Here is a 72,089-nt window from a genome sequence, read left to right as displayed (position 1 = left end):
CATGTATGTGTATTGCATCCTCATATATCCATTGTAAGTCAATCTATCCACGGGATATCTCACCCTTTCCGATCTTCTTAAGGGTTGTGTATTTGCCATTGACTCTCTAGCATGTGGTGGAACATACTTTGAAGCATGCTTGGTCTCTTGAGCTTTCACAAGCTGTAAATCACTCTCTTCATCACTATTTGCATCCTCAACACTCTCTTCCACTTCAACTTTTTGCTTGCCATTCTCTACATGTGCTTGCTCCCCCTCAATCTACCACTCCATGGGCTCACACTATCGACACTTTCCTCATGTTATGATGGTCCTGAGTGCATCGTGTTGTGGTCCCAAAACTATCCCTAAAATAGTTCCACGATCGGCTATACCTGATTATGGATTGACCCATGGATGCGTTCCTTAGCAAAGATTAAGGACTTCATAGAGCAATCAGCTAGTGTGGATGGGACTTATGCAAATAGTTCTTTGGTGCCTATGGTCCTCAAATGCATTACTTGACACATATTAGAGTTAAATGCCTTGATGGTACTATCGATCCACAACAAGATTTGGATTGGGAATCCAATAGTGTAATAGTAAGATTTAGTGTGACATGAAAACATCGATGACCTGGCTCATAATGAAGGGTAATGCCAATTCCCTTACTTTTTGAGGTGTTGACTTTTATGCTCTTACAAGACGAGCAATCAAGGAAAAAGAAGTCAGCGTTGTGTGCTCATCATATGTTTGGGGGATCAAGCTTTAGAGCCAAGAGAATATCCTTGTCACATGGAGCAACAAGCCCAAGGGTGATTCAACGTACTCTTCTAGCAAGGATGCTGACAAGAGAGTGAGACGCCCAAGAAGAAAGAAAAATATGATTAATGTTGTTAGGCTAGCTCACTAGCATATGTCTATAGGTAGCTAATCAGATAATTGTGTGTATAAAAACTAGCCTGACGATTTAAGTATTACTTTGCAAAAGAGTCAAATCTTTATTTTGAGCATTAGAGAAAATATAAATCAGTGATATCACATATGTATTCAAGTACATTTCAAAAAAATCGTCTTACTTTGAAAGGCTCACCATTACCTCCTTTGTCTTTTATATTTCTAAAATATATCTATAAAATCACAAGTCACTCACACAAGGAGTTTATAGGAGCAATTTTTAGAATGGCTTGCATTACCCTGTATCCCAATGTTGGGGAAAATGCAAAAGACGAATTAGAGTTTGCATTTGTTACATAGAAGTGACAATCAAATTGCCATCTGCTCTCCATAAAGGTAATGGCTTTATTTTTTCTTGTCCATCTTCATAGCATTTTGTACACTTTAATAGACAAGCAATGATAGTCTAGGTAAAATATGGTTCTCCTTTGAACTTTGAAGGTCTTCTCGAAGTTCATAAATTTTCATAGAAAATTCAAATTAACACTGCAAGTATAAAAGATAGCAATATGTACTACGTAACCTGATTATAAAATGTGCACTATTGTACAATACTATTGATTAACTTTATGATGCTAAAAAAAAGAGAGGATCAATGATTGATTGACATGAAAGATACAATGCTACACACACACATACACACACACACACACACACAAGATGAGGGAGACTTCGAGCCTTCCCTACAAATCCTTATTTAAAGCTCATGGAGCATCGCACTTGATGTAGACTCTCTCCCTCTCTCTCTCTCTCTCTCTCTCTTTCCACACATGCACATGGACACACACACACACCTGTGCGCACATGTATCTGTGCGGTGCTGCAAGATTCTATCAATTGAATGATTGTTTGGTCGCTTGCATGCATGTGTATGTGTATGTGTGTGTGCATATCTATGTGCACACCTGATTGTGTGTGTTCCCAAACATGCTTATATGTATGTGTGTACACCCCTTGCCTATGTGTCTGTTGTGTATGCATGTACATGTGTATGTATGTGCTTATATGCACGCGTACACATGTGTGTGTGTGTGTGCTTGCATGTGTGCATGTGTGTGTGCACGCATGCATGCCTTGTGCATATGTTACGTGTATATATGGTGTGTATAGTTGTATGTGCCTATGTGTGCCCGTGTGTGTGTGTGTGTGTGTGTGTGTGTGTGTGTGTGTGTGTGTGTGTGTGTGTAGATTAAAAAGTCCCATCAATAGTGGAGCCATGCAATTAATTTCATCAATTGGATAAAAAGTAAAAAAAGGGAAACAGATAAGGAAAAATGTTTGAGACATTTAAGTTGAAATATGCAACAACTAGAGTTTGCAATATTTTCCACCAAAATTAAGAATTTGTTATAATATTGAGTTTGACAAATACAATATTGAATAAAGATGTTTAATCCTCAGGTAGTCTAGGTTCTGAGGTCAAGGTCCACTTACTTGCCACCATCTAAACAAACTAGGTGTAAGAACATCATAGTTATGTTTCGGTAGACAGGTAATACCTGTTTTCCTCGGCTTGTTATCGCTTTACCTGGGAATATAGACAACCATATGGATTCTTGAGATAATTTAAAAAAGTTTAAGTCACAAGTGGAGTAAGGAGCAAGTGAGTGCATGGATTGAGAAGGGATTAGAGGACCTATGGGAGGATTAGTGTGCTTGGTGTGTGGGGTGGTTAAAAACAAATTGTAAAGGGGAGATTTCACGGGGTACATAAAACAATATTTCATAATTGGGGAAGTATTCGTGTGTGTGTGTGTGTGTGTGTGTGTGTGTGTGTGTGTGTGTGTGTGTGTGTGTGTGTGTGTGTGTGTGTGTGTGTGTGTGTGTGTGTGTGTGTGTGTGTGTGTGTGTTTAGATTTAATAATCCCATCGATAAATGAACCATACATTTAATTCAATCATTTGGATAATCATAAAAAGTTGCATATGATAAATGGATTAAAATTTTTAAGAAAACGAAATTGACGTAACTTTTGACAATATTGCAATCCAAACATTTTCTTTAGTAAGGACCTGAGCAATAGGATTGGCAATAGAATTTCTCTTTATATTGAGTTCGCAAATTTAAGCAAAGTATTAGTACAAAAATTTTGAATCCATCAGGTAGTCCAAGCTCCAAGGTCAAGGTCCACTTACCTACCACCATCCAAACCAACCACTTGTTAGAACAATGAAGTTAAATTTGGGTAGACAGGTAATGTCTATATCCCCTGGCTTGTTATTGTTTTACCAAAAAACTTGAACAAACCCTTCGGAATTGTAAGAGAAAAAGGAACTTTAAAGGAAATTAAGCAAGAAAAAAACGGGGATTTACATTTTAAAGCCAAATAAATTAATTAGATTAAAGATGGGGGTAATCTACTCCCATGAAAATTAAGGGAAAAAAATAAAAATTAATGTAGAGAGATTAAAAAATTGAAGGCTTTAATACAGAGAGAACCCATTTGGAAGGTAATCCACATGGGGTAAACTACATAAATAATGGGGGGTAATCCTCACCCATGGCAAATAATAAACAAAATTAAAACCTATGTTTAAAGAGTCTAAGCACTAAGGGTGCTAATAAGTGAAAGAAAAAGAGTTGAAAAGATTTAAAAAAAGAAACCATAGTTCTTGCCCTACAAATGTAATGTAATTGAAAAACATAATTGAATGATGCAATTGAAAAAATAATAAAAATTCTTTTACTACCACAAGTAACTTTAAATGAATAAGTGAAGACAAGTTTTACAAAAAATCAAGAAGGGCGGAAGGACTAAGAAATAAATAAGAAGGGCAAGAAGGCTATTTAAGGGATCCTTATAATTTTTCAATAAAGAATAAAAATGTTAGCTAAGGGGAAATTCACACCCTTAGATAATAAATTAATGGGATTTGCACACAAAAAACTCAAAAAAGTAAGAGAGGTTTACACACACACACACACACACACACGCATGCACGCACACACGCATGCATGCACACACACATATAAGTACCAACAAGCAAAGTAAGAGGTTACGACCGGATCCCATAGAGGGCCTTATGAAGGTGGTATATGCATAGCGCTTAAAGGATTCGTCAACTGGCAATAAGGTGTATACAAGCTATTTTATCTTGCAAATGATAGGGACAAAACTGTAATGCAAGACAATCATAAAGGTGAGGGAAGCGGCCACAGAGCCACTAAAGACTATGAGTACTTGAAGTTAGGATGAGGCAAAGAGGGTTCCATGTCAAGCTCGCAAACCGCATCAAGAGACTGGGGAAGAAATAAAGCTTACCAAGTGAGGATCGTGGTGACTCGAGAGTTGAAAGGCAGCTAGAAAGAGCTGCTAATGCTTACAAAAGAATCAAACATGGTAACTCAATGAAGACGTAAAGTAGTGTCAAGCTGAGGATGCCATAAAGGAGGGGAGACTTCCCATAGAAGCTTGCAGCTTAGGCAGTTAAGAGCTCAGACATGAACCAAAGAGTAGTGAAGGTGAAAAGGGGAGCTGAGTTATGAAGCTTTCAAAAGAGCAAACATCAACGACCTGTGAGCATGAAGTGGAGAAGCAATACTATTATCCTAGAGATGACATGCTAGAGAAGAAAAATCGGGGCCCAAGCAAGGATGAATGGTCACAACAACTAGTGAAGTTCAAGGGCAATTGAGATCAAGGAAACCAAACTAACAAGAGGCGATTGGCCATAGATAAGGGGAGTATTAAAAGTTGGTGACCTATAACATTCCTACCCAAGGAGCTACTATAAAAGACGACTAGCAAGGAAAGCTTAGAGAGCTTAGTGCCAAAGCAGTAGAGGGCTCGACAACTTGAATGAAAGCTGGAACTGTGTATACACAGAAAAAGGAATAAGCAAAAACAATCTAAGAGCAGCCAGAGAACTTGTGCAAGGACTGCCAATGTAAGTGGGAGATGGCCAATTGCTGCAAGTGCAAACATAATGTCACCGGGCAGTCAACACCATAAAATAGATGGACTAGAAGCCAACTATGTAATAAGTTTCAAAGAAAGAGCTACCTGAGGGGAGGTAGAAGTTTGGTAGAAGCCATAGGTGGTGCTAAAAGAAGATGGAGCTCCACAACATAGAAAGACGAAATCAAAGAGAAGCAAAAGTAAGAGGTGATGATCACAAGAGCAACACGTATATGTATGTTGACTACATAAGTAGTGCAAGTAATTTGAGATGTCACAAGAGACAATCAAGGGTAGCAAGTGGAAGAATAAGCGAAGGAAAAAATGGTTGAGGGGTTGAGCAATGGTAAGGTTGGGTTCACAGGGTTTGTTAAGGGTGGGTCTAACGTTAGGCAAAATGGTTTTTAAGGGTATGGTGAATAAGTTGTGTGTGCAATTGTCCTAATTGTGTGAGGGGTGTGTGTGTGTGTATGTGTGCACGCACACATGCACGTGTGAGGTAAAAAGGGAAAGTTTAGCTTAGAACCTCTATAAAAAGACTCAAATAAGAAGGTCGGCAATGTGTGTTAATGTGTGAGTGATAATTATTGAGATAGAAAGGGGGATTTTAGCTTAGAAATTGTACAAAAGGACTCAAACAAGAAGGTTGGCGATGTGTGTGATTGTGTAGGTGAAATATGTAAGTAAGGGAGGGTTGTGTGCGTGTGTGTAGAGGGTGTAGAAAACTAGAAGGTGTAGCTAGATGAGAGGGGGGAACAACATAATCAAGGTTATTATTATAAATCCAAAAAAAGAAATAAGATGCTAACTTAAAAAAATGCCATAACAGTGAACAATAAAGATTTACATGATAAAGAATCACATAACTTGGGAAATTTTTAAAAATCCACAAAAATGAACAATAAATAATTACATCACAATGAACAAAAAAAGGGGGGGGGGATGTGTAAATCATAAATGAATATAGGAAAGGTAGGGAGCGAGGGGGAAATACTAGGGAATGTGTGAATCATAAGTGAGTATAGGGAGGAGGGTTAAGGGGGGTGTGTGTGTGTGAGAGAGAGAGAGAGAGTGAAAATGAGAGAAATTATTAAGCTAAATTTGTGTGTGTGTGTGTGTGTGTGTGTGTGTGTGTTGCCCACCCCCAACCCAGAGGGTAAGACCACATGCTAGGGAGGAGTAAGCCCACCATGTGGAACTTACTCTTCACCTACTGATAATAAGTGAATAAAAGTGGATCTAATGATAAGCATCAAAATAAAAAAATGATGCCAATAGTAAATGCATAAACCACTGAATCTGCAAAATAGATATAAAAGTAGTAAAAAATAAGGCACATCACAAAAAGACTAGGGATTATCCATGCTAAAGAATTATCCAATGGACATGAATTCATTATATGGCACTAGGGAAAACAAAGTGTGCATTTAGATAAAAAAGTCCCATCAATAATTGAGCCATGTACAATTAATTCCATCAATTGGATAAAAGGGAAAACAAGAGAGAACATATAAGGAAAAAATGTTGCATGGGTTGAGAAGGGATTAGAGGAAGTATGGGAGGATTAGTGTGCTTGGTGTGTGGGGTGGTTAACAAGAGAGTGTAAAGGAAAGATTTCACAAGGGTTCATAAAATAACAATTGATAGTTGGGGAAGTATACATGTGTGTGTGTGTGTGTGTGTGTGTGTGTGTGTGTGTGGCCCACCTTCAACCTAGAGGGTAAGACCACATGGTGGGGAGTAAGCCCACCATGTGGAACTTACTCCCCACCTATTGAGAGCCTATTGATAATAAGTGAATAAAAGTGGATCTGTATGATAAGTCTCAAAATGAAAAAATAATGCCAATAGTAAATGCATAAAGCAACTTCTACAAAATAGATATAAAAGTTAGTAAAAAATAAGGTGGATCACAAAAGTCTAGGGATTATCCATGCTAAAGAATTATCCAATGGATGTGAATTAGCTGTATGGCACTAGCCCCTGACCAAAGGCTAGTTGGGTAATCAAAGTGTGTGTTTAGATAAGAAAGTCCCCTTAATAATTAAGCCATACAATTAATTCCATAAAAAAGGAAAAAAATGAAAACATATAAGGAAAAAATGTTTGAGACATCTAAGTCGAAAAATGCAATGTTAACTAGAGTTTGGAAAATTTTCCACCAAAATATAGAATTTGTAATAATATTGAGTTTGACAAACACAATATTGAAAAAAGATGTTGAATCCTCAAGTAGTCCAAGTTTTGAGGTTAGGGAGACAAGTAATGCCTGTTTTCCCTAGCTTGTTATCGCTTTACCTAGGAATATAGACGACCATATGGATTCTTAGATAATTAAAAAACGTTTAAGTGATAAGTGGAGTTAGGAGTGAATGAGTGTATGGGTTGAGAAGGGATTAGAGGAGATAGGGGACGATTGGTGTGCTTGGTGTGTGGGGTGGTTAAAAAGAGAGTGTAAACGGGAGATTTCACGGGGTACATAAAAGAATAAATCATAGTTGGGGAAGTTTACATGTGTGTGTGTGTGTGTGTGTGTGTGTGTGTGTGTGTGTGTGTGTGTGCATGTAAAGAAATAAGTGTCTGTGTGTGTGAGATACATTTACTAATCAAAATTACTGTATGTGTGTGTGTGTGTGTGTGTGTGTGTGTGTGTGTCCCACCCCCAACCCAGGGTAGGGAGTAAGCCCACCATGTGGAACTTAGTCCCCACCTACTTATAATAAGTGAATAAAAGTGGATCTATAATAAGTGTCAAATTAAAAAATGCAGCCAATAGTAAATGCATAAACCACTTCTACAAAATAGATATAAAAGTTAGTAAAAAATAAGGCGAAAAGACTAGGGATTATCCATGCTAAAGAATTATCCAATGGATGTGAATTAACTATATGACACTAGCCCAACCAAAGGCTAGTTGGGAAATCAAAGTGTGTGTTTAGATTACAAAGTCCTATCAATAATTGAGTCATACAATTAATTCCATCAATTGGATAAAAAGTTAAAAAGGGGAAACATATAAGGAAAAATTATTTGAGACATCTAAGTTGAAAAATGCAACAACTAGAGTTTGTAAAAATTTTCACTAAAGTTAAGAACTTCTAATAATATTGAGTTTGACAAAGCACAATATTAAAAAAAGATGTTGAATCCTCAGGTACTCTAGGTTCTGAGGTCAAGGTCCTCTTACCTACCACCATCCAAATAAACTAGGTGTAAGAACATCATAGCTACATTTGGGTAGACAGGTAATGCCTATTTTCACTGGCTTGTTATTGCTTTACCTAGGAATATAGACAAACATGGATTCTTAGATAATTAAAAAAAGTTTAAGTCACAAGTGGAGTAAGGAGCGAATGACTGCATGGGTTGATAAGGGATTAGGAGAGATATGGGAGGATTAGTGTGCTTGGTGTGTGGGGTGGTTAAAAAGAGAGTGTAAAGAGGAGAATTCACAAGGTACATAAAATAATAATTCATAGTTATGGAAGTGCGTGTGTGTGTGTGTGTGTGTGTAAAGAAATACTAGTATGCTACCCGCACGTTGCTGCTGTGACAAACCATCATACATGATACATGTGTTGTTGCTATGTAAAAATACATTGATATATAGAACACTCTTAATTGTAGAAAATTGTATTCACCACATGTATTGCTCTAGATGTAAACTTTAGACATATGCGTCGAAAATACCATGAAATAAGGTTGATCAAGTGATGACCATAATGGTGGTACTGCAAATAATCAAGGTTTAGTCATATTATATAAATAATAAAAAAGACATTAAAAATTTCATGAGACAGTTAATATACTTGGAATGTCTGTGATGTCTCTCCTTGGCATTCCCATAGTGAATGTTGTTTCTGACACTAGCTTGAAGATATCAATGCAATGCCAATGGCAACTTGACATTATCTTATCATGTAATTTCCATCCATCTAGAACACATTCCCAAATATGAAACTCTCCACATCGTTAAGTCTGCATTGGTGCTAGATGAAGTGGTATATTTAAAATATATATATACACCTTGCTCTACAATAGGGACAGAGATCCCATACATCTCTATGGAATCCTCAAAGAGATGTAATATAAATAAATCAGATTGTGGTAAAAGCTTGAATTTAATAGTCTTGCCACCTCATCCTACTTTCCCCATTATTTAACTTGCATTCTTTGACTATCTACACCCCCCCCCCCCACATGGGCCTATCCTACATGGAGGGAATAATCCAATATAATATCCATCTCCACCTATTTTATATTACTTCTCCCATGGTCCTTGGGCCATGTCTCACTAAATGCAGGCATGGGACTGCCTAGGTGGAGGGGTGGCACATGGAGGAACCATGCCACCTTAACATTTTATAATATTACTACCATGGATTATGTACAACACACCTTATGGGTCCTCTTACATGGAAGGGTGGCACATGGTCATGCCCTGCCACCTCAACCCTGGGCTCTATGCACATCATATTTTATTATACTATTGCCACACACATACAAGCACACACACATATTTATGCCTTTTACCTTGGTCAAATTTATCCATAACAATTTCCCCCCCTAGGCAGGGAATGCATAGCGTTTCCATGCCTAGAACCATCATGAACAAAGAAGGGCTTGAGATAATGCTTGTTGATCACTTTTTGACTCAAAAGGAGTGTGACCTGTAGACATTTTATGGGTGATGTAAGCCCACATGGCTTCAGTGACCTTCTGATCCCACTAGCTCCTATTCCTTGTGGCCATTTTCCCCATGGATTTACAAAGGAGGCCATTGGTCCGCTCCGTTTGTCCCATGGACACTGGATAATAGATGCTAGAAGTGCAATGATCAATACCCATGCGATCCATGAGCAACTCCACTACTTCATTTAAGAATGACTCCCATGGTCAGATACTATTTCCATGGGTGTCCCAAAACTTGTGCAGATAAGTTCAAATATGAAATTTGAAATTGCCTTCCATTTGCGGTGGGGAGGGAGATAGCTTTAGCCCACTTAGTGGCATACTGAGTGGCTACCAGAAGATACTTCTTTTTGCAGGCAATCATGGGCAGGGGCCCAACAAAATCTATTCCCCACTTCTGAAACGGATGGATGGACATCACTGGGTGATGTTGCTCAAGATGCAAATCCTTCCTACCAAAGAATTGGCATGGTTCACAAGTTTTGCAATACATAGTGACATCCTTGAACAAGGTCGGCCAATAGTACCCAGCATGTAAAATCTTTTTAGCTATATAGTCATTGGCATAGTGGCCTCCACAATCCATCATGACAATGCTTCAATACCTTAGGTACTCATCTGCATCAATGGCCCATCTTAGTACCCCATCCATGCCTTGACGGTACAATACCCCATCAAAGAGAGTGTAGCACCTACTATCTCTATGGATCTTCTTTCTCTCATAGCTAGTATTTTCTGGAGGAAAGAAGAAAGCGGTTAGAAATCTGTAGATACCACCATACCATGGATCCCCAACTTCTATGGCTGCTACAAGGGTTACATCAAGGCACTCCTCTAAATCAATCAAAGGATTCTTCAGGTTGCATTGGAACAACCCCCTTTTACAATTTTGAAAGAAAAATCATATTCTTGTAAAACTGCCAACCATTTGGCCAACTAGCCCATGGGATTTGGTGATTGAAGAACCTGCTTTGCAAGACCATTGCTATAGATTATAATGGACTTTCCAGCCACATAATGCTTAAATTTCTCAATGCAGAATACCAAAGACAAGGCATTCTTATCAGCCTCAAAAGAGCGTCATTCACTTTCAAGCAATTGTCAAGAAGCAAATCGAACAGGATACATGAACCGATCCTCCCCTTGCTGGAGAAGAATATCTGCCAGAGTGTGCTCACCAAATGCAGGATTGATATAGAAAGTCTTTGACTAATTAGGATTGTGTAGAATGGGTTCTGAAGCTAGAGCACTCTTGATTTGTACAAACCCATGATCACAATCCTCATCCCAAGAGAAATCAACCCCATCTTTTAATAGCATAGTCATGGGTCGCATCAAAGCAGCATATTGATCAATGAAGCGGTGATGGTATCCTGTTAGATTGACAAATGAGTGTACCTGATGTTTGATTGTTGGCGGTGGGAGCTTGAGGATAGCTTCTACCTTCTCGGGGTCAAACTTGATGCCCTCGGATGAGACAATATGTCCCAATAGCCTCCCTTGAGTGGCTCCAATGGTGCATTTATCAAGGTTGAGGTAGCCATTCGCATCATTGACTCTTTGGAAGGCCAACCTAACCTTCATGATGTGCTCCTTCCATGTCGAGAATATACAAAAATCGTCTAAAAACACCTCCAATAAAACCCCCAAATAAGGAGCAAACACCATCTGCATAAATCTTTGAAAGGTAACAGGAGCATTGGTGAGGCCAAATGGCATTACTTTGAATGCAAACATCCCCCAGGGTGTGGCAAATGTGGTTTTAAGCACATCCTCTTCGGCAATTCTGATTTGACAAAACTCGGAGTAACCATGACAAAAAGTATGTTGAGATATCAAGCTCCACTCGCAATATGCCAGGGTGACCGTTGTGCATTTATGTCACCGACTTGTTAGCTACAGAAGCGGTTGGTACACCGCCCACGAATAATAGCTGGATGACAGCTATCCTTATCTACACTAGTTCGTGGCTCAGTTAGTATGCCACCTTAGTTAGTTGAGTTTGGTTTGAGACCCACATATAGGGTTCTTCTATTTCTTTGTACTTGAGTTCTTTTGGCGTTTACAACTAAGAAGAGGAAAACTGTTTTCAGCCTCCACCTTTGTGTGACTGTTTTCAGCCTCCACCTTTGTGTGTATTCCCCCATTTGTGCTTGTGAGAAAGCCTCAAGTGAGACTCCTTCCCTCTCTCCCACTGTCTTCACATGGTATCAGAGCCTTGTTCATGGTAAGGAGCTCAAGAAAGCAAACCAAGTTCGCGGTGTCCTGGTAAGAGGACCAGTGTTGCTTTCCTTTTTTGAGATTGGGAGCAAATCTCTGTAGGTAGCACAACCGGTGTGGCGAGAGGGCATTATATGCTACGGGCAAGGGCGAAGCCCTTCGTGAATTTATTTTTCTGATTCGAGGCCCGTTTTGGAGGCGGAAGTTCTTCGTGGGCACTCAAAAAAAAGGTCCTATTTTTGCTGTGCGACCACTGCTCTGCTGGTCGGTGAGAAGTTACCTCAGAAATTGCATCGTATGCCTGTGCGCAGAGATATTGGGAGTTGCAGAATCATCCTTATTACCTGTTGATGCAAAATCGTCACTAGGAAGTGACTGTGTGGTCAAAAACCACTTTCGTCAGTTTTGCAGATTTGCCCTTGTGAGGCAAAAGCTGTGTTTTTTGCAGTGACAGAATATTTTGCAGTGTTCTGTAATGGCGTCTGATTCTCTTTCACAGATTGTCACTGAAAAGCTTGACAAGAACAACTTCCAAGCATGGAAGTTTAGAATGACGAATTTCCTTATGGGAAAAGGCTACTGGGAGTTCATTACAGGAAATGAAGAAGAACTAGTTCTTCCTAATGTTCCCAATCAACAGGAAATGCAGGCATTTAAAGGATGGCATGAGAGAGCCAGAAAAGTTATGTACTAGCTGTCTATCAGTATTTCAGATTCAATGATTGTGCATATTCAAGATGCAAGTACGCCAAAGGTGGCATGGGATACTTTGGCTAAAATGTACAGCACAAATATGCAGGCCAGGAAAATGCAGCTCAAGCAGGAGCTGCACAATGTGCAGAGAGAAAATATGAGCATCAATGACTACCACATGAAGGTGAAGAAAATTGCGGATGCACTTGCTTCCATTGGGTCGCCAGTGGATGATGACGATTTAGTTTCTGTGACCTTGAATGGTCTAGGAAAGGATTATGCACAGTTCCAGACATCCATTGCCGTCCATGAAAAATTTCCTGATTTTGAGGAGTTGATTGCTCTTCTAATTTCTGAAGAGCTGAGAAATGGTGGTGCATCTTCTTCAGGAGGAACTTCAAAAGAAACTGTCTTCTACTCAAATGCTAGAAGAGGTAGAGGTAGAGGTAGAGGTATAGGAGGCCAATCTGAAGCCGTGGTAGAAATCAGAATATGTAGCAAACTCAAGAAAACCAGTCCTATGCAGGAGGACATGGTAACTCTAGAGGCAGGGGGAGCCAAAGAGGTCGTGGTGGATGGGAGAGAGGCCAAAATGCAAACAGCAATGTTGAATGCTACTACTGTGGTAAAATGGGGCATATGGCTAAAGACTGCTACAAAAAGCAGAATGACATTATGAATGGAAAATTGTAGCAAGGCAATATGCATCCTCTAGTAGACAGGGTGATGACATAAATGAGCATTTGTTTATGGTGCAGCATATGACAAATTCTATGACAAGTGCAAAAGAAAGCAATGATGTGTGGTATGTTGACTCAGGTGCGTCAAACCACATGATAGGTCATGCTGAATGGATGCAGGATGCAAGGAAAATGAAAAAACCAGGATTTGTGGAGACTGTGATACTGCACATCCTATTGTGCAGATTGGCAAAATTCCTTTGTCTATGCAGGATGGGAAAAAGAAATACTTGTTTGATGTATTTCATGTCTCGAACATCACCAAGAACCTGGTTTCTGTTGGTCAAATGGTTGAGCAAGGCTTGCAGGTCAGATTCAATCCTCATGGATGCTTTGTTGAGGATATGAAAAATAATGGTCGCTTGATAGCAAAAGGAAAGAAGAAGGGCAGGATGTTTACGCTGGATGCGGACATGCCTGAATTGAGTGCAGCAATGTTCGCACATGGGACTGGTGTAGTTGCAGATATTGATATCTGGCATAAACGCATTAGTCATGTTAATGTACAGCGACTTAAATCAATGCAGGCCCAACCAGTGACTTAAATCAATGCAGGCCCAAAATATTGTTGTAGGATTGCCTAAATTCAAGGTTGCAGAAATGCATAAGGTGTGTGAAGCCTGTCAATTTGGAAAACAAGCAAGGAAACCATTTCCTAGGCATGTTCAAGAGAGTAAGAAGCCATTGGAATTAATCCACTCTGATGTGTGGACTACTAAAGCTGCATCTATTGGAGGCTGTCATTACTTTGTCACCTTTATTGATGACTACAGTAGAAAAGTTTGGGTGTATTTTATGAAAAAGAAAAGTGAAGTGTTTGGGCACTTCAAAGTTTTTAAAGCTATGGTTGAAAAAGAAACAGGCTTGCAAATAAAATGCCTAAGGTCAGATGGAGGGGGAGAGTACCTCTCAAATGAATTTGCAAGGTTCCTGCAGGAGCATGGCATAAAGCAACAATATTCATGCAGTCATACTCCACAGCAAAATGGACTTGCAGAAAGGAAAAACAGGCATATTGGAGAGGTATCTCGTGCCATGCTCAATGAAAAAGACCTGCCAGATTTTTATTGGGCTGAAGCAGTTGCTACAGCAGTTTACATAATGAACAGGGCTCCCACTGCAGCAATACGTGGCATGACGCCAGAGGAGATGTATACTGGTAGGAAACCAGATATTTCTCATTTGAAAATTTTTGGGTGCATTGCCTATGTTCATGTGCCAGATGAGTTGAGGTCCAAGTTGGATCCAAAAGCTGAGAAGTGCATCTTTATTGGTTATTCTCTGCAGCAAAAAGGGTATAGATGCTATAACCCTTCTACTTGTAAGTTTACAGTGAGCAGAGATGTTGTCTTTGATGAGATGAGCAGCTGGTATAAACCAGTAAATGTGATGATTGATGTAGATGCACAAAATGGTAATGCTGCACAGAATTCACAGCAGCAATCACAAAATATCAGTGGACCTGCAGTGTCCTCTAGCAGTGGTTCACATACCTCACCATGGACAGGTAGATTGAGATCAGGAGAATCTCCTCAAAGCAATGCAGATAGTGGTATGCAGGTATCACGAAAAGGAAAAGAGAAGGTAGATCAGCCCATGTTTGATGTGAATGCAGGTCACTCTTATGTGGATGGTGAATCCAGTGGCTCAGAACAGAGCATCGATGATGAGCTGGGTATTCCTTCTGTTGTTACACCTGGAGTAAGGAAGACCAGGGATGTTTTGAGAGCACCTGGAAGTGAGCCTATTTTGCGTAGGTCTACCAGGGTTAGGTATCCTGTGGATAGGCTGAAATATGATGGATTTACAGCCATTCACTATGCCTATATGGTCAAAGTGATACAGGAACCAGAACCCACTTCTTTTGAGCAAGCCATGGGAAATGAAAAATGAGAGAAAGCCATGGATGAAGAAATGGATGCCTTGGAAGCAAATGCTACATGGGAATTGGTGCCTTTGCTTAAAGACAAGAATGCAATTGGCTATAAGTGGGTTTATAAGATCAAGCACAATGCACATGGTTCTATGAATAGATACAAGGCAAGATTAGTTGTCAAGGGGTATGCACAAACATATGGCATTGATTATGAAGAAATATTCAGTCCGGTTGCAAGGATGGCAACCATAAGAGCAGTCATTGCGATGGCTGCATCGAAAGGATGGTCTTTACATCAGATGGATGTAAAGAATGCCTTCTTGCATGGTGATTTGCAAGAAGAGGTCTATATGGAGCAGCCACCAGGTTATGTGCATGCTGTTCATCTTGAGTTTGTTTGCAGGTTGAAGAAAGCCTTGTATGGCTTGAAGCAAGCACCTAGAGCATGGTCTGACAAGATAGGACAGTATCTTGTTACTATTGGCTTTCAGATTTCCAAGGTAGATTTCTCACTTTATGTGAGAAAGACAGAGAAAGGTATTATGCTGCTTGTCATTTATGTTGATGATTTGATCATCACAGGTGATAGTGATGAAGACATCCTTCATGTGAAAATGCTATTGAAGTAGAAGTTTGAGATGAAGGATTTGGGAGAGCTGCGTTATTTCTTGGGCATTGAGGTGATTAGATCACCAAGTGGGATACAGCTCTTGCTGCAGAGGCAGTATGGACTGCACATGCTGTCCAAATATGGGATGACAGGCTGTAAGCCTATTTCAATTCCTTTGGAGCAGAATGTGAAGCTGAGTGCAGATGCAGGTGAGCTTCTGAAAGACCCTACTATGTACAGATGCATAGTAGGAAGTTTGATTTACATGACTATTACCAGGCCAGATTTGAGCTATGCCTGTTGGGTTGGTAAGTCAGTTTATGCAGGCTACAAGGAAACCGCATTTGGATGCAGCTAGACGCATACTCAGGTATGTGAAGTCCACATTGTAGTATGGACTATTTTATGAGGCTGGGGTTCAGACACAGTTGCATGGATACACTGATGCTGATTGGGCTGGTAGTATTTCTGATAGACGATCTACCAGTGGATATGTGTTCTCTTTTGGGAGTGCTGCAGTCACTTGGAGCAACAAGAAACAACCTACAGTTCCTTGTCGAGCACAGAGGCTGAGTACAGGGGTGCAGCAATGGCTGCATGTGAGGTAGCTTGGTTGCATAAGCTACTCTATGATATGCATCAGTCTACAAATGGGCCAGTTGTCATTTATTGTGACAACATGAGCAGTATACACTTGGCAAATAACCCAGTCTATCACGCCAGAACAAAGCACATTGAGGTGCATTATCACTATGTGCGGGAGAAGGTTTTACTAGGTCTTATTGATCTAGTTTATGTCAGCACAGAGGATCAGGTAGCTGACATATTCACGAAGGCATTGGGCACAGAGAAGCTGCGCAAGTTCAGAGACCTACTTGGTGTGCAGGAATTGGGATTGAGCTCAAGGGGGAGTGTTGAGATATCGAGCTCCACTCGCAATATGCCAGGGTGGCCGTTGTGCATTTATGTCACCGACTTGTTAGCTACAAATGCGGTTGGTACACCGCCCATGAATAATAGCTGGATGACAGCTATCCTTATCTACACTAGTTCGTGGCTCAGTTAGTATGCCACCTTAGTTGAGTTTGGTTTGAGACCCACATATAGGGTTCTTCTATTTCTTTGTACTTGAGTTCTTTTGGCTTTTACAACTAAGAAGAGGAAAACTGTTTTCAGCCTCCACCTTTGTGTGACTGTTTTCAGCCTCCATCTTTGTGTGACTATTTTCAGCCTCCAGCTTTGTGTGTATTCCCCCATTTGTGCTTGTGAGAAAGCCTCAAGTGAGACTCCTTCTCTCTCTCCCACTATCTTCACAAAGTATACATCTCATGACCACTTACCTTCTCAAGAATGAGGTCTTGAAAGGGCAGAGGATGATGGTCCCTCTTGGTGGCCACATTGAGTTTCTTATAATCAATGCAAACTCACCACTTGTTAGTTCATCTACTACACAAGGGACTGAAAAAGAATATTCAATTTGCATAGATCTTACATGCCTTTGCTATATGTTCTTCTATTTCCAACAGGCTATGATGGATGGCATTTGAGGATTTCCTATGCAAATGTTTTGATGATATTCCTGAATCATCATTGATAAATAGTCAATGCATCACTCAAAGAGAGTATTATACATATCAATTACAAATCCGACTTGAGACAAACATTTGCTCGCTACCGACTACTTCAACAGTACATGGTTGATGTGTATTGTAGTATAGAATAATCTCAATTGCATTGGATTCGGAACAGCCAAAAGGTTCTGCGCAGTGAACTTTATTATGGCTTAGTAGACATGGAGCATGATGATGCAAGAAATGATAACATTATGGGAAGAAGTGTAGGGAGTAGAACAGTATTACCTTCAAGTTTTACTAGGGGTTTAGGAAAAATGTACCAGCTTTATCAAGATGCTATGGCCATTGTTTGTTCTAAAGGTAAACCCGATCTATTTTATTACCTTCACATGCAACCCCAGATGGAAAGAAGTAACCGATCACTTACTCCCTGGACAAAGTGCAAGTGACAAACTAGACTTAACACGTAGAGTTTTTCATCATAAGCACATAAATATGATGAAAGAAATAATTCAGGGGAAACTTTTTGGTACAATAATTGGGTATGTTTCAGTGATAGAGTTTCAAAAGAGAGGATTGCCCCATTCTCATACGTTGCTTATATTGGATATTCCTCACAAACTCCAAACAGTGGGTCAATATGATAGATTAGTTTCTGCAAAATTGCCCGATCATAAAATGTTTCCATCTTTACATCATATCATCTCTCAATGCAATATCCATGGGCCATGTGGAGCATTCAACCCAAAGGCCATTTAAATGCAAGGACAATGTACAAAGAAGTACCCACGTAAGTTTGCAAAAGAAACTACTATGGATAATAGCGGTTATCTTGTATACATGAGACAAGATGATGGTAAGACTATAATTGTAATGAACAACAAAGTTGACAATAGATGGGTTGTACCCCACAATCCATATTTATCAATTACATACAATGCTCACATTAATGTTGATCTAACTGTCACCATGTCATATTCGACCTACTTCTCTAATCGAGCTATTCTTGCTCCCAAAAATAGTGCTCAGTTGATGATGTTAATCAATGTGAGTTGGAAACAATGCATGGTGAGCTAAATGAATATTTCAGTGCATATTTAGTTCTAGAGATGGAACAAAATTCATTCCTTTAATCAGCTAAATTCCTGAATTCTTTGAAACTAGGAGGCGGGGCTCCACCGTAGCACTTGCTCTTGAAGCTTGGTGCCCCTATAATTGTGCTTTGTAATATAGATCCAAAGCGTGGCCTTTATAATGGGATAAGATTGATATGCAAAGGGTTTTACTCAAAAGTCTTAGAAGCAGAAATTATCTCACAGGCAACAAGATTGGTGAAAGGGTTTTCATTCCAAGAATAAGCTTCATCATCACCAACACTGAACTCCCATTTATCATGAGGAGGCAACAATTTCCAATAAGACTTGCATTTGGAATGACAATAAATAAGGCACAAGGGCAATGTTTGGAGGTCATGGGTTTGTACTATTATGGATAAATTTGACCAAGGTAAAAGGCATAAATATGTGTGTGTGCTTGTATGTGTGGCAATAGTATAATAAAATATGGTGTGCATAGGGCCCAAGGTTGAGGTGGCAGGGCATGACCATGTGCAACCCTTCCACGTAAGAGGACCCATAAGGCGTGTTGTACATAATCCATGGTAGTAATATTATAAAATGTTAAGGTGGCATGGTTCCTCCATGTGCCACCCCTCCACCTAGGCAATCCCATGCCTGCATTTAGTGAGACATGGCCCAAGGATCATGGGAGAAGTAATATAAAATAGGTGGAGATGGATATTATATTGGATTATTCCCTCCATGTAGGATAGGCCCATGTGGGGGGGGGGGTAGATAGTCAAAGAATGCAAGTTAAATAATGGGGAAAGTAGGATGAAGTGGCAAGACTCCTTGTGCCAACCCTCCACTTGTCCTCCTGGATGTTTGAACATATTATAAAATTGGGAAGAGACCAAGGGGATGTCTTAGACTTGGGATATGGGGTTTGATTTATGTGGAAAAATGAGGCAAAGGGTTGTCGCACATAATTGAGAGTGCGTACCCACCTAGCCCACATGGGAGACTCTTCCACACACACCATGCATGTGGGAGGATGCATTTATTGGGAGAGACCCCCTCTCTTGGCTGTAAAAGGAGGGGGCTATTCCTTGATGGAACACGTTCATTCTTGTAAAGCCACCTAGCTAGTACTTTGATTTCCCTCATCCTTCCTTTCAAATAAAGCATGACTCTCTTCCCTTGATGTCCCCATCTCTACATTCTATGTTCCATCATGTACATGCTCCTCTTCCCCCTCTTCCTTCCCCCTTGTGCCAGAGTCCCCCTCTTCATTCCCACCCCTCTTAATCCCTTTTCCCCACCTATGTTAATGCTTCTCCCCTCACGTTCCCTTTTTCTCCATGGCCCTCAAGCGTCGCCATGTCTGGTGTCGAGCCTCATGCCTTGATTTTTTTTCTAGTTAATAGAATTGGTGTGGCTGCTGGGATCGAAGACTCCATGGCTAGTGGCATAAAATTCGTTACTCCTATGGCTGGGTGTAGTACTGCAGCACCTTCCATGTGCAGTTCTCTGCTTCTGCGCCTCCAATCTACATGTCTTCTGTTTGCAATTCTCCATCTTTGCAATTGCAAAACTCCCCTACTTCTGTGCTTCTAGTCTGCGTGCCTTTTGCTCGCGGTTCCTATGCATCTACGCGTATTCATGCTGGCGAATCTTCTGGTCATACCAGGCACATCTGCAACATCCGGGCGCCCCTTGGTTGCGGCTGGTGTGCACGTGTTGCGAACAGATCGTGATTGATTTTCAGGGTTCATGCATCTTCTTGTCGTGATAGATTTTCTGGGCTCCTGCAAAACTGGAACACATCTCACGCCCCTATCCTTCCCTTCTTCTTCTTCTCTTCTCTCTCTTCTCCTCTGCTCTCCTCTCCTCTCCTCTCTTTTTATTAAGGAGTGGGAATTGAACCCAAGACCTCCCCATTCACAAAAGGAAGACTTACCAATGGGCTAGCAAATAGGGAAGTGATAAAAGTGTAATGATATTGCTTATATGGTGAATCTCATGAATTGTAACTTTCTAACCGTAGGGAGTTTCCTCTTGCTGTAAAAAGCAAAAGTACTTCATTTCATGTGCTCTATTCATATCTCATACTAGATCGCAGATTCTGAACTTTTTCAAGTTCACTCCTTAGATGCATGCCACAAGAGGAGGGTGGATATTTATGTCACTTTTCGATGAATTTAAGGATTTGGTGCCTGGTCCTCTGCTCATTACGACTACTAATTGGCGAGATCTCTTTCTTGATCTTTATTTCGATCTTCAACAATCGATTGTACAATGCATTGCTCAAGGGGACGATGGGTGGGATGATACACCATGGATGATTCAAGGTGAAGAACTAGTGATACATTAGGAGGGCGTCGATTCCAATTCTACACACTGTGCAGTGATCAAGCTACTTGCTGCATCAAAGGTAATTAAAAGGGTGACATTCTTCAAAGGGTGGGATGATCCACAAGCTTGGGGGGAGATTTAGTGCATCTGCTTATTAATTCCTGTGGATAAGCTTGTCTTAAATGATTTTTTCTCGACCTCACTACAAAGGTTACTAGGGCTTGGCTACGGTCAGTAATGTTTCAACCAAGGAATCCCTTTGTACCTAATCAACCCTTTGTGCCACATTTTGTGCTTCAAGTTGTAATTCTTCTTGGTATAAAGATAAACTATCAACAAAGGATTGCAAGTTTATTTGGTACTGAATGTCTTGCTCAAGTATTGAAGTCTCACCACCCTCTCCTTCTACCTATCTTGGACTACTGAGAAACTTGGGATGTCTAGATTTTAGTCTTGATGTGATGACATCTTGGCTCCTTCAATTTTACGGAGCATACAAACCTTCGACCAAGGTTGCTGGTGTGGGTGTGAAGCTCACTTCACCAGGGGGTGAGGTGTATTGTTATAGCAAGTCTGCACTAGCAAGTACTTGCAACCAAGCTGAGTACTTGGCACTCATTTTTGGGCGACAAAAGGCACAAGAACATCACATAAAGCAACTTGAGGTGCAAGGAGATTCTCAACTTGTATGTGAACAAGTTAGTGGAAGGTGTGGAGTGAAGGCTTGGTTCCACGACATCAACAAGCATTGGAACTTTGCCAACAATTTGAAGAGGTAAAAATTCAGTATATCCCTCGAGCTCAAAATTTAATTGCTAATTTCTTGGCACGAGAAGCTTGTACTTCAATCATGCATGAAGCGAGTGGAAGCACCGCCCCAACAAAGCTGCAAGCCACAAATGAGGGTGATCATTTCAAGGAATGCAAAGGTTGTGGTCATCATGAAACTAAGTGTTGGGCATATTTGATACGAGTTTACTGACTTTGGAAGATCATCAGAAATGTCCTTAAGGATATTGCTCAAAAGAAGGATGCCAAACCGCACACCCCTTGAAGAAATAGCATGGCAACTACAAGAACTGGAAGAAGCTGAAGGTGATGTGCAAGCTCTCCATCTGTTGACATTTGTCATGGCATTCTTGTTTGCCTTGATGAACAACCTCATGCAAGGCTGTAAAGATGGATGCCATATCATGCCTCGACCAATAAGAGTTGGTCCTTTTAAGATTATCTATGAGCTATTCTATGCTAAAAATTCTTCCCGTGTAGTATTTCACGATGCTAAAGATTCTTCCCGTGTAGTATCTTCACCTAATTTTCAGTTCAAGCTTCCTCTTTCCATTGTTTGCCAATAGATAAGCCTCATTTCGTCTCTCTCTTTTCCATTTTCCAAGCATGGCTGACATTTTCGTGTTCTGTGGTCAGATTGAAGAAAACCCGCTTCAAGCGCCGTTGTGTTTCTCTCAACTTTCTTACTGAAGATAGATGGTTGTTGGTTCTTCCCACATTTCTAGAGGGTTTGGCTCAAGTGTGGTATGAGAAGTAGATCGAAGACATTCGCCAAAGCTAGCCAAGATTGATAGTAGCTATGATTGAGTATTTCGGCAAAGAAAAGGAGCCGGAGAACTGTGGGGGTTAAAGGTCACTGTGCCTTTACCCCGGTTATATACAATCCTCAAACACATATATAAATGAATGAAAAAGAAGATTAGGGTGGTTCTGCACCCACCAAAACTTGTGTGGCTCTCTGTTTCTCTCTCTCCCTCTTCCGTTCTTGCATTCGTTGAGAGCACTCTCAACTGGTATCAGAGCCCGGGTGATCTAGCTGAGCGTGCGTGAATGCTTGAAGCTCAGCAGCTCTATGGGAGGAAGGAGAAGCTCTGTGGGAAGCTTTGTGGGTGACTTTACTTGCATCCGAGTGTGTAGAGACCTTGGAGGAACCTTTGGAAAAGTCACTTTGGTTTTGCGAAGTGGTTTTGAGAGCCTATTAAGTGTTTTTAAAAAAAAAGTCGTTTTTTGAGCTTTTCCCTGTTCCGTTCGATGATAGAGACTTTGTATTGACTTGTAGAGATAACTATTGCTTGCTTTTGGTATCCACTTTACTTTAGGAGCTTGGAAACACCTTCATTCTTGAATCTGGGATCATTTCATTGGATTTTTGACTCACTGTGTCAGTTTCTGTATTTTTCTGCCCGGGTGTTGGAACTCAAGTTTGGAGCAACCATTTGTAGATCTGTCAGTTCCGGTGGACTCAAGAGGTCCTAAAACTTCTATGTTGCTCATCATTTGCACTCCGGTGGAGTTTACAAATAGCTTTGTTTCCAAAAACGTTTTTCAGTCCGTGTGTTCGACCCAGTGATTGAGACCACAGTTTTCAAAACCGTCTGTCCCATTGCATTCCGGACGCTCAAAGACCCCTGCTTGTTAGTTCTTACATGATTTGGTGGAGGATTTTCAGAGTTATAGATCTCTGTGTATTCGATTTCGTCTCTCTATTATGCATTTTTCATTCTAAGGTTTTGAAACCTTAGACTTATGCCACATGGCAGTGGATAAGTGTTGACTCCCATTTCTCACTCATCGGTTGGGATTTTGGAGTTCTGGCAGAAGAGAGATATTTGCAGATTTTCTTGCTAAGTCCAATTATGCAATGGCGTCCATGTTTTGAGGCATCTCAGATTCTATTTTTAGTAGCGGTCATTACCGTGGGACTATGATTTCTTGAGCATACCTTATGCAGATCACTCTGGTTGCACTTTGAGCAATGTGTGCTCATTAGTGGTGTGCATTGGGTTGCAGTGGATGATTTATAGGCCATTTGGATGCATTGCGGTCCTTATTGGATGCGCTGATAGGCCCAAATTGCCTTGTGGGATGCTATTTTTATGGATGCTTTGCACATGGATGCTATTTTATGCTGAGGGATAGCTTTGACACATTGCAGGTGATGCACTGATAGTGCTATGCTCTCTTGGATGAGATATTATCAATGCATATGCCAGTGGATGGTGTTTATGCTTGAGTCATTTCGCACTTACTGGCATTTTGGATTGCCATTGCAGTTGGCATTTTCTTTTGGGCCAGATTTGCTCATATGGATGCATAGTATATGCACATGAGTCAAATTCTTTGAGACATGAGTTTTGGTGATATTTCACTCTATTGTGGCATACACATTTGGGTGCACCTGGTATTTGGTGTGATTCTCTCTTGTAGGCACTAGCATTTGGGATTTTGCTTTATTTGCATCATGGCATCCTCTTCCATGTCTGAAAAGGAGTTTTTCAGCATTAAAAAGTTTGATGGGACAAACTTTTCTTTGTGGAAAGAACAAATAAGGGATGTGCTTATTCAAAAGAAGCAAATTAAAGCCTTGGCAGGTATTGAAGCTAAGCCTGCGGATATGTCTGAGGATGATTGGAATGAGTTGGATGCATTAGCAAAGTCTACTATTAGACTTCATCTTGCAGAGTTAGTTTATTTCACAGTAGTAAATGAGCAGACTACGGAAGATTTGTGGAAGAAACTGTGTGCCACTTATGAGAAGGAAACTGCCTCTAATAAAGTTTACCTCATGAAGAGGTTGTTTAAGCTGCAGATGAAGGAAGGGGTCTCCATTGCTTCTCACTTGAATGAATTCAATATTATTTTTAGCCAGCTTCAGGCTTAGAAGATGAATTTTGATGCGGAGACTAAGGCAATATTTCTCTTATGTTCATTACCATCCTCATGGGATACCATATAGCTATCAGTAACTCAGCACCTGGTGGAGTACTGAAATTTGATGATGTTGTGGGTAGCTTGTTGGCCGAGGAGATTAGACGGAATTCTATGGATGGCAACAAGCAAGATGCAGCCTTAAATGTGCAAAGGGGCAAATCACAGTACAGGGGGAAGTCCCAAGAAAGAGGGAAGTCTCGTAGCAAATCCAGGGCATGGAACATTGAATGTTACCACTGTGGCAAGAAGGGCCATATGAAAAAGGATTGCTACAAGCTGAAAAGAGAGCAAAAGGATAAGAAAAAGAATGCAAATTGGGGTGCAAATCAAAAGGAAGAGAGTCCAAGGGAGGACAAAGGAAAAGTGAAGATCGAGGAGATCAATCCAATCACACATGATAGTGACAATGACGTTCTCTTCATGTCTAGTTTATCTACAGAGTTGCTTACCACTTCAAATGATGCATATTCCTAGGATTGGATTTTGGATTCTGGTGCTTCATTCCATGTTACTCCCCATAGGGAATGGTTCTCCACTTATGACAGTGGAAAGACAAGTGTGTGCATCTTGGAAATGACTATGCATGTGACATAGTGGGAGTAGGTGACATAAAGTTTTCTTTTGCAAATGGGTCAGCATTTATTTTGAAACATGTGAGACATGTGCCTAAGTTGACCAAGAGTCTTATTTCAGTGGATCAACTAGATGATGCTGGTTTTCACACCACTTTTTGGGCTCTATGCTTTTGGCTAGGGGTGCCAAGTGTGGGACTTTGTATCCCTTACATGTATCAGGGGTATTTGATCATGTTGTTGTAATAACCAAGTAGCCAAGCACTTCTTTGAGGCATTGCAGGTTGGGGCACATGAGCCAAAATGGAATGAAACTCTTATGCCGTTTGGGTTATGTACCGCATTTGAGTTTCTTTGATTTTGAATTTTGTGAGCACTGTCTCTATGGGAAGCAGACTAAATCAGCCCATAAAAGAAGGGGAAAGAAAGAGTTTGAAAAGCTTAATTTGGTGCAGCGCTTATGCTATAGCTTGGAAGAGTGATGTCAGGTATTTCAAACATGGCTGGCCTTGGTTGAGAATCAGTCAGGTAGAACGCTTAAATGCCTGCGGACTGACAATGGTGGAGAGTATCTCTCATGACTTTCAGCATTTCTTTGATACACGTGGGATTAAGAGGGAGCTCACATCCCCTCGTACTCCAGAGCATAATCCACTTGCAGAAAAGATGAACCATACCATTCAAGAAAGGTTGCAATGCATGCTTTCCAATGCAAGTCTTTCTGGTGGTTTTTGGGCTGAGGCAATGAAGACTGCAGTGCATGTGATCAATAGATCACCTAGTAAGAGTTTGGATGGTGGTATTCCTGAAGAGGCATGGAGTGGCAAGAAGTCCTCTTACTCTCATTTGCATATATTTGGGTGTGAGGCATATGCACATGTGCCAAAAAAGCTTCAAAAGAAGCTAGATCCTAAGTCTAGGAAATGCATCTTTCTGGGTTATGGTGAAAGTGGAGAGATGAGCTATTGTCTCTGGGATCCAGAAGCAAAGAAGATCATACGCAACCATGATGTAGTCTTCAATGGGAAGAAGATGATAAGGCACCCATGAGGGATGTGGAAATGAGGAGAATCACTTTCCAGGATGTGAATCCACCTGCATATGTTGATAGACAGCAAGCTGTCCATGCACCAAATGTGCAAAAAATGGTACCACCAAGTACTCCCACAGGTATACAATCAAGGGTAGATGATGGATCATCTATTGGTGGAAATGATGAGCCAAATGTGGCTGATATGCAAGTGGGACACCAAGCTGAAATGCCCTTGAGAAGATCATCTAGAGTGTCTAGACCGCCTGATAGGTTTATTCCAGGGGTAGACTATGTGATGCTTACTGATTGTGGGGAGCCTTCTTGCTACAAAGAGGCTATGATGCGCGAGGATCAATGCAAGTGGGAGTATGCTATGCAATCAGAGATGAGTTCACTTATGAAGAATAAGACTTGGGACTTGGTTTCTTTGCCACATGGAAAGAAAGCATTGCCGTGTAAATGGGTCTATAAAATGAAGGTCACAGGTGATGATGTGCCTAGGTACAAGGCCCTTTGGTCGCTAAAGGGTTCAAGCAAGAGAAGGGTATGGAATTTGATGAGATATTCTCTCCGGTTGTGAAGATGACCACACTTAGATGCATGCTGGGACTAGTGGCATTAGAGGATATGGAGCTTATGCAGATGGATGTCAAGACAACTTTCTTGCATGGGGATTTGCATGAGGAAATTTACATGGTGCAGCCAGAAGGATTTGAAGAAAAGGGCAAAGAGCACTTAGTTTGCAAGCTGAAGAAGAGTCTCTATGGTCTTAAGCAAGTGCCTAGAGAATGGTATCAGAAGTTTGATGCTTTCATTCGGCGGTCCCAGGGTTTTAGAAGGAGAGAAATTGATCATTGTCTCTACACTAAAAGGGCTAAGGATAATAGCCTGATAATCTTGGCACTATATGTGGATGATATGCTATTGGCTAGCAAGAATACTTATGAGCTAGATGCATTAAAGGCCAAGTTGCATGAGGCCTTTGATATGAAGGATTTGAGACTTGCAGGTCATATTCTTGGTATGCGCATCACGCGTGATCGAAGTAGGAAACTCCTTTGGCTTTCACAAAAAGAGTATGTTACAAAAGTATTGCAGCGTTTCAATATGGAGGGGGGGAAGGCAGTGAGTACTCCATTGCCTCCATATGTGAAACTGAGTCATACAGATAGTACCAAATCAGATGAGGAAAGGGCCATGATGGCCAAGGTTCCTTATGCATCAGTAGTTGGGAGTCTTATGTATGCTATGATAGCCACTAGACCAGACATTGCATTTGCAGTGGGAGTTGTTAGCCGGTATATGGCTAATCCAAGAAAGAGGCATTGGGAGGCAGTTAAGTGCATCATGAGGTACATGAAGGGTACCAAGGAGATGTGCATCTGCTTTGGTAGAGGAGACATGCATGTACTTGGGTACACAGATTCAGACTATGCAGGGCATGTGGATAGTAGGAGATCCACTTCTGGTTATGTGTTCACCTTTGCAGGTAGTGCAGTGTTGTGGATGTCTCGCACACAGAAGTGTGTTGCTTTGTCTACCACAGAGGCTGAGTATGTTGCAGCCACAGAGGGTTGCAAGGAGGCTATATGGCTTGATCGGCTAGTGGGAGATTTGGGGATTCATACAAGTGTACCGATATTGCATAGTGATTCCATGAGTGCTATTCAACTAGCACGGAATCCGGTCTTTCATGCAAAGACCAAACACATTGATGTCAGGTACCATTTCATCACGGAGGTACTTGAGGACAAGTGCATAGAGCTTGTCAAGGTTCATACAGATGATAACCCTGCAGATACACTGACGAAGAGTCTACCTAATCAGTGGTTTGAGTATTGTCGTGTATTGATGGGCATTGGATAGTATGCTCATTGTCCTTTAAGTGGGAGGTTATGGGGGTTAAAGGTCAATGTGCCTTTACCCCGGTTATGTACAATACTCAAACACATATATAAATGAATGAAAAAGAAGATTAGGGTGGTTCTACACCCACCAAAACTTGTGTGGCTCTCTGTTTCTCTCTCCCTCTTCTGTTCTTGCTTCCGTTGAGAGCACTCTCAAGAACGTGTACCTGCAGGTGGCAAATCTGAAGCAGTCAGAAGGTGAGATGGTGCGTCGATATGTGGATCAAGCGGCCGTGCTCTTGGACTGTTTAATTGCCATGCAGGAGGACAATGCCGAATTTCGAGCTAGAATGACTCAGCATGTGATGGGCTACCTTGTAATAGGAGCAAGTGATGAATTTTGCCTCAAGCTTAAATGGGAGAATCCAGAGACCATGGTGCGAGCACAAGAGATTGCTCAAAATTTTGATAAAGTTCAATCTGGCCCCGCTTCAAAGAAGACGATTGTCCCTCCGCAACCCCCTCAATTCTTGCAACAACCTGGGGGGTCCAACTCAGGGGCATACTCCCACCACCCATCAGGGATGTATCCATTGCCTCCACCTCAAATGTATGGTCCTCCCTTAGATTCTTACCCTCCACAAGGTGTATATCCTCACCCTCCGCTTGGAAGATTTCCCCAGCCTCGCCCACAAGCCCCCCTCCTTCGTAGTCCCCTGGTCCCTCTTGCTAAAGAACCTGCAATCAACGACCTAGCCAAGGCCCTGAATGATCTTCATCTTGAGATGGTGGGCATCAGAAATCAAGCCAATCGCCCTCCTAGAGAACATGCCAATGTTGTGTGCTACGAGTGCCACCAGAAGGGTCATTATTGCACCGAATGTCCCAATATTTCAAGGGTGAATCTTCTAACTGAATCAGGCACCGAGGATTCTGACGTAGAGATCCTTGACCTCGAGAAGAGAAATCGTACCACCTCGGACTCCTCTCCAAACCGTGGACTGGGCCGCCCCAGGAAGAAGGTGATTTTCTCAGAGCCCTCAGATGCTAAGATGGCAAACCCACCAACTTAGAAGACTAAAAGATCTCGTAGGAGTAAGTAGTCGTGCCCTCGGATTTATCTATCGACTCAGGGCAAGAAGACTATTCGGTCGTTCAAGACCTTGCTCATCAGTCTTTGAGCATCACCCTCCCTCAACTAATAGCATTACACCCTAAGGTGAGACATGAGCTGCAACAAGGGCTCTCAACAAGGAGGAGCAAGAAAAAGGGAAAGGTACAAGAGGTTTCTTCTATCTCTAAAAAAATTGATCGGCACCCGCATACAATAGATGTCATCATAGATAATTACCGTATCAAAAGTGTGTGTGTCGATGGGGGAGTTGCATGTAATATCATGGTGCCCCGTATCATGAAAAAGTCGAATTTGAAATGCACAAGGCATTCCTCCACTCGAATCAAGGTAGCAGATGGTCGACGACTCGCCACCTTGGAAGTTATTGAGGATTTGCCCATCACTGTCAATGGGTTGACCACCACCGTCAATTTCTATATACTGGACATTGAAGATATAGGTAGGAGTTACCCAGCCATACTCGGGAGACCGTGGTTGAGAAAGAGCGATGCAGTCAGCTATTGGAAGACAGGACACATGTCTTTTGGTGCTTTTAAAGAGAAGATCCCGGTGCAACCAGGTGCCACTGAACCAGAAGAAGAGGAGCAAGACAGTGATACTCTCTCATCCTCGGTGTCTGAATCAATGGAAGAATCAGACGAGGGGGGAGGAGTTCTCAGAGGAAGAAGTTTACATGATGGGTGTGTCTTCAACCCCGCCACCTGCAAAAAGGTTAATAGCTAGTCCTCAACAGCTTGAATCTATACTTTCCCAAGACCTCACTCCGAGTGAGAAAGACGAGTTCCTAGAAATGTTCAAAGATTTCCCTGACCTCTTCGCAACTAGCTACCACCACCTTCGCCATGTGATCTGACCTCTTCGCAACTAGCTACCACCACCTTCGCCATGTGATTGCCATAGAACACAAGATAGAGCTGAAACCTGATGCGAAGCCAGTGGCTCAAAAGTATTGGAGATTAGGGCCCCTACAGATGCTTTGTGCTCAGAGTTACAGAAGCTTATAGAAGCTGGGTTTATTGTTGCATTGTTATAGGCATGGATATGGCTATTGAATTTTCTGTTGATGTTATTTTCCCCTGTCAAAAGAGAACGTCATGGTTCATTAGGTGGAGGTAAGGGAGGAAGAGTTATTTGTCCTCCTTTACAATAAATTTTTCCAATATCTTGGCCATTAGTTTTATCTTTTTTCTCACACTTCCAGATGTAAGCATGGCAAAAGTGACATTGATAAGACATAGAACCCAAGAGATGTATGGAGACATTAGATTACATGAGAGGCCACATTGAAGGATGTATGCCTTCCAAAGGAGGTAGTTCATGTAGAATTGATATTAAACCTCCTTTATTGTGATCAAAAACATAATGTGGAACGTTTCTGACTTAAAACATAAGTTTGGTCAACATATGTATCAGAATAGACATTCTTGCTATTGTATTTTGTGTTTGAAGAGCCTTTGCTCTAGCCATGACTCTTTTCCTAGCATGGAATTCTAGTGGCCCTCAACTTATCACCCAATGTCATAAATGAATGGATTGTATATTGAGGTTCAATTTCTCCTTGCATTGAATTACACATTTCCAAAGCAAGCATAGCTTTATGTCTTTTCAAACTTGTTCTTATTCTAGCACGCTCACGACATAAGGATCAGGTGTTATCTAGCAGTGATAGCAAATGTTGTATTCGTCTTCTTTGAGTTTCAAGACCAACTATCTTAGATGGAATCCTCCTTGAAGGATGCATTGAATATAGTTTTAATTTTTGTCACCTATATTCAGGAATATGAATCAAGATAATTTAAAAGAGAGCATGATTGTTATTTCTTTACTCAAGGTATCAACATGTGATTATACTATGAAAAACACGCAAATTTAATTGCAATAATGCCAAAAGAGATTAAAGATTTATATAATTCAAACACATGAATTGAACATTATATTTTAAACAATTATCTATTATTAAAAAGATAAAAAGATAATATAGAGCGGATCATCTTCCAATTAGAATGAAAATGAGCACACTAATCACTAGTTACTACAAAGTATAGGAGCTATGCATATATTTCAACCCCTGAATATCTCACACATGGCAATTGACACAAAAGAACTGTGTGCGGCATATTAAGGCTGCTCACTCCATGGCCAACTGAAAAAATTTATCGTGAAGTGCACGGAGCACATGCGGACGACAGTTGACCCAAATAATCTCCTTTATCTGCTACACCATTAGGTGTTGGTGACATTGAATGGCCCTCCATGGCCATCGGTGGTGTGAACCTAGCCTAAGCGAAGCAGTGGTGTGAAACTAGCCCAAGCCAAGCTACCAGACATGGGGCAAAAAGCAATTCATGAGTCGTAAAGTCTAAGAGGGTGGTACTCCAAGAGATAGTGAGTCCAAGGGTGGCACTTGGAAGCCTTTCCTCAGCTCGAGTCCTCCAAAGATGCCAAGTGGCAAAAAGCCCTCCTCCTTCATAGGTACAAGTGATATATACGTACATTTGTATATGTATATATAAGTAGCATGACTCGTCTACGACGGGTTAGAGACCCGTTCTACTGGGCCTAAAGGTGGGATCTTTAAAAGTCTTTAATCTCAGTTTCAAGATCCCCTCCACCGTGCGCACCGCTTGGCTTGGCTCTTGCGCGATGTACTCAATGATTCAGGTAGATGAGTGTGAGTTGTTGAACGAGATTGGTACAAAGAATCCCCCCTCTCCCCCCACTTTTCTACATGGAGAACTTTATATATCTACAAGTATGTATATATGTATATGTATATATATATAGAGAGGTCTCTACAACAATTTGTGAAGTGCTTCTTCACGAGCTTTGAAGAAGAAACCTAAATGGGAGCCATCGTAGCTTCTCTCATCACCATTGCTGCCCTTCTCCTTGGTTGGGCTGCCATGGAGCTCGCTTGCAAGCCTTGCCTCCAATCCGGCCGCAATGCCCTCAATAAATCTCTGAATCCTGACTACGATGTCGACGATGAGCTCGATCGAACTTATGTTCCCCCCCTTCCAGCCCCAAATTCAGTCGATGAAAAGCAACAGACCAGCAAAGGCTCCTCCAGCACGCTGGAGTGAGATCGCCTCCCGCAGTATGCATTCTTCTGCAAAAAAAGACACATGGGTACTTTCGGCCGCTGTCGCTGCGTACATTGTTGGATCGAGTTATACTCAACCACATCACTGTGTGTCTATTCAAATGAATCCCAATTGTGTAAAGTTGTGCAACGCTTCATTAATTTTTGTTATCATAGAATACGCAAACGTCAAGGGTCTGCATATGCCATCCATTTATGATCTGAATGTGAAAGCTTCCTAAAACGAGTGGTGCTTGATGATGGGCTTCAAAAATGAGAAATCATCTTTATCTCGCAAAAGGTATTACAATCGTTCCTGCATCAGGGTAGGTGAAATATTTTCTTTTTCGTTAAGGGACTGTTTTAACACGATGAAGAAGATGAGATTTCCAAATAGCATAAAAGAATTTGTAATCCAGGTAGTAAGGATAGCAACTAGATTTGGCCAGGATATCATGGCGACGAAGGTCGACACCTGGTTACTTTTCAGGAAGGAAAAAGGTTAGCCGTGTGCACTCCTGTTTCTCATTTTAACTACAGCTTATGCCATTGTATATGCCTCCATTAGATGGAATATTTTGTATTCTCGTGAGGGTAGAGTCTTATGCCTTTGATATCTCCCGTAGGCCAAAGATCGAGAAGCTGCCAAAATGGAATGGCAGCGTGGGCGATCTCTGCAGATGTGTATTTGTAGACTTGTCACATGAACACTTACACTTGAGCTTTACCACTTACATGAACGCTCCTTATTCTTCATGCAGAGTAATGGTAGAATGCTGTCTCAGAAGTCCGACCGATTGTGGTCACATTGGATGCTTTTCCTGTCAGCTTCCATGCAAGATTCTTGTTGTTGGAGTATCCTTCTTGCTTTCTCCTGGGCTAGTGAGGTCGTTTGAGTCGTAGGAGGAGGCCAGCTGCAAGCTAGGGATAGATTACTTTCAAGTAACTGATGGGAATAAATTACAGAATTTGAAAATAGCTGGCCACAAATTTGGGTTATATGTTTTTATTGGCCATGCATTTAGATGTGGCCAAATGCTTTGTTTAGTCACTCATACCTGATGTAAATGAGCTCCATCTCGACTAGTCCACTACTAACAGTATACTTCCTTTTTCCCCAAGAAAAGAACTTTCAATTAATGCTTAGTCTCTCTAGCAATCCATCGTGTCTCCTCTGTCCAAAGGAGAAGAGAAGGTTGCCAGATGTCTTGCCGAAATCTGGCTCTCTCCACGGGTCTTTGCCACTGATCATGAAAATGAACTGCTCCCAGGTGCTACGCTTTGCTACTGGCATCTCAGAGAATGAGGCTCCGCCCTGCTTGTCTTCCCCAAACTCTAGGTTGGTGAAGTCACCTCCAACAATCCAGGAGTCTACATCCGGAAGACACTCTGACAGCCTCCTCCAAAAGGCCGGGCGGTATTGTCTACACGTTGAGGCATACACGTTCAGGATCCCGATCTTGGACTCTCCCGTCCGAACTCCCATCCAAATTGCCCATCCTAGAATGAGCTCGCCCTGATTGTAGACCTCTGGAGCCAAAGTTTGTGAGACTGAGATGCAGACCCCTCCGCTCTGTCCTACCACAGGGGACCACTCCTCTAGACCTCTCCCTAGGAGAAAGTGATGGCGTTGTCTAATGTCTGAAGCTGAAAACATGTGCTCCTGAATCATAAGGATGTCCACTGCCCTGCTCTACCATTGCCATCTGCAACTCCTGCCGGAGTATCAGGTACTGCGGCTAGCTACAAACACGGTCATGGAGCCCATGTACATTCCAACTCACTATGGTCCAGCTCATGAGGATGGGGGAGTTAGGAACAAGGCTCTCCTATGAGTGGGTGCTTGTCCTAGAAAGACTGCTTTGTGTGATTTTGTCAGGGTTTTAGAGGGCGAGTAGTCAATGTCTGTGCGTCGCTGTACTAGTGTGGATATCAGCTCAATACCGATCTTCCGTGCCCACTTTATCATGAAGGAGGCTTCCACCCCGAACAGCTTTGCACACTTCTGGAGGGGCCAGAAGTGTGCTTGCTCCACCTTTGTCTCCAGCGGCAATTTGATAACTCCTGTCGCCAAACCACACACCAGCTCCTCGCACGTGAAGCTCAACTAAAAGTTCACCTCCGCACCGTAAAAGGTCTAGTCCATGTGGCCCCATCCACTCGTCCATCATGAGTGTAATCTGATTCCCCAAAATAGAATCGAACACCTCCAGGGACCATTTCTCCAACCCTGTGGAGGCAAACGGAAATCTCCAAACGAGGTGTATCAAAGATCCACTGCACTGATTAAACCCCCCTTTCAGGGTTGAAGGACCATGAGCGTTACCTCCAATGGTAGAGAATATGAGTCTGGAGTCTCTAGATAGTTCCAGGGTCCTAACCTCCAGAAGTCTCACGGTAAGGGACGCCCAGGTTAGAGGTTGGGAGCTGCTCATTGGGAAGACGAGCCTCGTTCCTCAGGATCCCTCCTTGAACGGCCTTGTTGCTGCGATGAGGAAGCAAAAGGGGGCGTCATCGTTCCCTTGCCAGCTGGTACGGGTGTTGAAGCGGAAGAACCTGCTTGCTGAAGTGGAGAGGGGGACGGCGGGAGAGTGAACGGTAGGGATGCGGGGGATAGAGGGAGGGGGGCGAGTGGTGAGGGTGACCATAGGAGGGGGGGCTAAGGGGGGGGGGGGAGGGGAGGGGGCGGGGGGAACCCTGGAGGGGGGGGAGGGGGAAGTGAAGAGGAAGAGAGGGAAGGGTCTGGGGAGGGAGGAGGAGGGACAAGGACGACCTCAGCCCCCCTGCTGATCAGGCTCGTCAGGGCTTTGGATCGGCTCCTCCACGGCCTCCGTCGAGCTAGCATCTGCAGCTTTTGCCATCACCGCATCTGGAGCTCCTGGGGCTCGTTGCCGCTGCAAGGGTGGGTGCGGAGGTTGAACCTCCGAAGTTGGAGGACCATTTGGATGGGCGGTGGTCCTCGTCGTTGCAAGAGGTGGCTCCTGCTGTTCCTCCTTCGGGGCCTCTCAATCAACCATGTTCCTCTCTCTGCGATTGGCCCTTTGCATGCGGCGCTTGCCGGCCTGCTTGCTTGGTTTCTTTTTCTTTTTAACCTGGGTCCAGTCTTCTTCTGAGGGGGTAACCCAAGGGGTCTGAGACTCCTGCTGCTTCTGCTTGAGAGGATGCTAGGCTTGGGCCTACTGACTCTATCTACTCTACGGAGGGGGAGGGGAGGTGTACGAGGGAGGCCATAGGGGCAATCTCTGGCAAGGTGACCCATGTGTTTGCACCGATGACGCTGGCATGGTAACCCAGAAATCTCCACCCTTTGGCGGAGTGTTCCCCCTTCAAGGGTCCCGAGAAGGATCAACTCTGGGAGGGACTCTGGGCTCTCAACCACTAGTCTGATCCTTGGGACTCCATCATCTGCTAGAACTGAGGTGGCCGACTCTGGCGGGGACTCGAGCACTGTGCTAAATGTCCGACCAATGGAAGGGAGGATGGCTCGATACTCCTTGGGGAGCCCTAGGAAGCAGAGTGGGGAGCCCTAGGAAGCAGAGTGTAACCAGGAAACGTGGAACATAGTGTGTCGTATCCATGTCCTCCACTGTGAACCCATGATACCAAGGAAAGAGGTAAACAAGATGTGGGCCAAGGAGGATGGGGCTCTGCTCCACAAGTGTCGAGGCAGTGTCGGGGGAGCTCAGCTGGATGAGGAAAACACCTCATCCATAGATGGTGACCTCCTGGATGTGGTCTCCTTCTAATGCCAAGCTCGCCTGGATCCACTCTCGCACCTATCTCCATGTAGGCGTGAGGTCCACAATTCTGCCCACAAGCGTCTTGTTTTGGAGGGACCGAATTGCCTGCTATACTTGTTGCTTGTCAGTTGGGGAAAGAAGAACCTTAATGGCCGTGGGATTCGAGGGTGCTGCCATAGAGCCCCTCTGGCCAGACCAAGGGTCACCATCAAGGTTTTCTTTCGCCTTAACAAGCGCAAATGCTCCCGTTGCAGGGAGGAAGAAGAAAAAGGGAGAAGAGCGTCAGAGAGGGAGGCGGGGTGAAGGGGGGTAAGGACGAAAGTGGAAGGAGGAAGGTAAGGAGGGCGAAAGGCGGAGAAGGAGGGGGGGGAACGAGAAGGCGAGGAGGGAGAGAAGGCGAGGGCAAGAGGCAAAGAGGAGGCGGGAGAAGGGAGCCAGCGGAGGGGAGGAGAGGAGGTGGTGGAGAAGGCGGAGGGGGGAGGTGGCGGTGGAAGGAGGCGGGAAGGGGCAGCAGGGGAGGCGAGAGGGACAGCAGAGAGGGGAGGAGAGGAGGGGGAGCAGAGGGAGGCGGGGGGGCAGGGGGGGAGGCGGGGAGACGAGGCGGGGAGAGTAGGCGGGAGGAGACGGGGAGGGGGGGCGGAGAAGGTAGAGGAGGAGGTTGGGGGAGGAGGCGGCGATGGGGAGCGATGGTGGAGGCGGCGGGGGAGGCTGCGGGAAGGAGGAGATGGCGGGGAGGGGGTAGCGAGAGCAGCCAGGTCTCATAGCACTTCTCCTTTTGCCTCCCCGGTGGTTCTGGTGAAGAAGAAAGATGGATCGTACCGCATGTGCATTGATTACGGGGATCTAAATAAGGCTACTATCAAGAACAGGTTTCCAATCCCTTGGATAGATGACCTATTGGATGAACTCAAGGATGCTCAGTTTTTCACGAAGATAGATTTGAGGTCTTGTTACCATCAAATCAGGGTGAAAGAAGAAGATGAGCACAAGACGGCCTTCCGCACAAAATGGGACTTGTATGAATTCACGGTGATGCCTTTTGGATTGACTAATGCACCGGCCACCTACTAGGCGTTGATGAACAAGATATTGCAGCCACTTCTTTTCAGATGTGTCATGTGCACGGATTGGTATCTGACGTGTACTGGGTACACAAGACTAGCTCAAGTAGCTTGGGGAGGCTTAGAGCTAGGCAGGCTTGATTCTTGGGTTGAGTGGCAAGGGTACGAACCATTTATAGGTCTTCGCCATTTTTGGCGCTGGGGCCCAAGTCTATAAAAGGGGCCCAGGGGGTTCAGTTCTCAGTGTGCCGATGGGAGCAGGTTTCGTTCCCAGGTGCTAGGTCTGTTCCTGGATTGAGTCGCGGACGCGCGCTTGCATCTTAGCGTAGCAAGGCCCAGTGGCAGATCCCAGGCTTCACAGCACCACCTGGTGGTATGGGACACCTGGCTGGTTTGGATCTGATTGGGGAGTTCATGCCAGTAGCTCAGCTCGTGGCTCGGAGGGGACATCTCTTGATTCGGGATCACATCTCGTAGATGTCATGGTTGGGTGGTGAGCAGCCTGCTCAGTTTCTCACGTTGTGTGTGTTTGTTTGCAGATCAGAGGTTTCAGGAGTGCTGGGACGTGTCAGTTGGTATCAGAGCCAGCTCCTAAGGTAGGAATTTCTGATGCGAGTACTTTGGATGATTTCTTCCTCCAGGTATGCCCCAAATTTCGCAATTTGCTGCTGCAAATTCTGGTTGGATCATGGGTTATCAGGGGTGGTCAGGATGTATGGAAAAAGGTAGGAGAAAGAGAGAGTCTAGATTTCGAAATTCTTGAAGGGTTGAGGTGAGAAAGGGATGAACGTAGCTGGGAGAGAGCAGAGGTGTAGGAAGGAGAGGCGATAGAGTAGCTGAGTGGCAGGCAAGCAGATCGAGGCTGATCGGGGCTGCGTGGGGGTCGAGAACGCAGAGATGGAGGCTGTGTTGGTGCGCCATGGCTGGAAGGATTTTCGGCCAGGGCAGGGAGAGGCGCAAGGAGCTGGAACAGGGTGCGGCCACCCTGTGGGAGGTGCTGCTTTTTTCGAAAAAGCACCACCCTCCAAAGCTGGGAGGGTGAGCCTTTTTTGGAAGCAGGGCTTCCTAATTTGGCTGCCCTGTTCCCTATATAGTTGGACAAGGTTCCAAGCTCAGCCATAGCCTTGCGAGAAGCCCTCTTTGCCTATCGTCTAGACTGCGCCATCAGGATTCGGGACAGCCTGCGACAGGCTGCCGTACAGCCAGCGTCCTCTACCGTACGCCCGCGCCAGCGTCCGTACACCTGTGCCATCAACTGTACGGACTGCGTCAGCATCCGTACAGCTTGCGTCAGCTACCGTACGCCCACGTCAGCAACTGTACGGACTGCATCAGCGTCCATACAGATCACGTTAGCAATCGTACGGATCACGTCAGCCATCCGTACGGATTGCATCAGCCATCCGTACGGATTGCGTCACCTGTACGGTCAGCAGGGGGATTCCGTACACTGCAGCCTGCAGCGAATTCAGCAAGGGGAAGTCTCCGGGTTTATTGCGCCCGCGGTTCGCCAGTTTTCAGCATCTTCTTCGGTCAGCATCTCTTGGGACGGTTTTTCTCTGCTCCACTCTCCTTTCAGCTTCGATTCCCTCAGTTATTTCTCTCAGTTTATATTCGTTCAAATCAAATTTCAGATATGTCTGATCTTGCAAATCCCGAGTTCACCATGGGAGATCAGGATTTGGATTACACTCCTGTGGGAGAGGAAGACCAAGGTCTTTATGACGATCTGATTACGAAGAAGGCCTTCAGTGAATTCACCACTGCTCTAGATGGCAAATTTGAGCAGGTTAATGCGAATCAAACGGGGTTGACACAGCAACTCCAAGGGATTCAAGCGACTCTCACTCTTCTGGCTAGCACCATGCAAGCACTCACGCATGTGGATGCCATGGCTTCAGTGCTAGGCCCGAACATAACTCCAGATCCTTTTCCGGGAGATCAAAAGTCTCGAACTAAGGAGGTTGTTGACACTTGGTTACACAAGTGGCAGGTACACTTCCAGCTCCACCCGTACTCAGATGAGAAGAAAATCCAGCTTGCAGCCGGTTTCATGTCAGGTAAAGCATTGCTATGGTGGAAGGAACTTCAACCTAAGCCGGATACATGGATAGATTTTGAAGGGGTCTTCAGGAAGGAGTTCCTGAAGAAGGAGGACGATTATGATATCGTTGGCAAGCTTAAAGCCCTCGATATGTCAAAGCTGAACTTGTCATTTGAAGTTTATCTTCAAAGGTTTCGAGATTTGCAGACCAGGGCCACAAAGATGGATCCAGTGACCTTGTTAGGTTTCTTTGTGGATGGTTTGCCAGATTCATACAAGTTGCAAATTAAGAACAACAAATGTACAACGTTGCAAGAGGCCATGAATTACGCGTGTATTTATGATGATACCATGGCCGGTGCAAAAGCAACTACAGTTTCCGACACGAGTGGAAAGAACAAACGCAAGTTCTTTCAGCCTACGACTGGTACCGGGGAGACGAAGTCTACGGACAACGCCTCCAAGAAAAACTTAAATCAGACAAAGAATGGTCGAGCCCGTTTCCTTCGCACATTGAAGCTTAAGAAAGAAGGACGTTGCTTCTATTGCGAGGAGCGGGGCCACACCAAGAATGAATGTCCAAAGCGAAAGAATCAAAAGTTAGTGCTTGGACCGAAGCTCCAGGCCGGTCCAGGTACCAAAGCCAAGGGAGCGAACCAAGTTTCGATGACAGGTATTTCTGTAAATGTCATTTCCTGCCCACTTTCTTGTAATTGCACTTTCAATACTTTGTTGTTTGGTTCCCATTATCTTTTCCGAGTTTATGGAGAAGTTATGGACCAATAGGTTCACATTCTTTTTGATCCGGGCAGCTCTCACAACTTTGTTAATTACAAATTTGTGCAGAAGATGGGGCTGTCCACAGTACCTAGCGATCACACCTATGAGGTGCAGCTTTCAGCTGGGAAGCAGTTTTGGCATCGCAAGGTTGAAGCGCTTCCTATCCGGATTCAAGCTTACACAGGGGCTCTTACGTGTTATGTTATGCACCTGGAGCATGTAGACTTGTTAATCGGAATAGAGTGATTTAAAACCCACAATATTCAGATTGGATGGACGGAGCATACACTTTCTTTTGTAGATAAGGACACCCAATTTTATATTCAGTGTGATAAAATTCCCTCTTCTCAGGGACCTATTGTATCTGCGATGCAGCTTTGGAATATATTAAACACTTCTCATTATGATGTCTATCAGTGTGTTTTGATTCCGCTTTCTTCATTTGTTGTCTCTGTAATAAACAAAAATGATTTAAGTGTGTTTGAACACCGTGAATTGAGAATGTTGTTAGATAGTTTTCAGGATGTATTCCTTGCTCAACTGCCGGAAGGTTTACCTCCAGAACGGGCAGTAGATCATCGCATAGACTTAGTCCCAGGGGCTCAACCTATTAGTGTACCACCTTATAGGATGAGCCAAGTAGAGGAGGATGAGTTAGCTACCCAGCTACAGGATTACTTGAATATGGGCTATATACGCCCAAGTAAATCACCCTGGGGTGCACCTGTCCTCTTAAGAAAGAAGAAAGATTCTACCTGGAGAATGTGTATAGATTATAAACGACTAAATAAAGTAACAATTAAGAATCGATACCCTCTACCTCGTTCCGATGATCTGATAGACCGTTTGGCCGGAGCAAAGTATTTCACTAAGATTGATTTGCGTACGGGTTATCACCAAATCCGTATCTATGCTAAACACATAGATAGAACCGCATTCCGAACTAGGTATGGTCACTACGAGTTTCTTGTTTTACCTTTTGGTTTTGACCAATGCTCCTGCTACTTTTCAGCAGATGATGAACGATTTGTTCAGGGATTTTCTGGGCAAATTTGTTGTAGTGTTCTTAGATGACATCTTGGTATATAGTCCAACGCTTGAGGATCACATAGGACACCTCCGGATTGTCTTAGTAATTCTAAGACAGCATAAGCTCTATGCCAAGATGAGTAAATGTGACTTCTTTATGAAGGAGATCATTTACTTAGGACACAAGATTTTCTTCTGAAGGTATTAGCATTGATCTGGATCGCATCCAGAAGGTTTTAGAATGGCCTATCCCTCAGACTGTGAAACAACTTCATTCTTTCCTAGGATTTACGGTATTTCTACGGAAGTCTGTGCGTGATTATTCACATATCACGGCACCTTTGACAAACATATTGAAAGGTCGTGGACGCAGGTCTACCCAGCCGATCTCTTGGAATGATGCAATGAACAAGGCTTTTGAAACCTTGAAGTTTTCTATCAAGGAAGCACCCGTTCTTGCATTACCCGATCCTACCCGGCCTTATGTTTTAGAGGCCGATGCGAGTGATTATGCGATTGGGGCAGCTCTATTCCAAGAGGGCAGACCTGTAGCTTTCGAGAGTAAGAAGCTAGACGACACTCAATATCGTTGGCCCACACTCGAGAAGGAACTTTATGCTGTAGTGTATGCTCTTAAGGTTTGGAGACACTACTTGTATGGTTCAAAGTTCCTTGTATTGACTGATCATCAGTCAATTAAGTATGTGTGTCATGGATCTGAATTGAGGGGACGGAAAGCTAGATGGGCAGAATTAATGCAAGATTTTGATTTTGAAATACGTTATCGTAAGGGTTCATTGAATAGTGTGGCGGATGCCTTAAGTCGAGTTAAGTTTGTAAATGCTCTGTCATTTACGGAAATATCCTCAAACCTATTTCAATCCTTGAGAGGGCTATACGCAACTGATAGTCATTTCAGTTCTTATTGGCAGAGAGTCCAGGATGGGAGCTCCATGGTTGACCAGGACTCAGGGATTGTGCCACCTACGGTACAGGCGGCGGGAGGTCAGTGGATGATTAGGAACGGCTTGCTGTTCCTGAATGAAAATATTTGTGTGCCAGATGTTCTGGACGTTAAATCCAAGATTCTCTGGGAGTGTCATGATGCTCCTAGTGCTGGACATCCGGGTATACAACGGACTCTGTCTCTTGTGAAGCATACCTTTTATTGGCCTAAGATGCGTGCATTTATTGAAAACTATGTAGTAGGTTGCCGGGTTTGTCAGGTTACTAAGGCAGAACGCCTTAGAAGTGCGGGTTTATTACAGCCATTACAGATTCCTGGTAATAAATGGGAAAGTATTTCCATGGATTTTATTACTGGTTTGCCTCGTACGCGCAAGGGTCATGACTCCATTTGGGTCATAGTCGACCGTTTGACAAAAATGGCTAGATTCTTACCTACTAGAACAACTATTTCAGCTGTTCAGCTGGCTCACGAGTTTGTGGACCACTTGTTTAAGCTGTATGGTTTGCCCTCTGACATAGTCAGTGATAGGGACTCAAAGTTTACAAGTAACTTTTGGACACTTGTTTTTGAGAAGTTAGAAACTACTCTGAGTTCCTCGGATCATGCACAATCCGATGGCAGTACAGAGAAGGTTAACCAGTTGGTTGAAGACATGCTTCGGGCATATGTATCTAAGAGACAGTCTTCATGGGATATGTATCTAAGAGACAGTCTTCATGGGAGGATTATCTACCTATGATTGAATTTGCTTACAACAGTGCAAAGCATTCTAGTACTGGTTACGGTCCTTTTATGCTTATGTACGGGTTTCAACCTAAGTCACCAGTTATGGTTGGATTAAAAGGAATTCAAAATGATGCTGCTAAGAACTTCTTGCTAGACATGTAGGAAATGTTGCAGTTTGCCAAGGAGTCTATTAGAAGTGCCCAAGATTGGGACAGATTTTATGCTAATAGACATCGTTCACCTAGAGAGTTCTCTCAAGGAACGATGGTATATTTACGAATTTCCAAGGAATCCAAGAGCCTAAGTACTGGTTTGGTTCCGAAATTATCCCCCAGATACTGTGGCCCATTCAAGGTCATTAAAAGAATTGGACCAGTTGCATATCGACTAGAATTGCCTCCTGATGTTAAAGTCCATCCAGTCTTTCATGTCAGTAGACTGAAAGAAGTCTTGGGTGCAGATGATCAACTTGTTTCTCCTCACGAGATAATAGAAGTTACAGATTTGACTTTTATTCCACACGAACCTGAGTGTATTCTTGAATTTTGTGACAGACAGATTCGTAATCGATCTATCACGGAATACAAGATCAAGTGAAAGGATCGTGTTGAGGAGGATGCAACATGGGAGACATTACAAAACCTCCAGAGAACATTTCCAAGTTTTTTAGCGAACTCAGGAGTGAGTTCTTAGAGGAGGGGGAGTATGTCATGTGCACGGATTGGTATCTGACGTGTACTGGGTACACAAGACTAGCTCAAGTAGCCTGGGGAGGCTTAGAGCTAGGCAGGCTTGATTCTCGGGTTGAGTGGCAAGGGTACGAACCATTTATAGGTCTTCGCTATTTTTGGCGCTGGGGCCCAAGTCTATAAAAGGGGCCCAGGGGGTTCAATTCTCAGTGTGCCGATGGGAGCAGGTTTCGTTCCCAGGTGCCCCGGGGGTCACTCTTCATTAAAGGGGGACGTCACCTGCGTGCATGAACTTCAAGAAAACCCCCTATTTAAGATCCATGTAGGATTTGAAGGGAGAAGGTAAGAGGGAGAAGTACAAGAGAGAGAGAGTGAGAGAAAGAGAAGACTCCAAATGTGCGGGTGTGTAGTGATGAGCCACACCACAAACTCTTAAGTTTTATTAGGATTAGGTTTTCCCCCTATGACTGTCTTAAGACAGTCATAGGTGTCATATCTTTAATAAAGGGGTGGCAATGTGCCTTTACCCCAACAACCTCCCACCTAAAGGCCAATATGCCTAAAGGGGAGAAAAGAATAAAAATTACAGCAATATACAGTTACTGTATACAAGACCATAAAATAAGAGTGGTCTCATCCTAATCCCATGATGTGGCGGCAATGTGCAAACCGCTCTGTAGGCAAGCTCTTAGTGAGCAAATCTGCAGGATTATCATCAGTATGCACCTTCACAAGCTCAAGTCGCTTGTCTTCCAGTACCTCCCTGATGAAATGATATTTCACATCTATGTGCTTGGTCTTCTGATGAAAGACCGGATTCTTTGCTAACATGATAGCACTCTGACTATCACAATGCAAAACTGGCATATCTCCTGTAATGCCCAAGTCTCCCACCAGCCGAGTAAGCCATATTGCTTCCTTGCAAGCCTCAGTGGCTGCAACATATTCAGCTTCAGTAGTTGATAGTGCAACGCATTTCTGCAACCGAGACACCCATGATATAGCACCTCCTGCAAATGTGAAAATATAACCGGTAGTAGACTTCCGGTTATCTGCATTCCCTGCATAGTCTGAATCTGTAAAACCATGCACCAATGCATCCTGCCTACCATAGCATATGCACAAGTCTTTGGTACCCTTGAGATACCTCAAGACACCTTTCACTGCTTCCCAGTGCCGCTTGCCTGGATTTGCCATATACCTGCTGATGACTCCCACCGCAAAAGCAATATCCGGACGAGTGGCAACCATGGCATACATCAAAGAACCAACTGCAGATGCATACGGAACCTTGGCCATTTCAGCCTTATCATCATCTGATCTAGGGCTGTCCTTACTGCTGAGTTTTAAATGTGGAGGCAACGGGGTACTAATAGACTTCCCCCCCTCCATTTTGAACCTCTGCAGTACTTTGTCAATGTACTCCTTCTGTGACAGAAACAAAAGTCCCTTGGACCTGTCACGAGTAATCCGCATGCCAAGAATATGGTTGGCATCACCCAAGTCTTTCATGTCAAAAGACTTATGCAGTTGTTTCTTTAAAGCACTAATCTCATGCTGAGATTTACTGGCAATCAGCATGTCATCCACATATAGAATGAGTAGCATCAAACTGCCATCCTTTGCCCGTTTGGTGTACAAGCAATGATCGGTTTCACACCTATGATACCCTTGAGACTGCATGAAGGCATCAAACTTCTTGTACCATTCTCTTGGTGCCTGCTTGAGTCCATACAAGCTCCTTTTGAGCTTACACACAAGCTGCTCTTTCCCTTTAACAGCATATCCCTCTGGCTGACTCATGTAGATCTCATCATGGAGATCTCCGTGAAGAAAAGCAGTCTTCACATCCATCTGACATAAATCCATGTCCTCATGAGCAACAAGAGCTAACACTGCTCTCAAAGTAGTCATCTTGACGACAGGGGAAAAGATCTCATCAAAGTCAATGCCCTTCTCCTGCTTAAATCCCTTGGCAACCAATCTTGCCTTATACCTCGGTAAAGCATTTGAATCCACTTTGACTTTGTAAACCCACTTGCATGGAAACCTTTCTGCCTGCAGGTAGCTGCACCAAGTCCCATGTATCATTTTGAAGTAAGGAGTCCATTTCTGACTGCATGGCTTTCTCCCACTTGCTTTTCTCTGTTCTTCCCATAGCTTCCTTGAAGCTGGAAGGCTCACCACAATCTGTCAGCATGATAAAATCAGCCACATTGTTGGCTCCTGGAACAAACCTGTCAGGAGGCCGTTGTACACGGGTGCTTCTCCTAACAAAATGTTCCGGATTAGGCTGCTGTCCAGCCTGTTCGTCATGCATGACGGGTGGCTGTACCACCATATCTGGCTGTTCTACAGCCCCATCTGCTGGCATATCCAGTGGTGCATCATTGGCAAAATTATCTGGCTGATTTCCAGCCTGTATACCCTCTTGAACAGGGTTATCTGCAGCAGCCTGCTGCTGCATATAAAACGGCATTCTTTGCTGTCCAACATCATCATAAATAACCCTCCTGTATTCCACAGGTTGCACGGGTTCCTTGTGTACACTATCCTCTTTAAAGATAACATCATTGCTGCGTATAATCTTCCGTTTAACGGGATCCCATAACCTGTACCCCATTTCACCTTCGTCACCATAACCCATGAAGATGCATCTGAAAGACTTTGGTTCCAGTTTGGTGCGCAGTTCTTTGCGTACATGAGCAAAGCACTCGCAGCGAAATACACGTAAGTGCTTATATGAGGGTGGCTTGCCAGACCACACCTCCTCTGGCACTTTCAACTCCAAAGCCTTGTTTGGCGACCTGTTAATAATGTGAACTGCTGTTTGCACGGCTTCTGCCCAAAAGCCATGGGGCAATGCAGCATAAGACAACATACATCGAACCTTCTCCTGAATAGTTCGATTCATTCGCTCACTTACACCATTTTGAGATGCATTATGAGGGGCTGTGAGTTCCTGTTTGATGCCCTTAGCTTCGCAAAACTGCACAAAAGCATGTGACACATACTCACCCCCATTATCGGATCTGAGGCATTTCAGCCTGTGACCTGTCCGATTCTCAACCTGAGCGACAAACTTCTTGAAAGCATCTAAGGCATCGCTTTTATGCTTCAAGAAATAGACCCACACTCTGCGTGTGGCATCATCAATAAAAGTAATGAAATACTTTGCACCCCCTAGTGATAACTGTGGCATCTCACACAAATCAGTGTGCACTAGATCAAGCGGTGCTCTATTCTGGGGAGTTCTCCTCTTATGAGGAGTCACAAAATGCTTGCCAAATATGCAATGATCACAAGTAGGCAAATCTGAAAAAGAAAGAGACGACAGATAACCCAAACGTGACAGTTCTTGCATTCCTTTAACAGACATGTGTCCCAACCGGCTATGCCACAATGAAACCTTTGGCAGCTCGGTTATGGCAACAACATGATTACCCACACTGGAAACATAAAGAGGGTACAAGGTATCACTCTTAAAACCCTCAGCCACTACAACCTGGCCATCAGTAATCACCCATTTGGAATCCCCAAATGTGGTGTGGTAACCACTGTCATCCAATAAGCCAGTGCTAATCAGATTTTTCTTGATTTGCGGCACATGGCGAACACCATCAAGCATAAATGTGCGTCCATCAGGGAACACTATCTGTATACTGCCAACCCTGCAATCTGACATGCATAGTTGTTCCCAAGGTGAACAACTCCATGAGTACCTGTGTAGGAAGTAAACCACTCCCTATGAGGAGTAACATGAAAAGAAGCACCTGAATCCAAGAGCCAGGTGTGCATGTCATGGCCATCAATAACCAAGGTATGTGCAATTACAGCAGAAGAACATAATACCTCATGTCTGTCACTGTCACTGTCCTCTGCTGCAACATTCACTGCATCCAAGTCATCTACCTTGGCCTTGCCTTTGCCTTTACTTCCACTGCCTGCATCCTTTACTTCAGTCTTCTTGGCTTTCTGATCCCGTATAAACTTGAAGCACTTAGACTTCACATGTCCCTTCTTGCCACAATAAAAGCATTCAATATCCTTTTTACCACGGGACTGACTTCGGGATTTGGACTTACTAGCAGATCTCCCCTTCTGCTGAGTCCTGCCTCTTTCCTGTACCTGCAAAGCATTTGAAGACTTGCTGCCCGCATTATTTTTCCTGCTCATCTCCTCCATGAGGAGAGAGCTCTCTACATCAGCATATATAAGAGTGACATTCGAATTAGACAAGGTGGTCTTGAAAGTGTCCCAACTCTCAGGAAGGGTACACAACAAGAAAGTAGCCTTGAACTCCTCATCAAGGTTCAACCCCTGTGCAATCAGCTGTGTAAAGATGGCATTGAACTCACTCAAGTGTGAGGTCATAGCTGTACCTTCCTTCATGCGAAGATCAACCAGCTTCTTCAACCAATACACCTTACTGGCTGAACTCTTTTGGGCATACAACTCTGCTAGCCTCTGCTATACACCATAAGAGGTCTTTTCAGCCTGAACATTGTACACAAGAGAAGCACTGAGAGTAAGCATGATAGCAGCCCTCGCGGACAGATCTAGCTCCTCCCATTCATCATCTGACATCCCAGATGGCTTGACACCCTTCACCCTTATGGGCTTAGAAATCTTCTTAAGCAGAAGTACATTCAAACACTGTTCTGCCCATAATGCATAATTGTGTGCCCCTTCCAACTTCTTTATGTTCAGAATTGATGATTCACTTCCCCCTGATGCCATATCAGATAAGGAAAGTAACTGACTCCCTGTAAGTCAAGAAAGACTGAATAAAATTCTGATTTCTCAGAAAAAACCTGCTCTATCAAGAGCCAGGAGCACTCACAATAGTGCTGTTTTTTACTGTCAGAACATCTGCAGCACAACAGAAAATTTCTCTCCAGTTACTGTACCTTCTGACACACTGTACCGTGCTCAAATAGGCATAAAAAACAGTAATTTCAGAATGCTGCAGCTGCTCCACAAGTGCTTTAACAGTGCATCATCAGCTGACAAGGCACAAAACACTGCTGTCCTGATCACTTCTCCCACCTCAGATGAGGTATTGCACTGATTTAATATGACTTGGCATACACTGTTTTGTTCACTGAAAAAGAGGCTCCAGACACTTCAGCCTGTCACAAACCTGCAACAGAAAATGGGACAAATCCCAAGCAATCACCCTTCTTCCAAGGGGATAAAAGGCATCTGAGGGTCTCAGACAGTAACCCAAGTGCTCTCAAGCAAAATCTGGGCAAAAGCCCCTTGATCTGACACCTGAACCAAGTGAAGAACACCTCAACACTGAGGTAGCATACAAAATGTAGCGCTCTCCTGGCACTTTCACCTGACAATGCAATGCATAAACAGCCCTGTGTACACAATAACAACACAGATCCCAATGTATAGACACTGAAGAGAATCTTTTGAGCACTGTCAACGATGAACAGTTAGGGACCGAGTAAACTCGATGCGCCCTGGCCAAGCGTGGCTCAACTGAGATTTTCCAAAGTGTCGTACACAAAATGTGACCTGCAAGAAAAGTCACTGAATACACTGCAGAAACAAGACTAATGTGGGCTCCCTGGCTCCACACTGCCTCAAGGCATACACTGCATAAGCTTCCAGACAAAAGCCCTTTGATAATGTCACCCAAAAGCTGAGATTTCACTCAGCAAAAGCATAAAAATCCTCTGCAAGATCAAGGCATTACCTTCCCAAAACAAGATAACTGTGCAATCAACCACACACTGTGGTACTGGTCACCTCAAGCACGAGGGAGATGAAGGTACTTGCTGTACTTTCAAAAAACACAGTTTTGAGAACTGAAAATGATCCTGAATGAAGAGCAGAGTGCTCTTTCTCCTTCTCTTTTACTCCCAAAAAAAAACTGATGTACCTGCTGTACTTTTGTACCAGTGTACTTGTGCAGAGTACCTGTGTACCTGCTGTACCTCTGCAGGGTTCAGAAAAAAAAATTTCCGAAAAATGTACTTCTCTTGATGCAGATCCCTGACGAAGGAGAAAAGACGCCCCTTCCTGTCGCAATCCGTACGGCGGTCGAAGGTACCAGTCGAAGGTACGGTGTCCGTACGGATGTACGGACGGCCGTACGTCCGTACGACTGTACGGCGCGACCGCGCGATGCCCAGATCTACCCACGCGTGCGCTGCTCGGCGCCGCCCTGCTGTAGCCCACGATGCGCCGCCCTGCTTCAGCCCTCGATGCGCCGCCCTGCTGCAGCTCGCGATGCACCGCCCTGCTGCAGCCGCCCTGTTGCAGCTGTCCCGCGCCGCCCTGCTGCAGCTGCCTGCGCTACTTGCTCTATGTCAAGGGGGCACAAGCTCTGAGGGAAGTAGAGGTAGAGGGAGCTGGTAGGCAGGGGTAGGGAGGAAGTGAGGCTCTGATACCAGTTGAAGGGAGAAGGTAAGAGGGAGAAGTACAAGAGAGAGAGAGTGAGAGAAAGAGAAGACTCCAAATGTGCGGGTGTGTAGTGATGAGCCACACCACAAACTCTTAAGTTTTATTAGGATTAGGTTTTCCCCCTATGATTGTCTTAAGACAGTCATAGGTGTCATATCTTTAATAAAGGGGTGGCAATGTGCCTTTACCCCAACAGGATTATAAAACACCCCTATTTAAGCTTATAAGGTACAAGAAAAAGTCTAGTGTGCTCCCCCCCTTTCCTTAAACCTACGTCAAGACGGCTATCCTATTTTGTCAAACAACAAGACTATAAGACGGCTATCATATTTTGTCAAACATCCATCTGTCATCCGCACACCCTCCGCACACTTGTTACCATACATGGTTAGCATGGTAATTCTTGATTCAAGCCTAATAATGATGATAACAGCATTTGTTAAAGTTACATCTATCAAAATAGATGTTCTTGATTCATGCCTAATAGTGATGATAAGAGCACTCATTTGTTGGCATTACATCCATTACATGCTAATCACCTACATCGACATGCTAACCAAGGCAACATTATACCATTTTGCATACGTATTGACTGTACATCTACAAAGAGTATACATATCCACCAATGTATTTCCATACGTAAAGCTCTTGAAATACTATCAAGATGTCTTTTCAAGTAAGCCTAGCCTCCTTCCTTGCCCAATACATATTCTCCAAGTATGTTGGAGGAACAGATACGAGGTATGATGATCCTTTGAATGGACAAGGCTATAAGTGGCATAGCCTGGGCATCCCTTAATCCCATCTCCTTTAATCCTCAATGGGAGCAACAGGTGTAGTTGGCCTTATCGAAGCTAGCTGCATATCATATGCATTACCTCCTTACAAAGGTGTAGCAGAAGCAATAACTAGATCTACAAGACAAGCCTCATCACCTCTAACATAGCCCCATATACTCTTACCAACTAACACATTATTCACCATAAAACTCCACATGGAATACTTGGTTCCATCCAATTTATCCTCCCAGGCCAAAACTTCAAACACGTCTCCCGAATTTAGATTCAGATTTTGATTCTGAACCATCTTAGATGTATGCATAAACTGCCCACTGATTCACATGCTGTGAATGGTATTGCACCAACAAAATCACATTAACCCACTAGCCAATGCTTGGCTTAACAATGCACAAACCTCACTGAACTTCCAATGCAGACTTGTACTTGCAAAACATGAACTAATTTGAATGTTGTATTGCCAAATACAGAGGTAAACAGCTCCAAATCCTTTCCCATAATTGGCAACAGTCTCAAAACCTGCTCAGAATAGTGTAGACAGCAACTACATTCACTGTTATTGGGGCGGACAAGCTAGAAAGCTGTAGTAGACCCAATATATAGCATATAAGAATGATTACACACTAACATAAACAAGTTTCTTCTCCCTTAAAAAACAAACACTAGAATGAGAAAGCTGAAAAGCATCTTGGATGTTTAATAGCAGCAAATATGAAGTTACACAAGAGTAACACCTGAACAATCCATGAATCTAAACCAAAATTTGATAGAGTAGAAAACATAAAATGCATCTTGAATGTTTACTAGAAAAACTAAAAATTAAACAAGAGTAACACCCGAACAATCCATGTCTATAATCCATAAGTTTAGCATTGACACATCTATGGGCATCTTCTCATAAATGCTGCATCATGCCACATAGCTTGCCAACAAATTTATTCTGCAAAACAAACATAAGCTCCCTGTCAAGTTACATGCTGCAAACCTAGGATCCCTATGTGATAAGAAGGATTGAAAGCACATTAACAAAAACATATGTTACCTTCATCCACATCAGAGATTGGAGCAGTAGGGCTGCAAATGGACTAGGAAGGAGGGAAGGGAAGGGACGACTTCAAAATGGATAAACTTTACAAAAATTTAAAAAATAGAAAATGTACCTTTTCTGCCCTAAACATATTCATTGAAAAGTTTGTAGTCATTCTCATCAAGATGGTATTTCTTTGTTTGTCGATCATAGTTGAGATTGGCCAAGGCTATTATAGATTCCAAATCCACACATTGGTTGTCAACAAGGTCATATGTGTAGGTCCTAGTTCCCTTTGCTTGTTGATACCATGACAAATGAATTTGAACATTCAAAGGCCTATCCAATAGATCAAAGGGGCCTCTTGTCTCTTTTAGACAATTTCCAACCTTTGTCCTCATGCTTACCACCCTTCCAAGCTACCACATGCCGTTTAGAGCACCCTTATTAGTATTCCCAGCTTTTCCTTTTCCTCTTGTCTTTTTGTTTGCATTTATTGATGTGCTTTCAAACAATACTGCAAGTCAGATCCTATACCAAGACATGTTCCTGTATGAATCATTGCCTTCTTCCCCAAAGAAAAATACACTCCACTTTTCACCCTTGTTAATCTATCTTTAGATAGTGTGGGATTTCCATTCAATTGGCTGACAAGTGTGCTTTTAGAAATGGCTTTCCCATCCACTTCAACAAATGGCGATATTTCACTAGCCACCTTCTCCTCCTCATCAATTAGACAATCAATCACATGACGAAGCTCACTTTCACTAGTAATTTCCTCATCCAGATCACCTCGAACACCACTATCAAAGTGATTATCTTCATCTATAAGTAGAACATCATCCAATGATTCATCTTCATCCACATATTCAAGATTAGGGTTGAAGAGTTCTAAGAGATCTCCCTCCTCCCATGAGTCATTCCAAAAAGTTTCATCGCGCATACCAAGTGTCTCACTTATGGCCTTTGCTTCTAATAATCCCTCTTTCAATGCAGATACCATATGGTTGTCACTACTCACACAAGCATAGTCTCCCAGGTTGGCCAAAGGAGTGTCATTCTCCTTTTCCAAAGTAGCCCATATATTTTCTTGTTTAGAATGAGCTGCTGGAAATTTAAGAATTGAACCTGCTTGAAACTCTGCTATTCTATTAAGTGCTCCTGTACTACTCAGCAAATCAAAGCCATCATAGCATCTTTCATTCCGAACCCACCTTGCTGAAAAAATTCTCACATGCATCCGATCCCGTGCAAGAAAGGGGTACGTGCAAGTGAGGATGCTTTTCCCTAAAGGTCTTTATCAAGAGAACCACAAAGTGACATGACAATTGAATGTCAATGAATGTTTCTCTACTGATAAAGTTTTGCTTTAGGGAGTATGCATCATGTTTAGTGATCCACATGCGCCAAATCCTACATATAGAAAGAACCATGAGTATTAGCCACATAAACCTTGGAAATATGTTCAAAATCCTTTATTCATATATCACTAATAGCAATGGTAGCAACTTCTACATACCTGAAAAAGAAAGACACCTTTCCTGCAGCTTTCACACGACCATACAAGTCTAAGGTAGGTGATAAGAAAATATCAATGTAAGATGCTACTATTGATAAGTATATACGTGTGCCCAATGTCCGCTCTTGGTGAGCACCATAGCCTTCTTGTAATAACTTCAAACACTTTTGTACTTTCTTTGCAGCAATCCTTTGTGCAGCTCTCCAATTTTGTCTATCCTTCCTCTCAATATCCCCTTCTTGCAAGCCATGTTCATCAACCTTGAATAATTGATATACAATTGCTACATGATTCAAAGTCACCAGCTCTCTAACAAGTACCAACCTCCTAGATGCACTATCCAAAGGATTGATAAGTTTCTTTCCATTATGGATATAGTCTTGATCATGCAAACCACTGATACTCCCATCAAATGTGATGTGTGCTGTAAAGGGCCAACCCTTCCAAGGAATGCACAACCTGGGACCTTGACAAGAAGAGTAATCTTGCAACATCAACTTTCTGCGCCTACTATCCCCATCTGAAGCATGTCCTATCAATGGACCTACCACGTCCCTTAGAAAAATGTTCCAAGAAAGCTAAATGCTCTCCCACTGTTCTCTGACAAACATGGAATCAAACCTATTACATGTCAATTGCACCAATAGAACTAGCTTTGGCAAGCATTCAAGAAGAGGATTCACTATCAATACCCTTGCATAATGAGCAATCACATTATGTTGAAAAGCATCCACAACTCTAAGATATCCATCTTGACCATCACCAACTTACACGACAAAGTCTGGAATGCAAGTGTGTTCCAACTTTTTATCACAAAAGCCAACCAAATTATCATCACGTGCTACCTATCTCACCGTTCTTTTCACAACTGTTTCATCCTCAGCTAGAAGAACTGGCACACTACCCAAGGGTATACCTTTCTTCATCATGTGACAAGTGTAAACTTCTCTTGCATGTTGAAATATATCCTCTTGTAAACCAGTTCGAAAGAAAAGTGCTTTTCTTGTGGACCTCATTGTGGTGGACATGTGTGGACCTCCAAGGTTAAGTGATAACAAATTATGCAACCTTGTCCCTTCCCATATCTTGACAGTCTCAAATAATTTCTTTGTTGTATTGGAATATCTCTTCCCTTGACCTACTCTTGAAATGTTTTGTGAAATGTCAACAAAGAAGTTCCACAATGCCTTCTTTCCCTCAAACAGACCTAGCTCATGAGCATTGATTATATCTTGACAAAATTTTCTAACATCTTTCCTCACCATGGCTTCCATAGTGCTCTCCCAAAGACTTCTAACCTTCACGCTCAATGCAACAACTTCAGTTCTTGTGAATGCTATCTCCTTCTTCAATATCCGAACCATTGTGGACTTTGTTTTTGCTACTCTCAATAACTCTAAATGAGTCAAATAATCTAACCGTCTACCACCTCCTGTGTCTCTTGATCCACCAGTGTCTGAAGATCGAATTTGTCGATACACTCGCATGCGAAAGTCTCGTTCTTTAGGAATAGTAGCACATGCACCACATTGCAAATTATCAAAGTATGTTCCCTCCAAACATATCCGCTTGCAATGCTTATGACGGAAAGTGCCATTAATTTCAATGAACTCTGTTGTCCCCATCATAATTGTTGCCTTAGTTGCTGGCTCATTGTGCCATTTGCCACCTCCCTTACTATCATCCAAAAAGGGCTTCAAGTCAACCACATTCCCATCATAGTTATATGACCCTTGCCAAAAACCCCAACACAAGGTTGCAAGCAAGCTACTCTCTGTGAGCAAAGGAGGAATCTGTTAAGTTCCCAATAGACTTGATGGAGAGAGAGCCAAAAGCCATATGACTAGCTACACCTAACATCTCTATAAAAAAACAGAAATAGTGATTGAAAATAGAAGCTTGAAAATTTGCCTAATGGAGAGAGAGCCAAAAGCCATATGACTAGCTACAGCTAACATCTCTATAAAAAATCAGAAATAATGATTGAAAATAGAAGCATATGAGAAATACCTGATGGCTTTCGTGATGCATTGGCAGTTTGCAAGGTGTCATTATCTATAAGAAAACATTACAATAGAGCATAAGAAAAAATGTTCACTTGGAAAATACAAAGCTGATGGAAAACACAGCTAGAACATGTGAGTTTTACCTTTAGCAGAACATTTCTTGAAAAAACTACTTAGATCTCTTTGCTTCTTATCTATAATTGTCACCTTGGATGGGCGACCACCAGCCCTCTTCACTTGATTACTAGAATCAATGCCACTAACCTTTGTGATATGTAGCTTGGATTTCATATGCTCAATCATGCATTGTCGTAGAGATCCTGTCTTTGGAAATAGTGGTATCCACTTGTTATCTAGCATGCAGCTTATATAGACTTTTGATAGAGTGCTATAATCTCCAATAGTCTCTGTTACTAGTTGAAACACCACATTACTCTCACTTGCAAAGGTTGAAACCTCCAACATTGCTTCATTTACTTTTTCTTTTCCTAATTCCATAATGTCATCCAATGAACCAAGGCTGTCTTTTCTATGGCTCTCTTGCTCACATAACCCAATAATCCTCATATGGGATGCTGAGTTGATGTGTGAGTGTGTGTAATTATACAAAGTGTCAGGACCCCCTTGACCATAAGAGCAGTCACACTCCTCACACCAAATCTGAAACAATGCTTTACCATCCTTGTCCTTTGACATGAGCTCAAATCTATCATGTCGGCCTTTTGCTCTTAACTTTTCTTTGGCTATCTTAATCTCCCTCTGTCATTTTTTGACCTCAGATGGTGTTGCAAGGTGACTCCTCAATCGATTCTTAGAAACACTACCACACGTAGTCAAATCATCCACCATATTGTACCTCTCACACCCTTGAGCAAGATCATGCATACATAAATCTGGAGACACTGTACACTTTGGCTGCATTTCATTGGTTCCTCTAAGTGCGTCCACTTTTTGGTGTTTGCCTTGTGTATCATATTCCATTTTCAATTGGATGGTTACTTCTGCAACATCAACTATCCATCTCTCCTCTTGCTTGGCCCCTATTGGAATTTTCCTAGATCCTCCCAAAAATATAAACTCATCTATGATGAGATTATCAAGGATGATCTCTTCTCTCAAGTCCTTGTAGGTACCACCGGTTTTAAGATGAACATATCCCAACACATGATTTTCAGCCACACCCTCATCTAACACAATCACAATATCATGCCTCTCCATGCTCCTATAAAAGGGCTAGATAACAAAAAAGGTGCCCAACAAGATAATCTCAAATGGACAGCAAAACCTGTTGTAAAGTAAAGAAAATGAGCAGAAAATTACAGCAAAACCATCATTAACATGTTCAAAATGAAGGATGAAATGGACATAAAACCTGGAGCAAAGTATGGAAGAATCAGAGCTGCTTCAAGCCAACAATCTCCTTTTGAAGCTTACAGCTACTCTAGCAACTAGTAACAAATTACAGCACCTGTAAGGCTTTTGAAAGGATTTTCCGGCTCTCTGGCAAGTCCCCTACTCTATCAGACTCATGCGCAACAATCAATGGCAGGATTCGATGATCAGAGACTCCCAAAGATTAGGGTGTTACGCTAGATAATAATTGAAAACGGGAGTTGGCGGACAAAAAGACTCAGTCAAATCAGTGGTTTGCCGCCCACGTGGCCAAAAGGGCCAGCTCATTGAGGACCCATGTTTAGCGAGATTCTAAAGGTATTGACTTGATCAATAAGGACACCCACCACCTTAATATGCTCAGCTTTGTATCAGTCAAGCTTTCTATGCACGGACAAATGCACGGACAAATGGCACTGCCCGATTTAGCTCTGTGCTGCGACAAATGGCACTTTCAAATGCCATTCATGTTGATTCAAAATCTTTGGAGGGGAAAAATTAGCAAACGGCACTCCCAAAAGTCTACCATGTAGGTTTGAGTCTGCTAAGCTCCGTTTTTGAATTGTTGTGAGCTGTTGAATAGCAATATGGGTTCTGAGCAGGCGTTCACATTTGAGGAGATTATAGTGGGAGCTTGTTAATTATGAGAAGGCTGATGAATGCCCAGAATTGGAATGAGCTAAGGGCATGTTGAGATGGCTCTGTAGATTTCAAAACTCTTGTCACTTGAAATCTGGAAGGAAAGTTGCTTTAAAATATATTGGCGTGATGCGGTGGCAGGGGCAGTGCAGTGTGGAGTACGATATTGCTTTGCGTGTGGGGATGGTCGAACAGAACACACTCACACACACACATACACACACACATGGATTGTGGGAATGAAAGGGGAAAGGAAGGAATCAAAGATAATGAGCAAATAATCACGACGATCAAGTGCCCGAACAAAGCAAAATCACTTACCTTGCGGGGGATAGTCGCTTCGGTGGAGGTGGCGGGGGTGTTGTTGCCTTCTCTACAGGCGCAGCGGGAGCACTGCGACCATCAAGGGCAACATTAATGCAAGAAGGTAAAATGCCAGATGCCAAAAAAGAAGAAAGTAGTAGCCACGAAGACAAGCAGGTGTTTCTCTCACAACGGTCATTCCTGCTGGAACGAGCAGCCAGCTCCTACAGCGAGTATCGAGGGAAATCTTGTTGTGCGTGTATGAACTCGAACAGCAGCAAAATCTCGCTACGAGAGTAATCAAATCAGAGTGCTGCTATGATACTTGCGAAAACAAAACGCTGGCGTAACGCGCATGATCGAAGACGATCGTTTTGAGTTTGCCTGAAAAAGTTGAACAACCATCTATACGTGGCTGGGGGCCGGTCAAGTGAGATGTACTCCGAGCCTTACAAAACTGCGGAGCGGTTTGATCTCATGACTAAAAATTTAGCAATGCTGTCGACTCTTGCAAGGCATCTCCATTAGAGCGATAGTTTGTTAGACTGGAATCAGAGACTCCGGATGGCATTGGAAGTGGCACAGGGACTAGAATACCTTCACAGCTTAAACAGGGAGGATCCACGAAAATTAACGTTTAAACAGGGAGAGTCAAACCGTGATGCAGCTAAGGAAAGAGGTGTGGCCATAGAGGACTCACCTGGCTTACTACAAAAACCTCCCTGGAATCAGATAATACGTAGTGCTTTGTTGCAGATGTCGTGCTTGAAAGGCAGAGGCGGAACAAAGCAAAGGGGCAGAGGCGGAACGAAGCCGAAGGGTATAAGATAGGGCAAAAGTACAGGGCATAAGATAGGGCAAAAGTCATGTGCAGGATAGGAAACCCATTTTCCCTCGCTTCCCCATTTCCCCCCTCCATTTTTGGGGATAAAATTGGCTTCATTTCACCATGGTTAAGAAAACATAGAGTATGGTCAACCGTGTGAAAAGCCCTCACTCATGGGATAGGCCACATGTGTACACATACTTGGGAGGGCAATTAATTTCTACTTTTGTTGGCAAGCCAACTAACCTAATTACTTTATAACATCTTTTCCAAGCCCAAATCTATCATGGTTTCCTTAGTTATTAGGTTCACCGCCACTGATTCATAGTGTATTAAGGCATTTGTAATGGTGTCCTTCAATGCACATCTTTGCTTTGATAGTTCTAGGGTCATCGTCTCTCATAGATTGTCCCAAGACTTACACATAGCGGTCACATGACTTCCTTCCTATCACAAATTCTGAATGAAGGGTTCTATTAAGAAATTCACTATTCAAATAGCGGTCACACAGTCGTAATATTGAAAAGACACATGTATATTACACTACTATAGACACTAGAATAAAATAGTAAACCTATATTAAAGAGAGAATGTTTTAATGATATATTTGTTTTATATTATGAAAGATTGTTTATATCATGACTTACAAGGTTGGATCTCAAGTTCCTTGATTTGAACCACCCTTAAAACCCATTTCTTGGATCTACAACATTGGGACTCCATGCCCACTCCATGTAGCCTTCCATTACTCCATTTTTTATTTAATCCTCTAATAGATAGTCTCTTTGTCTTTGGGTGATTGGGCAATTTTGCAAAGTGTGCAAAGCAAAGTGTACTAGAAAGATAGAGTGAATATTTACAAATGCCAAAAGAGAATAAGGACAACTTAGGAGAACCAGCTTGTGGTCAAAATCAAAGAGTGAAAGAGTGAGAGGGTATAGGTGTGGGTGTGGTGGTGTTCATGTGGCCATGTTATGCTTAATTTGCTTGTAGGAATGCATTACTATGGAACATTTCTTACACCTTTTTCCATAGCCTTTTCTCTTATTTTCTCTAAACATTAGCCCCTTTAATTAGCCACGATTAGTTCTTTGATTACCATAATTAACAATAAGAATCACCATCAATGAAAGAGTCCTAGTGTTAGTTTTGGGCTTAGTTCATGAACACCCAGTGACTGACTTATCAAATGAGTATTTGTGTGTCATTTCTACATTGGGTCTACATCTAGGGTAAAGATTAGTTCCCCCCCCCCCCCCTCCCACCCCCCTAACTTAAATTTAAGATTAGCCAAAACATAAAAGGGCCCCCACCCCTAATGTATAAGCTTATGCATCATCTGCAAAAAACCCCCCTAGTGTACACTCACGTGATATCGTAAGGTTCCCCTTCTGAATCCCCCGAGACCTCTGGGCCCCTTGTATAGATTTGGGCCCCAAGCACCAAAAATAGCGAAGACCTCTAAATGGTTCGTACCCTTGCCACTCCCGAGAATCAAGCCTGCCCAACTCTAAGCCTCCCTAGGCTACCTGAGCTAGTCTTGTGTACCTAGTACATGTCAGATACCAATCCGTGCACATGACAAGCATCGTTGGATGCCACATGGGCAGCATGCAAACATCCTTCTTGGATTTTATTTCGGCCCCTCACTTGGAGCTGAACAGTCTGCATGGACTGCCATGGAGTATCGCATTCATGAGGCTGTCCATAGACCCCAATGTGTGGGTTGAAGGCTTGAAGACATGCTTACTGAAAAAAAGGGGGCAGGCAGGCCCTTAAATAGGTCTGGACAGGTTGGCCTAGAGGCAGACCTGCTCAGCCCAAAAGGTTTTATGTGGAGTCTCCCAGTCTGGTCAGCCTCCTGCAGACCCGCACTCGGCCCTATGGCAGGGCTGGGTCGGCCCATGAAGAAGAGGCTCCATGCCTCATTCCATTCAGTCAGCCTGAGCCTCCCAGCAACCGCCCTTCTAGCAAGAGGACAGCAGTACGACAAACATCGTAAGTGCCCCTCATTTTGGTGCTTAGTGAAGGAGCACTCAGGCTGTCCACGTGATGTACTAGGGTGGGATATGATGTACTATCTGTCTATTTTGGAGCAGTGAATGTATATTTACTTAGCGGTCTATATCGATGTGTGATTCGAGTATTGCTTGTGTGCATGCGTGGAGTAGAATCTAAATCAAGTGTGATCTGTGCGGTTTGTTGAAGTCTTCCACTGCAGGTAGGGCTTGGCTAAGAAACAAGTCTTTATCTGTTATTCAACATTGTATCAAAGCCCAAGGAATCGACATGGGTGATCTTTGCTTGAAGCCTGAAGGTGAAAATCCTTGCTTGAGAGAAAGGTGACATCGAGTTCAACCAGAGAATCTAGAGCTCTACACCGACATCTTAAGGATGAGAATCATTGAAGATGGAAGCTGACTCAGATTCAGACGTGTGCCATTGTCAAGTAAGGTTGCAGCGTCTGTTTTATTTCAGTTCAATCTTTCAGTTTCTTCAAATCTGACGGATTCATGTATGCATTTAACCAACTTCGGGGAGAAGGGAAAGCTAAATAGGGCCAACTACCCATTGTGAAAGGTGAAGATCAAGAGCCAAGGAAGTTATGGAGGGTGGCCATAGGCGTAGAACCAAAGCCCTAAGACATGGTGGATTCAACCAGGAAGATACTAACACATGCAAACCCAGTGAAGGTGGAAGAATGGAAGTTATAGACATGTTACAATGCACCTTAGTTTTCTGCAGAATTTTCAATTGGGGACTTACGTGCCATTCACATACATAAGAGGATTTTAAAAAGTATATATCTAATGTAATTAAATTTTGTGAATATACAGAGGGGAGCTTTATATTTAACATCCAAGAATGTATGCATATGGCAGGGGGTGTAAAGGTAAATTTTAAATATAGGGGTATAGTAAATGCATGCTTGCTTGTGCATGCTATAAGGGCATTTACAAAGTGCCCCCCAGGGTTGCCACATAGGCAGCAATATATCATGCCATGTGGTCAGCATTATTAGCTGCTACATGGGCAGCATGCAGACATTCATGTGGGTTTCATTTGGGACCCACAATCAGGGCTGAACACTCCACATGAAGTGCCATGCAGTTGGGCCGCAACACGGGGTACCTGTCTACATGGTGTACAAGACAGAATATCTTGTACTACAGATCTATGAGGTAGAAGACAATACTATGAGGTGACAGGGCAGCAAATGGCTGCTGGATAGCCGCACAATGAGCAGACTCTCTGTCAGGTTTTGTGTATTTTTTCGGTTTTTGCAATGCATCAAACACACAAGTACAAAGGCATTGACTAATTCAATGATTTGTTATCGTGTAGATGATCAAAGAAGCAACGAAAGTTGCGACTAATAGAAAAGGTTTGATCGCAGTCAATGATTTGTTATCGTGTAGATGATCAAAGAAGCAACGAAAGTTGCGACTAATAGAAAAGGTTTGATCGCAGTCTTGCATGATGCTAAAGCCTTGGCAATTGCTTTGCATCCCAAATCCTACCTAGTTTGTGTTTTATCATGGTTAGTGTTTTAGCTAGCTTCATGTCCTCCAAAATGTCGCTCATGTAATTGGACACAATTTTGTAGACATTGACTAATTCAACATGTATGGCTGTTCTATTCATTTGTGCATTGTTCAAGATTTGTGCTAGTTTCCATGACAGTAATCACTTGTGTGCACTGATACTAGATAGAGGAGTGAGACTTGTTTTACACGTTGTGTGAGCCCTGAGATAAGTCTTCCGCTGTGGGGCGTTGGCTACAGCAAATGGTTCTCTACTTTCTGACATGGTATCAGAGCCAGGGAGGTAAAGTCCTTGGTATCAGCACCCCAAGGGAGACTCACAAGTGCGTTGCTGCCCGGAGAAGAGAGCCTTTGCTTAAAACGAAGGTGATGTCAACTCAGGATTGTAGAATTCAAGATCGACTATCCGGCATCTGAAGGACAGGTACCTTTGAAAGAATGAAGGTGACCTAGATTCAGATAAGTGTGCCTTTGCCCAGAGGGATTGCAGAGTTTGTATCTGTTGCATCTTTGGCATAAGGTCTATTCCAGGATTCAAATGACTTCACAGATGCCTTTTCCGAACTGGTAAATTGGGTGGGGACAATTACCCCATTTGGAAGGTGAAGCTACGGAGCCACGTGGCAGCAAAAAAGGTGACAACAGGAGCAGATGAAATCCCAGGACACAATGGATGCAACAAGAAAGGTAGCAAAAACTTGCAGATCCACATGAGGTGGAAGTGTGGGAGGAAAAGGATGCTGAGGCGATGTCTATGAGGTGGAAGTGTAGCAAGGCAAGCATACCTCATCCCTCCACATGCCTTCCCAAGTAAAGCTCTGCTTGATTCTTTCGTATGTTTTAGTGACACCCGTATGTCCAGCCATGGGAGCGGAGTGCATTTCTTGCAAAACCAGCTGTCTATATTTTGAGTCTGGCACTAAATAAATTCTGTCCTGGCACCACAACAACCCATTATGCAATTTGAATTCCGGATGACCCTGACTAGAAGGCTTCTGCAAATCTGAAATATGGGAGCTGCCATAGAATTCTGCATATACTCTTCCTGAATGCCATGAATCCACTCCTGATATATGGTAGAGATAGCAGATAAATTGCCCACATCCTAGACAAGGCATCTGCAACCACATTTTCCTTAACTTTTCTATACTCAATGTCAAGACTCAAAATCATAGGATTGGACTGCAGCCAACCAAGTCTTCTGCTTATAGGATAAATTTGGCTGGGTGAGGAAGAATCTGAGTGTCCTATGATCTGTTTTCACCTTAATTTTACTCCCGTATAGATAGTGGTGCCATTTCCTGAAGGCATGCAAGATAGCCAACATCTCCTGATCATAAACGTTCTTTGGCATCAAACTTCTTGCTTTCAAAGGCTATTACCCCATGTTCTCGCCTCAAAACAGCCCCCAATCGTTTGCCACTGGCATCTGCCTCCAAAACGAAAGGACGCGAAAAATCAGGGCATACCAAGACAGGTGCATGAGTGAGAGAAAATTTCAAGTCTTCAAAGCTGCGTTGTGCTTCCTTTGACCACCGAAAAGCATCCTTCTTCAAGAGGTCAGTAAGAGGAGCTGCCCTCTTGGCAAATTTGCGAATAAAGCGCCTGTAGAAGGAAGCAAGACCTAAAAATCCTCTCAACTGGGTGGGATTTTGTGGCTGTGGCCAATCTGTGATGCATTTCACCTTTGCGAGATCCACCCGAATGCCACATCTACTCACAATATGCCCCAGGAACTCAACCTCCTTTGCCATAAAAGTGCATTTGCTGGCTTTTGCATTAAGCTGATGCATCCTCAAAATTTCCAACACCTGCTTCACGTGCTTAATGTGCTCTCTCTATCTTTGCTGTAAATGAGGATGTCATCAAAGAAAACCAGCACACATCTTGACACGTCCCAGCACTCCTGAAACCTCTGATCTGCAAACAAATACACACAACGTGAGAAACTGAGCAGGCTGCTCACCACCCAACCATGACATCTACGGGATGTGATCCCGAATCAAGAGATGTCCCCTCCGAGCCACGAGCTGAGCTACTGGCACGAACTCCCCAATCAGATCCAAACCAGCCAGGTGTCCCATACCACCAGGTGGCGCTGTGAAGCCTGGGATCTGCCACTGGGCCTTGGGCTACGCTAAGATGCAGGCGCGCGTCCGCGACTCAATCCAGGAACAGACCTAGCACCTGGCTCGGGGGATTTAGAAGGGGAACCTTACGATATCACGTGAGTGTACACTAGGGGAGTTTTTTGCAGATGATGCATAAGCTTATACATTAGGGGTGGGGGCCCTTTTATGTTTTAGCTAATCTTAAATTTAAGTTAGAGGGGTGGGAGGGGGGGGGGGGAACTAATCTTTACCCTAGATGTAGACCCAATGTAGAAATGACACACAAATACTCATTTGATAAGTCAGTCACTGGGTGTTCATGAACTAAGCCCAAAACTAACACTAGGTCTCCTTCATTGATGGTGATTCTTATTGTTAATTATGCTAATCAAAGAACTAATCGTGGCTAATTAAAGGGGCTAATGTTTAGAGAAAATAAGAGAAAAGGCTATGGAAAAAGGTGTAAGAAATGTTCCATAGTAATGCATTCCTACAAGCAAATTAAGCATAACATGGCCACATGAACACCACCACACCCACACCTATACCCTCTCACTCTTTCACTCTTTGATTTTGACCACAAGCTGGTTCTCCTAAGTTGTCGTTATTCTCTTTTGGCATTTGTAAATATTCACTCTATCTTTCTAGTACACTTTGCTTTGCACACTTTGCAAAATTGCCCAATCACCCAAAGACAAAGAGACTATCTATCAGAGGATTAAATAAAAAATGGAGTAATGGAAGGCTACATGGAGTGGGCATGGAGTCCCAATGTTGTAGATCCAAGCAATCGGTTTTAAGGGTGGTTCAAATCAAGGAACTTGAGATCCAACCTTGTAAGTCATGATATAAACAGTCTTTCATAATATAAAACAAATATATCATTAAATCATTCTCTCTTTAATATAGGTTTACTATTTTATTCTAGTGTCTATAGTAGTGTAATATACATGTGTCTTTTCAATATTACGACTGTGTGACCGCTATTTGAATAGTGAATTTCTTAATAGAACCCTTCATTCAGAATTTGTGATAGGAAGGAAGTCATGTGACCGCTATGTGTAAGTCTTGGGACAATCTATGAGAGACGATGACCCTAGAACTATCAAAGCAAAGATGTGCATTGAAGGACACCATTACAAATGCCTTAATACACTATGGATCAGTGGCGGTGAACCTAATAACTAAGGAAACCATGATAGATTTGGGCTTGGAAAAGATGTTATAAAGTAATTAGGTTAGTTGGCTTGCCAACAAAAGTAGAAATTAATTGCCCTCCCAAGTATGTGTACACATGTGGCCTATCCCATGAGTGAGGGCTTTTCACACGGTTGACCATACTCTATGTTTTCTTAACCATGGTGAAATGGAGCCAATTTTATCCCCAAAAATGGAGGGGGGAAATGGGGAAGCGAGGGAAAATGGGTTTCCTATCCCGCACATGACTTTTGCCCTATCTTATACCCTTTGGCTTCGTTCCGCCTCTGTCCCTTTGCTTCGTTCCGCCTCTGCCTTTCAAGCGCGACATCTGCAACAAAGCACTACGTATTATCTGATTCCAGGGAGCTTTTTGGAGTAAGCCAGGTGAGTTCTCTATGGCCACACCTCTTTCCTTAGCTGCATCATGGTTTGACTCTCCCTGTTTAAACGTTAATTTTCGTGGATCCTCCCTGTTTAAGCTGTGAAGGTATTCTAGTCCCTGTGCCACTTCCAATGCCATCCGGAGTCTCTGATTCCAGTCTAACAAACTATCGCTCTAATGGAAATGCCTTGCAAGAGTCTACAGCATTGCTAAATTTTTATTCATGAGATCAAACCGCTCTGCAGTTTTGTAAGGCTCGGAGTACATCTCACTTGACCGGCCCCCAGCCACGTATAGATGGTTGTTCAACTTTTCCAGGCAAACTCAAAACGATCGTCTTCGATCATGCGCGTTACGCCAGCGTTTTGTTTTCGCAAGTATCATAGCAGTATCATAGCAGCATTGTGATTTGATTACTTCCGTAGCGAGATTTTGTTGCTGTTCGAGTTCATACACGCACAACAAGATTTCCCTCGATACTCGCTGTAGGAGCTGGCTGCTCGTTCCAGCAGGAATGACCGTTGTGAGAGAAACACCTGCTTGTCTTCGTGGCTACTACTTTCTTCTTTTTTGGCATCTGGCATTTTACCTTCTTGCATTAATGTTGCCCTTGATGGTCGCAGTGCTCCCGCTGCGCCTGTAGAGAAGGCAACAACACCCCCGCCACCTCCACCGAAGCGACTATCCCCCGCAAGGTAAGTGATTTTGCTTTGTTCGGGCACTTGATCATCGTGATTATTTGCTCATTATCTTGATTGCCCTTAGCTAATTCCAATTCTGGGCATTCATCAGCCTTCTCATAATTAACAAGCTCCCACTATAATCTCCTCAAATGTGAACGCCTGCTCAGAATCCATATTGCTATTCAACAGCTCACAACAATTCAAAAACGGAGCTTAGCTTCTGCTTAGACTCAAATTTACATGGTAGACTTGTGGGAGTGCCGTTTGCTATTTTTTCCCCTCCAAAGATTTTGAATCAACATGAATGGCATTTGAAAGTGCCATTTGTCGCAGCACAGAGCTAAATCTGGCAGTGCCATTTGTCCGTGCATAGAAAGCTTGACTGATACAAAGCTGAGCATATTAAGGTGGTGGGTGTCGTTATTGATCAAGTCAATACCTTTAGAATCTCGCTAAACATGGGTCCTCGATGAGCTGGCCCTTTTGAACACGTGGGCAGCAAACCACTGATTTGACCGAGTCTTTTTGCCCGCCAACTCCCGTTTTCAATTATTATCTAGCGTAACACCCTAATCTTTGGGAGTCTCTGATCATCGAATCCTACCATTGACAGTTGCCCATGAGTCTGATAGAGTAGGGGACTTACCAGAGAGCCGGAAAATCCTTTGAAAAGCATGTTAGAAGACCTTCAAATGGCCACAGCTAGCTGTATATACCACCTTGGGCATTCCCATTCTCTACACAATTAACTGGCAATGACTCCATACTCTTTTGCAATCTTTTTAGTTCAAACCAGCCAGCTTTCAGCTAGGACTTGGTGCTATTAGTGTGCTCTCAGCCTACTTGGCCTTATGTGTGGTTGACAAGGTGGGCTTGAGAATCGTACTCCTTGTCTGCACGCTTCCATAATCACATTTGTAGCTGTATATCACCATACATGTCAACAGTTTTATGTCCATTTCATGCTTCATTTTGAACATGTTAATGATGATTTTGCTATAATTTGTTCCTCATTTCCTTTACTTTACAATAGGTTTTGCTGCTACTGCAAATAATGCATTGAGAAGGCCTATGTTTCTACTTCAACTCACATGTTTTTGGTTGGAATTTGTTTACAGGTGCTGTAATTTGTTACTAGTTGCTAGAGTAGCTGTAAGCTTCAAAAGGAGATTGTTGGCTTGAAGCAGCTCTGATTCTTCCATACTTTGCTCCAGGTTTTATGTCCATTTCATCCTTCATTTTGAACATGTTAATGATGGTTTTGTTGTAATTTTCTGCTCATTTTCTTTACTTTACAACAGGTTTTGCTGTCCATTTGAGATTATCTTGTTGGGCACCTTTTTTGTTATCTAGCCCTTTTATAGGAGCATGGAGAGGCATGATATTGTGATTGTGTTAGATGAGGGTGTGGCTGAAAATCATGTGTTGGGATATGTTCATCTTAAAACCGGTGGTACCTACAAGGACTTGAGAGAAGAGATCATCCTTGATAATCTCAGCATAGATGAGTTTATATTTTTTGGAGGATCTAGGAAAATTCCAATAGGGGCCAAGCAAGAGGAGAGATGGATAGTTGATGTTGCAGAAGTAACCATCCAATTGAAAATGGAATATGATACACAAGGCAAACGCCAAAAAGTGGACTCAGTTGGAGATAGCAATAAAATGCAGCCAAAGTGTACAGTGTCTCCAGATTTATGTATGCATGATCTTGCTCAAGGGTGTGAGGTACAATATGGTGGATGATTTGACTACGTGTGGTAGTGTTTCTAAGAATCGATTGAAGAGTCACCTTGCAACACCCTCTGAGGTCAAAAAATGGCAGAGGGAGATTAAGATAGCCAAAGAAAAGTTAAGAGCAAAAGGCCGACATGATAGATTTGAGCTCATGTCAAAGGACAAGGATGGTAAAGCATTGTTTCAGATTTGGTGTGAGGAGTGTGATTGCTCTTATGGTCAAGGGGGTCCTGACACTTTGTATAATTACACACACTCACACATCAACTCAAAATCCCATATGAGGATTATTGGGTTATGTGAGCAAGAGAGCCATAAAATAGACAGCCTTGGTTCATTGGATGACATTATGGAATTAGGAAAAGAAAAAGTAAATAAAGCAATGTTGGAGGTTTCAACCTTTGCGAGTGAGAGTAATGTGGTGTTTCAACTAGTAACAGAGACTATTGGAGATTATAGCACTCTATCAAAAGTCTATATAAGCTGCATGCTAGATAACAAGTGGATACCACTATTTCCAAAGACAGGATCTCTACGACAATGCATGATTGAGCATATGAAATCCAAGCTACATATCACAAAGGTTAGTGGCATTGATTCTAGTAATCAAGTGAAGAGGGCTGGTGGTCGCCTATCCAAGGTGACAATTGTAGATAAGAAGCAAAGAGATCTAAGTGGTTTTTTCAAGAAATGTTCTGCTAAAGGTAAAACTCACATGTTCTAGCTGTGTTTTCCATCAGCTTTGTATTTTCCAAGTGAACATTTTTTCTTATGCTCTATTGTAATGTTTTCTTATAGATAATGACACCTTGCAAACCGCCAATGCATCACGAAAGCCATCAGGTATTTCTCATATGCTTCTATTTTCAATCATTATTTCTGATTTTTTATAGAGATGTTAGGTGTAGCTAGTCATATGGCTTTTGGCTCTCTCTCCATTAGGCAAATTTTCAAGCTTCTATTTTCAATCACTATTTCTGTTTTTTGATAGAGATGTTAGGTGTAGCTAGTCATATGGCTTTTGGCTCTCTCTCCATCAAGTCTATTGGGAACTTAACAGATTCCTCCTTTGCTCACAGAGAGTAGCTTGCTTGCAACCTTGTGTTGGGGTTTTTGGCAAGGGTCATATAACTATGATGGGAATGTGGTTGACTTGGAGCCCTTTTTTGATGATAGTAAGGGAGGTGGCAAATGGCACAATGAGCCAGCAACTAAGGCATCAATTATGATGGGGACAACAGAGTTCATTGAAATTAATGGCACTTTCCGTCATAAGGATTGCAAGCGGATATGTTTGGAGGGAACATACTTTGATAATTTGCAATGTGGTGCAGCTACTATTCCTAAAGAACGAGACTTTCGCATGCGAGTGTATCGACAAATTCGATCTTCAGACACTCGTGGATCAAGAGACACAGGAGGTGGTAGACGGTTAGATTATTTGACTCATTTAGAGTTATTGAGAGTAGCAAAAACAATGTCCACAATGGTTCGGATATTGAAGAAGAAGATAGCATTCACAAGAACTGAAGTTGTTGCATTGAGCGTGAAGGTTAGAAGTCTTCGGGAGAGCACTATGGAAGCCATGGTCAAGAAAGATGTTAGAAAATTTTGTCAAGATATAATCAATGCTCATGAGCTAGGTCTGTTTGAGGGAAAGAAGGCATTGTGGAACTTCTTTATTGACATTTCACAAAACATTTCAAGAGTAGGTCAAGGGACGAGATATTGTAATACAACAAAGGAATTATTTGAGACTGTCAAGATATGGGAAGGGACAAGGTTGCATAATTTCTTATCACTTAACCTTGAAGGTCCACACATGTCCACCATAATGAGGTCCACAAGAAAAGCACTTTTCTTTCGAATTGGTTTACAAGAGGATATATTTCAACATGCAAGAGAAGTTTACACTTGTCACATGATGAAGAAAGGTATACCCTTGGGTAGTGTGCTAGTTCTTCTAGCTGAGGATGAAACAGTTGTGAAAAGAATGGTGAGATGGGTGGCACGTGATGATAATTTGGTTGGCTTTTGTGGTAAAAAGCTGGAACACACTTCCATTCCAAACTTTGTCGTGCAAGTTGGTGATGGTCAAGATGGATATCTTAGAGTTGTGGATGCTTTTCAACATAATGTGATTGCTCATTATGCAAGGGTATTGATAGTGAATCCTCTTCTTGAATGCTTGCCAAAGCTAGTTCTATTGGTGCAATTGACATGTAATAGGTTTGATTCCATGTTTGTCAGAGAACAGTGGGAGAGCATTCAGCTTTCTTGGAACATTTTTCTAAGGGACGTGGTAGGTCCATTGATAGGACATGCTTCAGATGGGGATAGTAGGCGCAGAAAGTTGATGTTGCAAGATTACTCTTCTTGTCAAGGTCCCAGGTTGTGCATTCCGTGGAAGGGTTGGCCCTTTACAGCACGCATCACATTTGATGGGAGTATCAGTGGTTTGCATGATCAAGACTATATCCATAATGGAAAGAAACTTATCAATCCTTTGGATAGTGCATCTAGGAGGCTGGTACTTGGAAGAGAGCTTGTGACTTTGAATCATGTAGCAATTGTATATCAATTGTTCAAGGTTGATGAACATGGCTTGCAAGAAGAGATATTGAGAGGAAGGATAGACAAAATTGGAGAGCTGCACAAAGGATTGCTGCAAAGAAAGTACAAAAGTGTTTGAAGTTATTACAAGAAGGCTATGGTGCTCACCAAGAGCGGACATTGGGCACACGTATGTACTTATCAATAGTAGCATCTTACATTGATATTTTCTTATCACCTACCTTAGACTTGTATGGTCGTGTGAAAGCTGCAGGAAAGGTGTCTTTCTTTTTCAGGTATGTAGAAGTTGCTACCATTGCTATTAGTGATATATGAATAAAGGATTTTGAACATATTTCCAAGGTTTATGTGGCTAATACTCATGGTTCTTTCTATATGTAGGATTTGGCGCATGTGGATCACTAAACATGATGCATACTCCCTAAAGCAAAACTTTATCAATAGAGAAACATTCATTGACATTCAATTGTCTTGTCACTTTGTGGTTCTCTTGATAAAGACCTTTAGGGAAAAGCATCCTCAACGTACCCCTTTCTTGCACGGGATCGGATGCATGTGAGAATTTTTTCAGCAAGGTGGGTGGAATGGTTCGGAATGAAAGATGCTATGATGGCTTTGATTTGCTGAATAGTACAGGAGCACTTAATAGAATAGCAGAGTTTCAAGCAGGTTTAATTCTTAAATTTCCAGCAGCTCATTCTAAACAAGAAAATATATGAGCTACTTTGGAAAAGGAGAATGACACTCCTTTGGCCAACCTGGGAGACTATGCTTGTGTGAGTAGTGACAACCATATGGTATCTGCATTGAAAGAGGGATTATTAGAAGCAAAGGCCATAAGTGAGACACTTGGTATGCGCGATGAAACTTTTTGGAATGACTCATGGGAGGAGGGAGATCTCTTAGAACTCTTCAACCCTAATCTTGAATATGTGGATGAAGATGAATCATTGGATGATGTTCTACTTATAGATGAAGATAATCACTTTGATAGTGGTGTTCGAGGTGATCTGGATGAGGAAATTACTAGTGAAAGTGAGCTTCGTCATGTGATTGATTGTCTAATTGATGAGGAGGAGAAGGTGGCTAGTGAAATATCGCCATTTGTTGAAGTGGATGGGAAAGCCATTTCTAAAAGCACACTTGTCAGCCAATTGAATGGAAATCCCATACTATCTAAAGATAGATTAACAAGGGTGAAAAGTGGAGTGTATTTTTCTTTAGGGAAGAAGGCAATGATTCATACAGGAACATGTCTTGGTATAGGATCTGATTGTGTAGTATTGTTTGAAAGCACATCAATAAATGCAAACAAAAAGACAAGAGGAAAAGGAAAAGCTGGGAATACTAGTAAGGGTGCTGTAAATGGCATGTGGTACCTTGGAAGGGTGGTAAGCATGAGGAGAAAGGTTGGAAATTGTCTAAAAGAGACAAGAGGCCCCTTTGATCTATTGGATAGGCCTTTGAATGTTCAAATTCATTTGTCATGGTATCAACAAGCAAAGGGAACTAGGACCTACACATATGACCTTGTTGACAACCAATGTGTGGATTTGGAATCTGTAATAGCCTTGGCCAATCTCAACTATGATCGACAAACAAAGAAATACCATCTTGATGAGAATGACTACAAACTTTTCAATGAATATGTTCAGGGCAGAAAAGGTACATTTTCTATTTTTTAAATTTTTGTAAAGTTTATCCATTTTGAAGTCGTCCCTTCCCTTCCCTCCTTCCTAGTCCATTTGCAGCCCTACTGCTCCAATCTCTGATGTAGATGAAGGTAACATATGTTTTTGTTAATGTGCTTTCAATTCTTCTTATCACATAGGGATCCTAGGTTTGCA

The 72,089-nt window shown here is 42.8% G+C and overlaps 2 protein-coding genes across 2 annotated transcripts; both read left to right on the top strand.

The window, feature by feature from the left end:
* Positions 1-31,728: 31,728 nt before the first annotated feature.
* LOC147879808 (uncharacterized) lies at positions 31,729-32,197 on the top strand. The gene has a single exon (XM_087372127.1). The coding sequence runs from the start codon at positions 31,804-31,806 to the stop codon at positions 32,041-32,043; it is 240 nt and encodes a 79-aa protein (XP_087228253.1). The 5' UTR covers positions 31,729-31,803; the 3' UTR covers positions 32,044-32,197.
* Positions 32,198-37,762: 5,565 nt separating this feature from the next.
* LOC147879807 (uncharacterized) lies at positions 37,763-50,830 on the top strand. The gene is made up of 3 exons (XM_087371609.1): positions 37,763-37,837; positions 38,633-39,377; positions 50,769-50,830. The coding sequence occupies exons 1-3, from the start codon at positions 37,763-37,765 to the stop codon at positions 50,828-50,830; spliced, it is 882 nt and encodes a 293-aa protein (XP_087227735.1).
* Positions 50,831-72,089: the final 21,259 nt, after the last annotated feature.

Source organism: Dipteris shenzhenensis, chromosome 33, assembly GCF_047967505.1.
Source record: "Dipteris shenzhenensis isolate YYH24624 ecotype China chromosome 33, Dip_SZ_1.0, whole genome shotgun sequence".
In the NCBI taxonomy this organism is placed as follows: domain Eukaryota; kingdom Viridiplantae; phylum Streptophyta; class Polypodiopsida; order Gleicheniales; family Dipteridaceae; genus Dipteris; species Dipteris shenzhenensis.
This window is presented reverse-complemented; position numbering and strand designations above follow the sequence as displayed.

Excerpts from the sequence above, each read along its gene's own strand:
- LOC147879808 (XM_087372127.1), top strand. The coding sequence starts at position 31,804 with ATGGGAGCCATCGTAGCTTCTCTCATCACCATTGCTGCCCTTCTCCTT.
- LOC147879807 (XM_087371609.1), top strand. The coding sequence starts at position 37,763 with ATGGCTGGAAGGATTTTCGGCCAGGGCAGGGAGAGGCGCAAGGAGCTG. Across the intron at positions 37,838-38,632 it reads GTGCGGCCACCCTGTGGGAG|GTTAATGCGAATCAAACGGG; the intron begins GTGCTGCTTTTT and ends AAATTTGAGCAG. Across the intron at positions 39,378-50,768 it reads CTTAAATCAGACAAAGAATG|AGGTAAACAGCTCCAAATCC; the intron begins GTCGAGCCCGTT and ends TGCCAAATACAG.